At 42.6% G+C, this 71,293-nt stretch overlaps 4 protein-coding genes and 2 long non-coding RNA genes across 10 annotated transcripts; 4 read left to right on the top strand and 2 right to left on the bottom strand.

Annotated features, from left to right (window-relative positions):
- The first annotated feature begins 9,961 nt into the window (after positions 1-9,961).
- LOC129862315 (uncharacterized) lies at positions 9,962-12,685 on the top strand. Its single transcript, XM_055933825.1, has 4 exons — positions 9,962-10,355; positions 10,543-10,636; positions 10,951-11,038; positions 11,293-12,685. Exons 1-4 carry the CDS (start codon positions 10,304-10,306, stop codon positions 12,223-12,225), a joined length of 1,167 nt encoding a protein of 388 aa, XP_055789800.1. The 5' UTR covers positions 9,962-10,303; the 3' UTR covers positions 12,226-12,685.
- A 4,810-nt stretch (positions 12,686-17,495) lies between these two features.
- Positions 17,496-18,921, bottom strand: LOC129862317 (uncharacterized). The gene is made up of 3 exons (XM_055933828.1): positions 18,756-18,921; positions 18,363-18,474; positions 17,496-18,268 (listed from the first exon to the last, which is right to left on the bottom strand). The coding sequence occupies exons 2-3, from the start codon at positions 18,472-18,474 to the stop codon at positions 17,898-17,900; spliced, it is 483 nt and encodes a 160-aa protein (XP_055789803.1). The 5' UTR covers positions 18,756-18,921; the 3' UTR covers positions 17,496-17,897.
- Positions 18,922-31,539: 12,618 nt separating this feature from the next.
- On the top strand, positions 31,540-46,660 carry LOC129862310 (uncharacterized). 4 transcript variants are annotated; one of them, XM_055933820.1, is made up of 11 exons: positions 31,540-32,090; positions 37,306-37,630; positions 38,251-38,344; positions 38,808-38,895; positions 39,122-39,446; positions 39,659-39,752; positions 39,855-39,942; positions 41,071-41,395; positions 44,093-44,186; positions 44,285-44,372; positions 44,575-46,660. In XM_055933820.1, exons 2-11 carry the CDS (start codon positions 37,351-37,353, stop codon positions 45,181-45,183), a joined length of 2,085 nt encoding a protein of 694 aa, XP_055789795.1. In that variant the 5' UTR covers positions 31,540-32,090; positions 37,306-37,350; the 3' UTR covers positions 45,184-46,660. The 4 variants fall into 4 exon arrangements, with proteins under 4 accessions (XP_055789795.1, XP_055789794.1, XP_055789797.1 ...); XM_055933819.1 differs by having other exon boundaries at positions 37,279-37,630; XM_055933822.1 differs by lacking the exon at positions 37,306-37,630.
- Positions 46,661-46,754: 94 nt separating this feature from the next.
- Positions 46,755-60,400, top strand: LOC129862311 (protein FAM3C-like). 2 transcript variants are annotated; one of them, XM_055933823.1, is made up of 9 exons: positions 46,755-47,245; positions 54,809-54,877; positions 55,109-55,183; positions 55,379-55,502; positions 56,157-56,215; positions 56,332-56,373; positions 58,961-59,045; positions 59,292-59,418; positions 59,584-60,400. In XM_055933823.1, the coding sequence occupies exons 1-9, from the start codon at positions 47,227-47,229 to the stop codon at positions 59,671-59,673; spliced, it is 690 nt and encodes a 229-aa protein (XP_055789798.1). In that variant the 5' UTR covers positions 46,755-47,226; the 3' UTR covers positions 59,674-60,400. The 2 variants fall into 2 exon arrangements, with proteins under 2 accessions (XP_055789798.1, XP_055789799.1); XM_055933824.1 differs by lacking the exon at positions 54,809-54,877.
- Positions 50,101-51,604, bottom strand: LOC129862313 (uncharacterized). The gene is made up of 2 exons (XR_008760751.1): positions 51,319-51,604; positions 50,101-51,087 (listed from the first exon to the last, which is right to left on the bottom strand). It is a non-coding gene; the product is annotated as an uncharacterized LOC129862313 (long non-coding RNA).
- On the top strand, positions 51,973-53,708 carry LOC129862314 (uncharacterized). The gene is made up of 3 exons (XR_008760752.1): positions 51,973-52,063; positions 52,165-53,513; positions 53,619-53,708. It is a non-coding gene; the product is annotated as an uncharacterized LOC129862314 (long non-coding RNA).
- Positions 60,401-71,293: the final 10,893 nt, after the last annotated feature.

The following is a 71,293-nucleotide window of genomic DNA, read 5'->3' as shown; positions in this document are numbered from 1 at the left end:
TTTATCTTTAATTATGTGTACAACATGTATTTTTCATAAAAGTCTTATGATGAGTATTTCTGTATTTCACGTTGCTCTCTGTAATTATTCTGGCTGTTTTGGTGCCATTTGTGACCATGGCGGCAATGTAAAACCCCGATTTGTAGCTATAAATATGCACATTTTCGAACAAAACATAAATGTATTGTATAACATGATGTCATAAGACTGTCATCTGATGAAGTCGTTCAAAGGTTAGTGATTAATTTTATCTCTATTTGTGGGTTTTGTGAAAGCTATCTTTGTGGTGAAAAAATAGCGTTGTGTTTTGGGCTATTGTGGCGAGCTAACATAAATATATGTTGTGTTTTCGCTGTAAAACATTTTAAAAATCGGACATGTTGGCTGGATTCACAAGATGTTTATCTTTCATTTGCTGTATTGGACTTGTGATTTCATGAAATTATATTATATGATATCCCTGTGGCGCTAGGCTAGGCTATGCTAGTCAGCGTTTCTGATGAGAATGATCCCGGATCCGGGATGGGGGGTCCGTAGAGGTTTTAAGCCTGATGAATTTACTGTGTTAAATGAGGCCTCACCTCCTGGTTACACTAGTGACCATATCCCCCGCGCATCCCGCAAAGGCGGAGGTGATGCTAACATTTATGACAGCAAATTTCAATTTACAAAATAAATGACGTTTTCGCCTTTGACCTTCTAGTCATGAAATCTATGCAGCCTACTTAATCACTTTTTATAGCTACTGTTTACAGGCCTCCTGGGCCATATACAGCGTTCCTCACTGAGTTCCTATCGGACCTTGTAGTCATGGCAGATACTTTTTGGTGACTTTAATATTCACATGGAAAAGTCCACAGACACACTCCAAAAGGCTTTTGGAGCCATGGTCGATTATCGGACCACAATTTTATTACGTTTGCAATCACAACAAATAATCTGCTCAAGTCCCAATCAAGGCTCATCAAAAGCTGTGCTATAAATTCTCGGACAACCCAAAGATTCCTAGATGCCCTTCCAGACTCCCTCCACCTACCCAAGGACATCGAAGTACAAAAATCAGTTAACCACCTAACTGAGGAACTCAATTTAACCTCGCGTAATAGCCTAGATGCAGTTGCACCCTTAAAACATTTGTCATTAGAAACTAGCTCCCTGGTATACAGAAAATACCCGAGCTCTGAAGCAAGCTTCCAGAAAATTGGAACGGAAATGGCGCCACACCAAACTGGAAGTCTTCCGACAAGCTTGGAAAGACAGTACCTTGCAGTATCGAAGAGCCCTCTCTGCTGCTCGATCATCCTATTTTTCCAACTTAATTGAGGAAAATAAGAACAATCCGACATTTATTTTTGATACTGTCGCAAAGCTAACTAAAAAGCAGCATTCCCCAAGAGAGGATGGCTTTCACATCAGCAATGATAAATTCATGAACTTCTTTGAGGAAAAAATCATGATCATTAGAAAGCAAATTACAGACTCCTCTTTAAATCTGCGTATTCCTCCAAAGCTCAGTTGTCCTGAGTCTGCACAGCTCTGCGAGGACGTAGGATCAAGGGAGACACTTAAGTGTTTTAGTACTATATCTCTTGACACAATGATGAAAATAATCATGGCCTCTAAACCTTCAAGCTGCATACTGGACCCTATTCCAACTAAACTACTGAAAGAGCTGCTTCCTGTGCTTGGCCCTCCTATGTTGAACATAATAAATGGCTCTCTATCCACCGGATGTGTACCAAACTCACTAAAAGTGGCAGTAATTAATATAATAAGCCTCTCTTGAAAAAGCCAAACCTTGATGCAGAAAATATAAAAAATCTATCGGTCTATATCAAATCTCCCATTCCTCTCCAAAATGTTTGAAAAGGCTGTTGCGCAGCAACTCAATGCCTTCCTGAAGACAAACAATGCATACGAAATGCTTCAGTCTGGTTTTAGACCCCATCATAGCACTGAGACTGGACTTGTGAAGGTGGTAAATTACCTTTTAATGGCGTCAGACCGAGGCTCTGCATCTGTCCTCGTGCTCCTAGACCTTAGTGCTCCTTTTGTTACCATTGATCACCACATTCTTTTGGAGAGATTGGAAACCCAAATTGGTCTACACAGACAAGTGCTGGCCTGGTTTAGATCTTATCTGTCGGAAAGATATCAGTTTGTCTCTGTGGATGGTTTGTCCTCTGACAAATCAACTGTAAATTTCGATGTTCCTCAAGGCTCCATTTCAGGACCACTATTTTTTTCACTATATATTTTACCTCTTGGTGATGTCATTCGTAAACATAATGTTAACATTCACTGCTATGCGAACAACACACAGCTGTACTTTTCGATGAAACATGGTGAAGCCCCAAAATTGCCCTCCCTAGAAGCCTGTGTTTCAGACATAAGGAAGTGGATGGCGGCAAATGTTCTACTTTTAAACTCGGACAAAACAGAGATGCTAGTTCTAGGTCCCAAGAAACAAAGATCTTCTGTTGAATCTGACAATTAATCTTGGTTGTACAGTCGTCTCAAATAAAACTGTGAAGGACCTCGGCGTTACTCTGGACCCTGATCTCTCTTTTGACGAACATATCAAGACTCTTTCAAGGACAGCTTTTTTCCATCTACGTAACATTGCAAAAATCAGAAACTTTCTGTCCAAAAATGATGCCGAATAATGAATCCATGCTTTTGTCACTTCTAGGTTAGACTTCTGCGATGCTTTACTTTCCGGCTACCCCGATAAGACACTAAATAAACTTCAGTTAGTGCTAGAATCTTGACTAGAACCAAAACATTCGATCATATTACTCCAGTGCTAGCCTCTCTACCCTGGCTTCCTGTTAAGGCAAGGGCTGATTTCAAGGTTTTACTGCTAACCTACAACGCATTACATGGGCTTGCTCCTACCTATCTTTCTGATTTGGTCCTGCCGTACATACCTACATGTACGCTACGGTCACAAGACGCAGGCCTCCTTACTGTCCCTGGAATTTCTAAGAAAACAGCTGGAGGGAGGGTTTTCTCCTATAGAGCTCAATTTTTATGGAATGGTCTGCTTATTCAGGTGAGAGACACGGACTCTGTCTCGATCTTTAAGTCTTTATTGAAGACTCATCTCTTCAGTAGGTCCTATGATCGAGTGTAGTCTGGCCCAGGAGTGTGAAGGTGAACGGAAAGGCATTGGAGCAACGAACCGCCCTTGCTGTCTCTGCCTGGCCAGTTCCCTTCTTCCCACTGGGATTCTCTGCCTCAAACCCTATTACAGGGGCTGAGTCACTGGCTTACTGGTGCTCTTCCATGCCGTCCCTAGGAGGGGTGCGTCACTTGAGTGGGTTGAGTCACTGACGTGATCTTCCTGTCCGGGTTGGCACCCCCCTTGGGTTGTGCCATAGGGGAGATCTTCGTGGGCTATACTCGGCCTTGTCTCAGGATGGTAGGTTGGTGGTTTAAGATATCCCTCTAGTGGAGTGGGGGCTGTGCTTTGTCAAAGTGGGTGTAGTTATATCCTGCCTGTTTGGCCCTGCCAGGGGATATCGTCGGACGGGGCCACAGTGTCTCCCGACCCCTCCTGTCTCAGCCTCCAGTATTTATGCTGCAATAGTTTATGTGTTGGGGGGCTCAGTCTGTTATATTTGGAGTATTTCTCCTGTCTTATCCGGTGTCCTGTGTGAATTTAAGTATGCTCTCTCTAATTCTCTCTCTCTTTTTCTATCTTTCTCTCTTTCTTTCTTTCTCTCTCTCAGAGGACCTGAGCCCTAAGACCATGCCTCAGGACTACCTGGCCTGATGACTCCTTGCTGTCCCCAGTCCATCTGGCCGTGCTGCTGCTCCAGTTTCAACTGTTCTTCCTGCGGCTATGGAACCCTGACCTGTTCATCGGACATGCTACCTGTCCCAGACCTGCTGTTTTCAACTCTCTAGAGACAGCAGTAGCGGTAGAGATACTCTGAATGATCGTCTATGAAAAGCCAACTGACATTTACTCCTGAGGTGCTGACCTGTTGCACCCTCTACAACCACTGTGATTATTATTATTTGACACTGCTGGTCATCTATGAACATTTGAACATCTTGGCCATGTTCTGTTATAATCTCCACCCGGCACAGCCAGAAGAGGACTGGCCACCCCTCATAACCTGGTACCTCTCTAGGTTTCTTCCTAGGTTCTGTCCTTTCTAGCGAGTTTTTCCTAGCCACCGTGCTTCTACACCTGCATTGCTTGCTGTTTGGGGTTTTAGGCTGGGTTTTTGTGCACTTTGTGACACTAATTTACAATGACGGCCTAACCCGGACTACGCTGGGCCAATTATGCGCGCTCTATGGGACACCCAATCACGGCCGGTAGTGATACAGCCTGGAACTGAACCAGGTCTGTAGTGACGGCTCTAGCACTGAGATGAGGTGCCTTAGAGCGCTGCGCCACTCGGGAACCCGAAACAAATTTAAAATATTGTCCCACAACTGTCACAGAGTCTGTTTGGAACAGTGGCATGTATTTATGGATGCCAAGGGAAGGCAGGCCTCCCAAACAAATTGACCAAGAAATAAATAATAACTAAATTAAATCGTTTCTTTCATGTCTCTGTGTTTCATAAGCTTCCTTCAATTAGCAAGAGGCTGAATGCATATACAAGGAGAAAGCATTAGAGCGAGCGAAGCGGCACCCCTCTGTGTCTCTACGTGTAGGCCATCTATCTGATGCTGTCTGGTCCAAACGAGTATGACATTGTTGGCTCCCATAACATTGAAGGCAAGGGAAGCCAGCGAGCATTTGGCCTTCCTTGATAAAAAAAAGTTACAAAAAGTTGCCGATCAGCATTGAGCTAAACTGAGCGACCTCAACTGTGAATAGTCCTCGCGAAACCAGTTTTTATTTTGGCCTCCCTCCTATCAAATTCCATTGAGAGCATACCTCATTGACAGAGAGAACTTGAATTGTTGCATCTTGTTGTGTTGTTGTCCACCGGTGGCTAGCTAGGTAGATAAAATTGTTCCTTTCGTAAATTAGCCATGGATGGAGATAGGGATTTGGTTTTACTTAATTCTCCATACTGAGAATTATGTATGTATTTTCTGTTTAATGAACAAAATAATGAACTATTGATTTCATTTATTTGGAGGTAACATAGTTAAACTCCAAACATGCCATTCTATTGTTTAGGAAATAAAACAAAGGGAAACCACATTTTTGACTGCACTGACCCTTTTTTAGATAAGAGCTTTATATAGCATGAATGTGTCCAACTTTACTATAGGGTCAAAAAAGTTAATGATTTAATTCTGAAATACCATTAATGAATGCATATATCAATAAGCCGTTAGTAAAGTGAGAAGAAAAGGTGACACTTCACTTTAAATCAACACGTAGTTTGTGAGAGTGTCTTTGTCAGGGTGTGACAAAGACACTCTCTGACAATAAAAGGTAATGCATTTTGACATTGGGGGGCTCTCTGCCTGGGGCCTCCAAATCTCTAAGTCCGCCCCTGCCCATGTGACATGGGCAGAGCACATATGGGATGGGGCCTTCATGAATATAAATGTTGATTAAATGTTGATTAAATACCTATTTTCAGTACCTTTCTCTTGTTCTCTGTATACCGCCATAAGCAAACAGGAAAACGCTCATCCAAAGGTGGCACTCCTAGTGGCCGGGGAATTTAATGCAGGGAAACTTACATCCGTTTGACCTAATTTCCACCAGCATGTTAAACGTGCAACCAGAGGGGAAAAAACTCTAGACCACCTTTACTCCACACACAGAGACACGTACAAAGATCTCCCTCGCCCTCCATTTGGAGCTGACCATAATTCTATCCTCCTGATTGCTCACAAGCAAAAATTAAAGCAGGAAGCACCAGTGACTCGGTCAATAAAAAAGTGGTCAGAGGAAGCAGATGCTAAGATAAAGGACTGTTTTGCTAGCACAGACTGGAATATGTTCTGGGATTCTTCCGATGGCCTTGAGGTGTACACCACATCAGTCACTGGCTTCATCAATAAGTGCATCGATGACATCGTCCCCACAGTGACTGTACGTACATACCTCAACCAGAAGCCATGGATTACAGGCACCATCTGCACTGAGCTAAAGGGTAGAGCTGCTGCTTTCAAGGAGCGGGACTCTAACCCGGAAGCTTATAAGAAATCCCGTACGCCCTCCGACGAACCATCAAACAGGCAAAGCATCAATACAGGACTAAGATTGAATCGTACTACACCAGCTCCAACGCTCGTCGGATTTGGCAGGGCTTGCAAACTATTACAGACTACAAAGGGAAGCCCAACCCTCCCGGTTTCTGCCCAGTGACACGAGCCTACCAGACGAGCTAAATTACTTCTATGCTCGCTTCGAGGCAATTAACACAAACATGCATGAGAGCATCAGCTGTTCCGGATGACTGTGTGATCACGCTCCCCGCAGCCGATGTGATTAAGACCTTTAAACAGGTCAACATTCACAAGGCCACAAGGCCAGATGGATTACCAGGAAGTGTACCCCGAGCATGTGCTGACCAACTAGCAAGTGTCTTCACTGACATTTTCAACCTCTCCCTGTCTAAGTCTGTAATACCAACATGTTTCAAGCAGACCACCATAGTCCCTGTGCCCAAGAACACTAAGGTAACCTGCCTAAATGACACCGACCCGTCGCACTCACGTCTGTAGCCATGAAGTGATTTGAAAGGATGGTCATGGCTCACATCAACACCATTATCCCAGAAACTCTAGACCCACTCCAATTTGCATACCGCCCAAACAGATCCACAGATGATGCAATCGCTATTGCACTCCACACTGCCCTTTCCCACCTGGACAAAAGGAACACCTATGTGAGAATGCTATTCATTGACTAGAGTTCAGTGTTCAACACCATATTGCCCTCAAAGCTCATCACTAAGCTCAGGACCCTGGGACTAAACACCTCCCTCTGCAACTGGATCTTGGACTTTCTGATGGGCCACCCCCAGGTGGTAAGGGTAGTGCTCAGTCCCCTCCTGTACTCCCTGTTCACTCATTTTATTTTATTTATTTTATTTCACCTTTATTTAACCAGGTAGGCAAATTGAGAACACGTTCTCATTTACAATTGCGACCTGGCCAAGATAAAGCAAAGCAGTTCGACACATACAACAACACATAGTTACACATGGAGTGAAACAAACATACAGTCAATAATACAGTGAAAAATAAGTCTATATACAATGTGAGCAAGTGAGGTGAGATAAGGGAGGTGAAGGCAAATAAAATATATATATAAATAAAAATATAAAAAAGGCCATGGTGGCGAAGTAAATACAATATAGCAAGTAAAAAAAAAACACTGGAATGGTTGGTTTGCAGTGGAAGAAGGTGCAAAGTAGAGATAGAAATAATGGGGTGCAAAGGAGCAAAATAAATAAATACAGTAGGTAAAGAGGTAGTTGTTTGGGCTAAATTATAGATGGGCTATGTACAGGTGCAGTAATCTATGAGCTGCTCTGACAGCTGGTGCTTAAAGCTAGTGAGGGAGATAAGTGTTTCCAGTTTCAGAGATTTTTGTAGTTCGTTCCAGTCATTGGCAGCAGAGAACTGGAAGGAGAGGCGGCCAAAGGAAGAATTGGTTTTGGGGGTGACCAGAGAGATATACCTGCTGGAGCGCGTGCTACAGGTAGGTGCTGCTATGGTGACCAGCGAGCTGAGATAAGGGGGGACTTTACCTAGCAGGGTTTTGTAGATGACCTGGAGCCAGTGGGTTTGGCGACGAGTATGAAGCGAGGGCCAGCCAACGAGAGCATACAGGTCGCAGTGGTGGGTAGTATATGGGGCTTTGGTGACAAAACGGATGGCACTGTGATAGACTGCATCCAATTTATTGAGTAGGGTTTTGGAGGCTATTTTGTAAATGACATCACCGAAGTCGAGGATTGGTAGGATGGTCAGTTTTACAAGGGTATGTTTGGCAGCATGAGTGAAGGATGCTTTGTTGCGGAATAGGAAGCCAATTCTAGATTTAACTTTGGATTGGAGATGTTTGATGTGAGTCTGGAAGGAGAGTTTACAGTCTAACCAGACACCTAGGTATTTGTAGTTGTCCACATATTCTAAGTCAGAGCCGTCCAGAGTAGTGATGTTGGACAGGCGGGCAGGTAGCGATCGGTTGAAGAGCATGCATTTAGTTTTACTTGTATTTAAGAGCAATTGGAGGCCACGGAAGGAGAGTTGTATGGCATTGAAGCTCGCCTGGAGGGTTGTTAACACAGTGTCAAAAGAAGGGCCAGAAGTATACAGAATAGTGTCGTCTGCGTAGAGGTGGATCAGAGACTCACCAGCAGCAAGAGCGACATCATTGATGTATACAGAGAAGAGAGTCGGTCCAAGAATTGAACCCTGTGGCACCCCCATAGAGACTGCCAGAGGTCCGGACAACAGACCCTCCGATTTGACACACTGAACTCGATCAGAGAAGTAGTTGGTGAACCAGGCGAGGCAATCATTAGAGAAACCAAGGCTGTCGAGTCTGCCGATGACTGCCTGCATGGCCAGGCATGACTCCAACACCATTCATTTTGCAGATGACACAACAGTGGTAGGCCTGATCACCAACAACGACGAGACAGCATATAGGGAGGAGGTCAGAGACCTGGCCGTGTGGTGCCAAGACAACAACCTCTCCCTCAACGTGATCAAGACAAAGGAGATGATTGTGGACTACAGGAAAAGGAGGACCGAGCACGCCCCCATTCTCATGGACGGGGCTGTAGTGGAGCAGGTTGAGAGCTTGAATTTCCTTGGTGTCCACATCACCAACAAACGAACATAGTTCAAGCATACCAAGACAGTCGTGAAGAGAGCACGACAAAACCTATTCCCCCTCAGAAGACTGAAAATATTCGGCATGGGTCCTCAGATCCTCAAAAGGTTCTACAGCTGCACCATCGAGAGCATCCTGACTGGTTGCATCACTGCCTGGTATGGCAACTGCTCTGCCTCCGACCGCAAGGCACTACAGAGGGTAGTGCGTACGGCCCAGTACACTGGGGCCAAGCTTCCTGACATCCAGGACCTCTATACCAGGCGGTGTCAGAGGAAGGCCCTAAAAATTGTCAAAGACTCCAGCATCCTAGTCATAGACTGTTCTCTCTGCTACCGCATGGCAAGCGGTACCGGAGTGCCAAGTCTAGGTCCAAGAGGCTTCTAAACAGCTTCTACCCCCAAGCCATAAGACTACTGAACATCTAATCAAATGGCTACCCAGACTATTTTCAAGGCCCAATGTAGAACCTCTTTTACGCTGCTGCTACTCTCTGTTATTATCTATGCCTAAGTCACTTTAGTAACTCTACCCACATGTATATATTACTTCAATTACCTCGACTAACCAGTCGTATATAGCCTCGCTATTGTTATTTTCCTGCTGCTCTTTAATTGTTTGTTACTTTTATTTATTTTTATTTTTTATTAAAACTGCATTGTTGGTTAAGGGCTTGTAAGTAAGCATATCTCTGTAAGGTCTACACCTGTTGTTTTCGGCGCATGTGACAAATACAATTTGATTTGATTATGTATGAATATTTTTTATGAGGTTTTACTTTCTCAACTTCTATAAGTGAGAATGAGATGTAAACCCTTGTAATCTATGCAGTGATAAATGTACACATCTCCAAAGCTTTCATTGTGTTTTAAAGCAGACTCTGGAACGCTCTGTTTTATATTTGCTTAGGCTTACTTTATAATAGGTTATGCATTATATAACGTTGGCACAGACATGTGATTAGGGGTAGTTCATAGGCCAAAATTGTGGGGTTGCTGTGTTCTGTGTGGTTTCACACTTTAATTGCAAAATGACGCAGTTCAGGCTAGTTTGAAATAGAATATGTTTACCAAAGATGGTAGGCCTAGCAGTATTTTGTGGCCTAGATGCTTTAAGTAGCCTACCCTTTGGGACCTCCCTTACTGAGCATACTAAAAGAAAGCATCGCGCACAACCTAACCAATCGAATTCGTCTATTTCTCGACGGAGCCTTCTTCCCTACTGCCCTTGTGAAAAACCCTCCTCCAGGGTGTGTGGAATGAATATATCCTTCTTTTTTTATTTGATCAGTCCTAAACATCGGACTGTAATCAGATATATGTAAATCATTAATAGTAAGAAAACCCGTATATTATTGGACTTTATTGTGGATTATATAAATAGGGCACTTCACGAAGGAGGACTAGGCGGGTGCGACGAGGGATCCAGGGACGCCGCCATATTTTCTCTTGCTAGCTAGTGCACTACGAGTTACGTGCTTTGTTTCGTGTACCCTTCATTTTAGTACCCTTGTATTTGTTCATGATGGAAGCGATGGATAAAAGGCCTTTTGGTTCAGAATATAACTATAAAAGTAAGTTTTATGCCAACCACGAATGTCGTTTTCTAACATGTGTGTTAACCTAACGTTAATTGTTTATGTTAAGAATATGGTATTATTTTGCGACGTCGCCGACTTGGAGTCTGTTAAAGTTATCAAAGTTATTTGTTTACTGCTGATGATGGATATGCTAACATTGTTGTATTTTTCACCCAATAAGTGTCGGAAAATGACATATCCAGATTGATAAAATTGCGTGCAACGAATGACGCCATCTTCACTGGGAAGAGAAACTCTGCCATGCCTGCCTGGAGGTGAGTGAGTGATACAATGTCTGATACTCAAAACAAAAGTGGATGTTTGATGGCTTTGATAATGACAATTAGTTTTGGCTTTCATCTATATGCTTGCCTCAAAATAAACTGTATCGTATGCCACTTTATTTGATATGAGAATGTTATATTTTATCAATTTTGTTGATAAATCGATGTTGAATCACTGATGTTCATTTCCTAACAAAAATAGAATTTTAAAAACACGAAGGCCTATAGGAAAGTCAGTGTTTTAAGAGCTAGTTATGAAGATGAAACCCTATCAATATCTGACTTAACTCACTTTGATTCTGCAGAGCAATGTTAGTGGAGTTGGGTCTCGAAGGAAAGCTTACAACTGGGCAATTGAAAAAGAAGTGGGAAAACCTTAAAAAGAAATATAAGGTAATGATTATGAATGCAATTGAGAACAGGAAACAAACACCCTTGGCCTTAATTCAAGATGTGTTATCTCCTATTTGAATCACTCTTGAACACAGATTCTAGGCTTTGGTTCCAGCCCAGTACTAACCCGATGTAACTAATCAAGGACTCAATGATGCATTTAATCAAGTGTGTGTCATAACCATAAATCATGCAACCCAAGACAAATAATAGAACATTAACCTGATTGTACCCTTTGTCATCTTTCTTTGTAGGATTTTAAGTACCCTCCTCTTGGCATGGAAAAAGTCAATCCAATGTCCTGGCGTTGGTTCCACCTCATGGACGATGCCATCGAGGGTCGCCTATCTGGGTCTGCCCGTATCCTAAACCCTTCACTGTTTGATTTTGGGGAAGTTGGGGACGTTTCATTTGCGTCCTCTCCCACTACCTCTCCCATAGCAAACAAGAGACTTTGTATGAGGCCGGAGGGGGGTGAGGGGACAAACATTTTTGAGTTCTGGGCCAAAACACAGTTGGGGGAGAGTGTTGGGGCTGCGAGCACGGTAGCAGATGGACAAGTGGCGTACACAGACGCAGCTACAGAGGAGATCCGTAGGGCTGCGGTGGAGTGTGAGAGGGCCCTGCGAGAGGAGGGCAGGGGTGGGGGTCAGAACGAGAGGGCCGCGCCTGACAAGATGCCAGTGGGTGGATACGGGAGGACCATGGCTGAGGATGTAGAGACCATAGCTGAAGACGGAAGAGCCATGTTGGTGAGAAATCCTGGCAGGAACATTGAGAGGGAGACTGCTGAACTAGAGAGACAGATAGCAGATTTGGAGAAGGAGCGAGAAGTGTTAGAGAGGGAGCAGGCTGATTTTGACAGGGAGAGGTTGATACTGGACAGAGAGAGGGATGTGGTGAACAGAGAGAGGGTGGCTGTTGAGCGAGGCAGAGCATCACTGGACAAGGACAGAGCGGCGATGGACAGGGAGCGAGCGGCGATGGAACGGGAGCGAGCCATACTGGACAGGGATAGGGCGTCAATTGAGAGAGAGAGGATAGAGCTGCAGAAAGAAAAGGAAGCCCTAATGAAAAGCAAGATTTCCAGGAACAACGGCTCTGCTGATGTAGAACTGGACTCATCTACTATAGAGAAGAGAGAAAGACTGCTTTCCATATTTGAAAGACTTGTTGATAAGCTGTGAAAATGAAACATCATTCAAAAAAAGTGTCTAGGTGAAGGATACTATAGGTGACACAGTGCGTACAAGACATAAACAGGTTTCTATGTCACCAGGCCCCTTATCATTGTGATCATTTTCATAAAGTTAACTAGTGGTGGCTCTCAGATCCTCCCTGCAGACACTGGGAGTGCAGTCATTTAATTAGTGCTGGGTGAAATGAGCATTGAGTGTGAGGTTTCACCTGGAAAAAGAACCCTTACGATGTTTGTTGCGCTTGTTCTGTTTTTTTTTCTTTGTAGATTGTTTACCATTAAATGTCATCCACTATTTAAGTATAGGTTTACACTATGAGAAATGACAAGAATTTCTGTTCCCTAAATGCATTTGTTAAACTGCATTTGACCATTATTTATGTTCTGTTCGATCTGCCAGAGTACCAGTGTAATGCTATACTGTTAATAAAGCCCACTTTTTTTTTTTCGTTCCTGTAGTTGCCATTACTATGTAATTACCCTCTACCAAGCTAGTAAATATGCATGAATGCATTCAGTTGTACAACTGACTAGGTATCCCCCCTTTCCCCCTATAGTCTTTTACAATAAGCACTATGCAACTGCCTATATTTACATACCTGGTACACTGTAATGCTCCTCTGACCCTGGAATAATACCTATAAAATAATGACATAGCCTTCCTCACTGCCACCATGTCAATGTTATGATCATTTCATTATATTTACTTTAAAAGGGTGTGCTTGAATCTTGCAAAAACAGTCAGATTAATGTTATCAGGTTTCCAGATATGTATTTATCCAGTCAACATTTGCAGAAAGAAATAATCTCAAACATCTGTTAGACAAGTCATTCCATAATTATTATTTCGGTGACCGAATTCCATCTGTGCCTAATGGACAGCTCCTGAGACACTATTGTACAGCATTACAGGTTTAATAAAGTCAAAAAGGTAATGATGTTTTCTGAACACAAAACGCATTAGATCTTGTCACACCTTATTGGCTTTGTGCAAAATAAGTAAGATTCCATTGGCTGGAGACTTCCAAAGGTATCACGGGCCCTGCAAAATGTTTGTACGTGTTAGCATTTTAAAATGCTCACACACAAAAAAACTAGAGAAAGTTGCCAGTCAACTCAACACTCATGACCTTTTATTGACAGATAACTGGTTGCCAGGCCAGGGAGTGTCCATTGGTTGGCTGTGGTCACCAGGGCCAGAGAGATCCTGAAGTCATTGGAAAAACGTTAGGCCATTACCTCACAAGAGTGATGTGCCTAAACAAAACATCTGGGATACCTTGTCACAGCATAGATGTTCATTAGAGGAAATGCCTGTATCCAACACGTGATACATTTACATGACAGTGGCACGACATGCCAGAGAAGACACTGACTGACTTCAAGGGGCAAGACCAAGCAAAATGCACCCCTACTGACAGGTTGCAACGGGTGCATGGCTGTGGGACGGAAAATCCAAAGTGACTCAAAATTTCCCTCCAAGAGGAAATAGAGATGTGCATGTGATAATCCACCATGCATTAGCAGTACAAGCTCTGAAACATCAAAATAACTATAAACACTTGGAAGGAGTCATCAGACAGAGAAGAGCATACAATATACAAAAGATGGAGCTCTATAAAATGTTGGTCATTTTTGATAACAATGTTTACTGCACACCTTGATGCCTGCAGTCGGTGTGTGCGAAGTTCAAATGTGTGCCAGTCATGTTGAGAGTGCATAGGGTGCTTTGTTTTTACACTGCTGCTACTCGTTGTTTATTATCTATGCAGTCACTGTTCTCTCTGCTGCCGCACGGCAAACAGTACCAAATTACCTCGACTAATCTGTACCCCCGCACATTGACTCAGTACCCGGTATCCCCTGTAATTTAGCCTTGATATTGTTATGTCATTTTCTTGTGTTACTTTTTTTGTTTATTTAGTAAATATTTTGTTAACTATTTCTTTAACTGCATTGTTGGTTTGTAAGTAAACATTTCACTGTAAGGTTGTATTTGGCACATGTGACAAATGCAATTTGATTTCAGCCACACCCGTCGCTGACACGTATATTAAAATCGAGCACACAGCCATGCAATTTCCATAAAAAAAACATTGGCAGTAGAAAGGCCTTACTGTAGAGCTCAGTGACTTTCAATGTGGCACTGTCATAGGATTCCACTTTTCCAACCAGTCAGTTCGTCAAATTTCTGCCCTGCTAGAGCTGCCCTGGTCAAGTGTCAGTGCTGTTATTGTGAAGTGGAAACGTCTAGGAGCAACAACGGCTCAGCCTCGAAGTAGTACGCCACACAAGCTCACAGAACGGGACCGCCATGTGCTGAAGCACATAGTGCTTAAAAACCACCTGTCCTCGGTTGCAACACTCACTACCGAGTTCCAAATTGCCTCTGGAAGCAACGTCAGCACAAGAACTGTTGGTCGGGAGCTTCATTTAAAGGGTTTCCATGGCCGAGCAGACACTCACAAGCCTAAGATCACCATGCACAATGCCAAGTGTCGGGTGGAGTGGTGTAAAGCTCGCTGCCATTGGACTCTGAAGTAGTGGACACACGTTCTCTGGAGTGATGAATCACGCTTCACCATCTGGCAGTCCAACAGACGAATCTGGGTTTAGCGGGTGCCAGGAAACCGCTACCTGCCGGAATGCTTAGAGACTGGCCTGCAGAGCCCTGACCTCAACCCCATCGAACACCTTTAGGATGAATTGGAACACCGACTACGAGCCAGGCCTAATCGCCCAACATCACCAATACTATGTGGCTGAATGGAAGCAAGTTCCAGCAGCAAAGTTCCAAAATCTAGTGGAAAGCCTTCCCAGAAGACTGGAGGCTGTTATAGCAGCAAAGGGGGACCAACTCCATATTAATGCCCATGATTTTGGAATGAGATGGTCGACGAGCAGTTGTCCACATACACTACATGACCAAAAGTATCTTAAGTGTGTTAAGTCTAAAGACAAGTCAAACACATTATCTGCTGATGTATGCATGTCCCATGGCGAGAAGGAAAACGCTTGCAGAAAATTATCTGGGGTCATTTAACTGTAGAATTTACTAATCTTTCAGAATCAATGAAAATATCCTGGTAGACAATGTTCATTAAATGGGTAGTATTATTTGTGGCCATGGTTCCAAGGGGCGAAGTGAAAGGCCCACATTGTACTCCCAATTTCTTCTCGTCACACTGAGACACAATAATAAACATCTCGGTGATGGCGATTCTTTGGCCTGTACTTTCATGATATTGCTCTAATGACGAGTAGTTTTTGTCTCTGAAGTTTCAGATTGCTGTTCAAAGGACCTTGTTTTCCCTGGCAACATCTTGGCTTTTTCACCGACTTCCGATAGCAAGGACTGAATGTTCATGGTTATTTTAAAGCCATTGCATCAAAACACATAGCTACCAAATGTTTGTTTTTTAATATCCTGGGAAAAAAGTTATCTATGTTTAGGACGGTCCTTTCTGTCAAATGGCTATTGTAGCTAGCATATCACAGAATTGACATCTACAGAAAATATTTTTGTTCATGTTTTCGTTTGGTTGAAAATATTGAATATCCTCGGAATATGCAAGAAAAAACTATTTTTTTAAAGCGGCGATGTGTCAACTATAAACTGCTGCAGAATTTATGAACAAATATTTGAATCCAGGTGCGTTGTTTTTCTACGCCATGTTACACGGTTACGACACAGGAAACAACCAAGCATATTGGTTGAAATACATGACACTCATCAAATTCATACGGATCGTCCATAACGTCGAAGTATATGCATATACTGACAAGATACTTGTCTCAATGGGAGTAGTTGTCCACAAAGCGACACCTGTGTCAAGCTCCCGCCTATTCCTCTCTTTGGATTGGTGGATACATCTATTTAAATACATGTTTTAGTATTCGATAAGGGTTGTTGACGTCAACAGCCTGTATTCAATTGGGAAATGCTATTGTCGCCTTCACGTGCTCGTCGGAACTAGGAAACTCGAAAGATTTCAGACTTGCTAACTCATTGTAGTCAACAACCGCTTTCAATCAGTTAGCATTTCGGAAATGTCTGAGTTTCCTAGTTCCGACTTGCAGATGAACGTGGCATAGGCTAGTAGACTATGCTAGTAGTCTCGTTTAATGAATGCACCATGCCATCTCGAGACAACTCCGATAGTGTTTTTTCCCCCTAGGATGTCACGTGTCCATTTATTTATTTGTATTGAACCTTTATTTAACTAGGCACGTCAGTTAAGAACAAATTCTTATTTACAATGACGGACTACCCCGGCCAAACCTGGGGTAGCCCGGTTGTGCGCCGCCCTATGGGACTCCCAATCACAGATGTAATACAGCCTGGATTCGAACCAGGACTGTAGTGATGTCTCTTGCACTGAGATGCAGTGCCTTAGACAGCTGCACCACTATATCAGTACACTCATAACAATCTAAATAAACCTTACGTAGCAAATAAGCCATACACTTTTTTGTTGACCAAATTCCACTCTCATTGACCTCCATGCAAAACAAACGAAACATTGCCTCCTGGGGCCTGTTGCACAAAACTAGGATAAGGGATTAAGCCAGGATATCTTGGTGATCCTGGCTCAATTGATCCGTAATCCGGTTGCACTAAAGATGGATAGGGGGCAGGAGGATATATTATGGTATAAATTACCATGGAGATTTATTCTGTGGAGCTAGCCTGCTCCAGACCAGGCTAAATTCCAGGATCTATTTAATCTCATCCCTAATGTCAGTCAGCAGTCACCACAAATGGAAACCAATAGTTATTTCACTGCTCACTATACATTGTTATCACATATAACTAGACCCACTGTCATTATTTAAACATTTGTGATCATTAATTTCAATGATTTTGGATAAAAAATAATTTTTAGATGATGTTGCTATCATTAGATAATTTACAGTTTCCCATAGACTATAAGGCTATATATAAAATGATAGAATATTAGGGCCACAGAGGGGAAAAAAACACAAGTAATAATATTGTAACCAGTTGTTTTAAAGGAGGACAGTTGTTAAAATGACAGATGTGGGGCATTTCGTGAAATTGTACTTCAGTATGGTTTCATAAACAAAGACATGCTGATGTGCCAGAATATTAAGTATCACATTGTCATAAGTATCAAAACTGTAAAAACAATATGTAGCTTTTCTGCAGAAAGAACCAGCCTCATAAATTTATGACTTTATCCTTTTTCTTCAGTGTGGCCCTAGTACTCTGTCATATAAACAAATACACATTCCATATGAATATAAAAACACAATGTGTAACATTATGTTCCTTTATTGAATAAGGACAAAACAAAGCAGGTAAACCATCAGCTCCTTTCGAAACTGAAGTCACAGTGACTCTACAAGATGGAAAGCACAGAATCCAAGCATATTATACAAAATGATACATACACATTCAAAGGTCTGTATATAACACACCCTGCATGTCTGCACACTAAAATAAATGCAGGACAAATCCATACACATCAACTGAACAGACAAATGAATGGATGCAGTAGCCTCCCTGCAGCCTTGTATTACACACAGTATACCGCACAAACATCATAAGAGGCCAAATTCGTAACAAAACGAACCCAAAAAAACCCAAATTCCTCTGCCACCGCAGGACATATTTAACCAAAATTGAAAGCACACATACTAACTAAAATAATTCAACACATATTGGTCCCTCAGCAGCCGACCACTGTCGTCATCAGGGAAGATTGCCGGATTGTCCCAGTCCATGGCTGGTGGCACTCTGGGGGCCCTCTCCTTCCTCAGGCAGGCCACATTGTGGAGGACAGCACAAGCCACAGTAATATCACATGCCCTAACAGGGCTGACCCTTAATTTGTGAAGGCAGTGAAAGTGTGCCTTCAGGAGGCCAAAGGTCATTTCAACTCTGGCCCTGGTCCTGGCATGGGCATGGTTGTAGGCCTGCTGTGCTTCCTGGGGGTCTGTGAAAGGTGTCAGGAGAAAAGGCTGGCAGCCATACCCCCTGTCTCCCAGCAACACACCAGAGAATTCACCTGTCAACACAAAATCTCATCATTACTACCTCATAAACACAGTGATATTCTTGACACAGCCATGGTGGTTATAAATAGGGGTTGTGTGGCTTACCTTGTGATAGGCACTGATAGATTTCAGAGGCCCGAAAGATTCTGGAGTCATGGACTGAGCCAGGCCATTGTGCCACAACATTGCTGATCACACAGTCAGCATTGCAGACCATCTGAAATCATAAGATGAGGAATATTACACCAATCAATGCACATCACTGGCAATGCAGAGTGTTCGTCAATGGACAATTTCAAAAAGTTATGTTCACCTGAACATTAATGCTGTGAAAGGATTTCCTATTCACAAAATCGGCTTCATGGGCACCTAAGGGGGCTTTTATCCTTATGTGTGTGCAGTCCACTGCACCAATGACATTGGGGAAACCTGTCACACAAAGTAATGAGAATCCTACTATGTGTTAACAGTTGTCCTGTAATTTGTAGATCCTCTTACCTGCAATCCTATAGAACTCCTCTTTGATGTCAGAGTCTTCTGTGGCCAGGGAAGGAGATGAAGACATCTGCTAATGCTTTGATAGCCAGACACACACTCCTTATTGTGCGGCAAATTGTGGCCTTGTTCAGCTGTTCTGCATCCCCCACTGAGTACAGGAAGGCTCCACTAGCAAAAAAGCGCAAGGCCACACAAACCATTTGCTCCACACTCAGTGCATGGCTCCGTGCAGTGCGGTGCTTAATCCTGGGACCCAGTAGTCTGCATAGATACCTGATGCCATCTGCAGAAAACCTGTATCTTTCATATAGATGGTCATCAGGGAAGGCCAGTGGGTCCAACCGGTCCCTGAAGACCCTTTCTCGCCTGAAGGCTCTCCTCAGCACAAGTGCTTCTTCATCCACCACATCTCGCACGAATGGGCATGCCATTGTCAGAGCAGAAAGGAACACACAATTTTGGGCCTTCATATAGGCTAGTGGCCACACCTGGTGCTGGGGGGGTGGGCAAAAGAGGGCGATGCCTTATAACGATGACTTGGTTGTACTGATTGCTGGGAAAATAAAAAAAACCTTAGAAAGATGCCACCGTCCTGTGTGCTCACAATAAGAGCTCATATGTCATGGCTCACTTGACTTTACGAGAATATATCTAATTTTTATTTTGAGCTGTGTCATCTTCTTGGAGCTGGGGGAGGAAAGAAAAATAATGATTAATACATTTGTGTTACAGTTAGCATACAGTGTACATTGAAGGCATATCTCACCTCCCTCTCAAGTTTTTTTATTTCAAGGTCCAGTTTCCTAATTGTCCTCTTTTTTATTTCGGACTCCAGTGCAAGATTTTCCATCTTTTTCTTCTTGTACTGAATGTCTATGTCTGCCAGTTCTATTTGGCGCCGGAGGTGGTTGCCATACAACTTTCTGATAGCTTGTGAGCTCTGTGAACACAATACAATTAGCGCAGATGGAATTTGGCAGGATGTGGTGTCCTTTTATTAATACGCACTATGTTGCCAGGCTGGTTTTCCCACTGTATAGCATCTGGGTCCTGTAAAATAAATTAGATTTTTTGATTTTGATGAGGACTCCTCACTATTGTAGAGTAAATAGTACTTTCACAGTCTTAACATGATACCTCATGCCTTCTGGAATCCAGAGAGATGGTCTCCTCCTCATCATCGTCTCCATCATGTGCTGTTGCTGCTGCACTGGGGCCTTCACCCTATCACATTTAATCGGATTCATATTGAAGCTAGTAGACAAGACATGCCAGGCCTACAGTATGCCTTTGATGGAGTACTCACTGGATCAGCATCGTCTGGTGCTTGTGCTGGTGGCTCTAACAGGAACACAGTGCTGCCAGACACTGCAAGGCAATAGGTAAACCAAAGTCAGACAGTCCAAATTGATTCAATATGAATGTGGTTGTATCCCATGTAGAGATGGAAGGACATACCTTGAATGAAGCGGGTGGCATCTTGGGAGGAACCTATGCTCGTCTCTTTCCCCCCAGGGATCCCCTCTAAGACGGGCCTGCCTTTATTTAGCTCCAAGGCCATGTCCTCTGCTGGGGTAAGGTCAGCCTTTGGTGACCCACCACCCGTGCCTTGTCTGTGGGTATTCTTTTTCACTGCTAAAACAGTACAGACAATGTGTGAGCAGGCACCTTCTGGGTACAATATATGCTTGTGCTTTGTTAAATATTAGTCAGGGACCATACCATTCTGCAGAATGTTCTTGTATTTGATTTTGACCTGCTGCCATGTCCGTTTTGGCCCGTTCATGTTTAATCTACACACACACACACACACACACACACACACACACACACACACACACACACACACACACACACACACACACACACACACACACACACACACACACACACACACACACACACACACACATTTAATGGAGTCACACTGCAAAAAATTACTTGGTATTTTTGTCTTGTTTTCAGTAAAAATATCAAAAAATGTATCATAGCTTTATACAGTGTGATGGAGTTACTTTACACAATTTCACTCATATCTGCAGTGCATTTCAATAAAAAATTTAACCGTTTCATAATTACAGTACAACTGCATTTTTGGAAAAAAAATATTTGAATTGTAATTGTGATGTTTCAGCGGAGCGGTGACTGTGTAATTGTGCACTACTTACGCATTCAGGCGGTCTGCAATACTTTGCCACGCTTTTTCTCTTTGCTTTATCACTGTGGCGGTGTTGCCTTTCTTCTTAATTATATCTTTTACCTCCTCGTATGCCTCCATGAGGATTTGTGCTTCCGACGGGGAAAAGTACGCGGCTCTAGTTGCCATGGTAAATCAGTTAATCTGTGATCTGTGGCGGGGTCTATTTGAGTGAGCCGTGAGCGCGCACCTATCCAGGATTGGTTTCACCGGGTTTAATGAATCCGTGTCTGCTCATCCTGGCTTGGTCTTTGTGCAACCAATTAAGCCTGGACGCACATGTTTTGGCTTCATTGAGCTCAGCTGAGTCATTTATCCCGGATGTCTTAATTCTACTTTTGTGCAACAGGCCCCTGGAGACAGATTTTTTCCCCCTCTCGCTTTGCCTCTTCATCCCCGATTAAGTGTTTACTGAGGGGATTCTATTAAACTGACCCAGGGTGCACTGGGCTATGGCCCATCACGTGACCGGCCGAAGGCTGTGAGGGAGGCGAGCCCTTCTTCTTTGGAGTTTAACTGCGGTTGGCATCCAATATGTTACATTACCGCCCCCAACTGGACTATAAAATAAATAAATAATGCTTTGTAATACAAAATGGGAAAAGAAATAGGTTAAAAATAATAATAAAGATACCCTCCCTTCAAACTAACCCTACACTCATTAAAAACCCACTACCACATTCCCCTACTTTGACCCTATCAACTCCTGCACCATGCCAATGGCCTGGGAGGACGGGACACCACCACTCAACATACCCTGTAACTTCTGAGGTCAAATCTCGTATACCAAAATACTTCTCTGCAGCTACCACCACAACATCTATTTTCTGTGGTTTATGTTCCATTTCTGCGGTACAGTTGATAACCATTGCTATGAACACTAAGAAGCCAACCTTACTTAAGTAATAATGCCCTCGAAGCCAGTATTTGTAAGATATATTGGCCAATATATCCTCCAAACACCAGCTTTGAGGGCATGATCACTTTTATACAACGGGTTACCAACATATTCAAATAATGATTTACATATTTTTATTACATATTTTATTTTTTTGAATTCCTTCTTCCTTCAACAAGATGTAGTCTCGACACAAATCTAGGGTTGCTACCCTAACTGGTTGGTCGTTCATTCTATCGGTTCGTTTGCCAGAGACGCAACCCAGTCTTTAAGTATTTTTGTTCTGCATCTATGGAACCAGTCGTTCGATCTAAATGTTCTATTGCCATACTGGCTGGCAACATTCTTCTCCCATGGTTGCTAGCTAGCCAACTACGGCTAATTTACAGTCATGTCAAACAGTGCAGCCAGAATAGCACCATTCGCCTCAGTTATGTTGTCAACAAGGTAGCAGGATCTGTTGTTCAGAAACATAACCGAGGTAAAGACAGTTTCAAGTTGGATATTCGCACTTTCAAACCACTTGAGCCACAGACTCCAAATAAGTGTCACGATGTTGGAAAAATTGCGCAAAACACTGCACAGGTCTTATTTTCACGATTTGGACATTCATTCGCTTTCCAAAGCTAATAAACATTTGGAAATGTGAGCAGCATTAAGTATTCCTAGTTGAATTAGTTAGGGAGCGTAAACAAAGTACAAACTTTTGTTACATTTGAATTTCAATAGCTCCTTGGTCATGTGACCTACTGACCTCAACCAAGGTTCAGAATGTCCACTAACTACCCTTCTATATTGCACACCCTTTAGTTTGTCCATTTTCCCCTCACTCGATTAAAAAAATGTTTTTTTCAAAATGTTACATTTCAATAGCTCCTTGGTCATGTGACCTATTGACTTCAGACAAGGTTCAGAATGTACACTCAGTGAGCCCACACATTGCACACCCTTTAGTTTGTCCATTATCTCACACGTTTTTACATACATTTTTCAAACTTTCTAATTTCAATAGCTCCTTGGTCATGTGACCTACTGACCTCAAACAAGGTTCAGAATGTACACTCAGTGGGCAAGTCAGATCCGTAACTTTGGGATAAGGATTGGCTCTAAGGGCTGAGTCGGCCGGGCTGGGGTGCGAAGCGGGGCTCGAGCCGCTCTGCCTCCTCTCGCCACCGTTAGAAGTTCGTTGTGCGGTCTCCTGTGCGTGGTCTCGCAAGTGGCTGCATGCGGGGGTTCTTCGGGCTGGTCTCCGTTGGCGGGCAGAAAGCGGACCGGTGGGGGGTTGGGTCCAGCGGTTGGTGACAGTGACTCTGGACGCGCCCCGGGCCCTTCTTGCGGATCTCCCCAGCTACGTTGCTAGCCGGCCCTTAGAAGCTGACTTAGAACTGGTATGGACCAGGGGAATCCGACTGTTTAATTAAAACAAAGCATCACGAAGGCCCGAGGTGGGTGATTTTTGCCCAGTGCTCTGAAGAAATTCAATGAAGCGCGTGTAAACGGCGGGAGTAACAAGGACTCTCTTAAGGAGTCCTTAGCCTTAGTAAGGGAGAAAACGAGGTAGCCCTCTAGTAGGGCTCTTCCAATCCCCCCCTGTATGTCACCTGTTTTCAGGTGTCGATAACATACGCAAAGAGAGTCCTGCAGATGGGGATGGCTGTTGATAGTTAACGGAAGGCAGCAGTCGGTCCTGGAATATGGGACTTTCGGTCAAGCATGAAAATGTGATGGTGGTTCCACCAGACTCAATGATTTGCTGCGGGGCTCTTGTAAACGAATCCTGACCTTGACAGGAAGCCAATCAGAGAATGATGGCTCAAACCTATCCCTGGCTTTGGCTGGGAGGGGGGGAGTCAAGTCCTGGGGACGGCTGATGAAAGTGTACTACTGGCATCAGTCTTATCACAGAGCGGCTGTGGTGAAACGTTTAAACACGCGTCCCTGTATACTTAGCTAACTGTAAACCGCAAAGGTGTCAATCGAACGCTGGCTTCGGCTGGACCCGCTAACAGTGGAGCACTAAATGGAGATGGAATGTGCTTAGCAGTTATGGACACTGCCAGGTCTCAGGTCCGCCTGGGTGCGGGACTCTACACATTCTATATGAGGGCTCTCCTCCACACTCCTTGGAGCATGTAGCGTGTGCCTTACCATTAGCTGACACTACCAAGCCTTAGGCTTGCCTGAGTGCGGGACACCACACATTGTAGGTGGGGAGGTCTCCTCTACGCTCACTAGACTCGAGGCAGAGACTAAACCCATTGGCCCCACAGTGATAGGGCATTGAATGGATCTGGATCATGCCCTACGAAGTGGGGAGAGGTATCTCCAGCTTGTCTGGGGAGGGAGGCCTACATCTGATGTGGGTAGTACCATCCACACCCATTGATTTGCTGCAGACCCATAAAATGGACAATGTGAAGCCTAGGTTCCCACTGGGCACGGATCACTGAATGTCAACTTGATGAAATTCAAAGGAGCATATCCACCTGTCGCGGTCGCACTCAAATCACACAAGCAAGCACATTTGGTGTATGTGCTTGGCTGAGGAGCCAATGGTGCGAAGCTACCATCTGTGGGATTATGACTGAATGCCTCTATGTCAGAATCCCTCCTAAACGTAACGATACCGTAGCACCACAGATCTTCGGTTGGCCCGGGATAGCCTGCCTCTTTTGGCAGGTGAGTAGAGCTGTTTGTGACGGGGTTGGGGTGCGGCCGGATGAGTTACCGCCCCTCTCCTGATGCGCACCGCATGTTTGTGGTGAACATGGTGCTAAAATCACTTGCAGAAGATCTGATTCTGGGTCAGCGTTCCGTAAGTAGCAGAGCAGCTCACTCGCTGCGATCTATTGAAAGTCAGCCATCGATCCAAGCTTTTGTCGGGGACGGAAGGCGTCTTCCTCTACCATCCTCCTTCTTTACTTATGGGTTACCAGATGTACGCAGAAGGGCCAGGGGCCAAAAGTGTGAGAGAGTCCAAGCAGGCAGGTAGAAGGCGTAAGACATTAACATGGGTCTCTGGATAGGTAGGGGGCTAGGTGGTGGTCACCCATCCACCCCGGGCCAATCCTCTGGTGGGACTGTGAATCAGGTTGGGGCTCGCTGTGGAAGTCAAAGGGTCACCAGGTGCACGAGGAGGTGCACTCAGGTGCACGAGGAGGTGCACTCAGGTGCACTCCATCAAGGCAGGGGGCACTCAGAGTCCGAGCAGGGGCGGCCGGACACGGAGGCCATGGAGTTTATTTAACTAGGCAAGTCCGTTAAGAACAAATTCTTATTGGGACTGTTTGGGACAAATTCTTATTGCCTGTTTGGCCCTGTCCAGGGCTATCGTCGGATGGGGCCACAGTGTCCCCCAACCCCTCCTGTCTCAGCCTCCAGTATTTATGCTGCAGTAGTTTATGTGTCGGGGGGCTAGGGTCAGTCTGTTATATCTGGAGTATTTCTCCTGTCTTATCCGGTGTCCCCTGTGAATTTAAGTATGCTCTCTCTAATTCTCTCTCTCTCTTTTTCTATCTTTCTCTCTTTCTTTCTTTCTCTCTCTCGGAGGACCTGAGCCCTAAGACCATGCCTCAGGACTACCTGGCCTGATGACTCCTTGCTGTCCCCAGTCCATCTGGCCGTGCTGCTGCTCCAGTTTCAACTGTTCTTCCTGCGGCTATGGAACCCTGACCTGTTCACCGGACATGCTACCTTTCCCAGACCTGCTGTTTTCAACTCTCTAGAGACAGCAGTAGCGGTAGAGATACTCTGAATGATCGTCTATGAAAAGCCAACTGACATTTACTCCTGAGGTGCTGACCTGTTGCACCCTCTACAACCACTGTGATTATTATTATTTGACCCTGCTGGTCATCTATGAACATTTGAACATCTTGGCCATGTTCTGTTCTAATCTCCACCCGGCACAGCCAGAAGAGGACTGGCCACCCCTCATAGCCTTGTTCCTCTCTAGGTTTCTTCCTAGGTTCTGGCCTTTCTAGGGAGTTTTTCCTAGCCACCGTGCTTCTACACCTGCATTGCTTGCTGTTTGGGGTTTTAGGCTGGGTTTCTGTACAGCACTTTGAGACATCAGCTGATGTAAGAAGGGCTTTATAAATAAATTAGATTTATTGACAATGACGGCCTACCCCAGACGACGCTGGTCCAATTGTCTGCCGCCCTATGGGACTCCCAATCACGCCGGATTTGATGCAGCCTGGATTCGAGCCAGGTACTGCAGTGACACCTCTTGCACCGAGATGCAGTGTCTTAGACCTCTGCGCCACTCGGGAGCCCCACTCAGAGTCTCTGAGTGGAAAAAAGTGGACGGGTTACCAACTGCACAGAGACTGTTTCGGGTTACCAGGTGCACGCGGTTCCTGACAGCTGAAATATAGACGCCTTAGTGTCCGGGGAGGGGTGCTTAAGTGTGGTTGCCCCGGTTTGCCTGATGGGCAAGGTTATGGAGATGGCTGAGCCCTGGCCGGGACGCGGTGATAGGTGATACCCAGTGAGAGGGGTGTTGACCGGGTAAGGAGAGTAGGTGTAGAGGCCCGGAGGTCTGTAGTTCCAGGGAGTAAGCTATACACTCTCAGGCCCAGGGAGAGGGCAGGCAGGCGGCAGGGAGTGTAGGCATAGAGGCCTGGAGTCAGAGGTCACCATGTCAATGGGTGCCTGCCTGGAAGTCAGGAAGGCCCAAGTGAATAGGTGTGTGAGTGACACTGTCCTTCAGGGGAACAGAGCAGGCAATTAATGTAAAATCGTGTGAGATGAAAATGGACAAACGAAAGGGTGTGCCATGTATAAGACTAGTCAGTGGATATTCTGAAAGTAGTTTGAGGGTTGTAGGTCACATGACCAGGGAACTACTGAAAGTTAAAACGTTTAAAAATTAATGTAAAACCAGGTGAGATGAAAATGGACAAACTAAAGGGTGTGCAATATAGAAGGGTAGTCAGTGGATATTCTGAACCTTGGTTGAGTCCAGTATGTAACATGAACAAGGAGCTATTGAAATTAGAAAGTTTGAAAAATGTATGTAAAATCTTGTAAGATGAAAATGGACAAACTAAACAGTGTGCAATATAGAAGGGTAGCCGGTGTACATTCTGAACCTTATTTGAGGTCAGTAGGTCACATAACCAAGGATCTATTGAAATTAGAAGGTTTGACAAATGTACAGTGGCTTGTGAAAGTATTCACCCCCTTGGTATTTTTCCTATTTTGTTGCCTTACAACATGGAATGAAAATGTTATTTTTTGGGGGGGGGTGTATCATTTGATTTACACAACATGCCTACCACTTTCAAGATGCAAAATATTTTTTATTGTGAAACAAACAAGAAATAAGACAAAAAAACAGAGAACTTGAGCGTGCATTACTATTCACCCCCCCCAAAGTCAATACTTTGTAGAGACACCTTTTGCAGCAATTACAGCTGCAAGTCTCTTGGGGTATGTCTCTATTAGCTTGGCACATCTAGCCACTGGGATTTTTGCACATTCTTCAAGGCAAAACTGCTCCAGCTCCTTCAAGTTGGATAGGTTCCGCTGGTGTACAGCAATCTTTAAGTCATACCACAGATTCTCAATTGGATTGAGGTCTGGGCTTTGACTGGGCCATTCCAAGACGTTTCCCCTTAAACCACTCGAGTGTTGCTTCAGCAGTATGCTTAGGGTCATTGTTCTGCTGGAAGGTGAACCTCCGTCCCAGTCTCAAATCTCTAGAAGATTGTAACAGGTTTCCTCTCAAGAATGTCCTTGTATTTATCACCATCCATCATTCCTTCAGTTCTGACCAGTTTCCCAGTCCCTGTCGATGAAAAACATCCCCACAGCATGATGCTGCCACCACCATGCTTCACTGTGGGGATGGGGCTCTCGGGGTGATGAGAGGTGTTGGGTTTGCGCCAGACATTGTATTTTTCTTGATGGACAAAAAGCTTAATTTTAGTCTCATCTGACCAGAGTACCTTCTTCCATATGTTTGGGGAGTCTCCCACATGCCTTTTGGCGAACACCAAAAGTGTTTGCTTATTTTTTTCTTTAATAAGCAATGGCTTTTTTCTGGCCACTCTTCCATAAAGCCCAGCTCGGTTGAGTGTACTATGGACAGTCCTATGGACAGATATTCCAATCTCCACTGTGGAGCTTTGCAGCTCCTTCAGGGTTATCTTTGGTCTCTTTGTTGCCTCTGATTAATGCCCTTCTTGCCTGGTCCATGAGTTTTGGTGGGCGGCCCTCTCTTGGCAGGTTTGTTGTGGTGCCATATTCTTTCCATTTTCTAATAATGGATTTAATGGTGCTCCGTGGGATGTTCAAAGTTTCAGACATTTTTTTTATAACCCAACCCTGATCTATACTTCTCCACAACTTTGTCCCTGACCTGTTTGGAGGGCTCCTTGGTCTTCATGGTTCCGCTTGCTTGGTAGTGCCCCTTGCTTAGTGGTATTGCAGACTCTGGGGCCTTTTAGAACAGGTGTATATGTACTGAGATCATGTGACATATCAGGTGACAATTAGATTGCACAGAGGTGGACTTTATTTAACTAATTATTTGACTTCTGATGGTAATTGGTTGCACCAGGTGTTATTTAGGGGCTTCATAGCAAAGGGGGTGAATACACACCGTTAAGGTCGGAAGTTTACATACACTTAGGTTGGAGTCATTAAAACTCATTCTTCAACCACTCCACAAATTTATTTAGTTTTGGCAAATCGGTTAGGACATTTACTTTGTGCATGACACAAGTAATTTTTCCAACAATTGTTTACAGACAGATTATTTCACTTATAATTCACTGTATCACAATTCCAGTATGTCAGAAGTTTACATACACTAAGTTGACTGTGCCTTTAAACAGCTTGGAATTCCAGAAAATTATGTCATGGCTTTAGAAACTTCTGATAGGCTAATTTACATTATTTGAGTCAATTGGAGGTGTACCTGTGGATGTATTTCAAGGCCTACCTTCAAACTCAGTGCCTCTTTGCTTGACATCATGGGAAAATCAAAAGAAATCAGCTAAGACCTCAGAAAAAAATTGTAGACCTCCACAAATCTGGTTCATCCTTGGGAGTAATTTCCGAATGCCTGAAGGTACCACGTTCATCTATACAAACAATAGTACGCAAGTATAAACACCATGGGACCACGCAGCCATCATACCGCTCAGGAAGGAGATGCGTTCTGTCTCCTAGAGATTAACATACTTTTGTGCAAAAAGTGCAAATCAATCCCAGAACAACAGCAAAGGACCTTGTGAAGATGCTTGAGGAAACAGGTAGAAAAGTATCTATATCAACAGTAAAACGAGTCCTATATCGACATAACCTGAAAGGCCGCTCAGCACGGAAGAAGCCACTGCTTCAAAACCGCAATAAAAAATACAGACTATGGTTTTCAACTGCACATGGGGACAAAGACTTTACTTTTTGGAGAAATGTCCTCTGGTCTGATGAAACAAAAATAAAACTGTTTGGACATAATGACCATTGTTATGTATGGAGGAAAAAGGGGAAGGCTTGCAAGCCGAAGAACACCATCCCAACCGTGAAGCACAGGTGTGGCAGCATCATGTTGTGGGGGTGCTTTGCTGCAGGAGGGACTGGTGCACTTCACAAAATAGATGGCATCATGAGGGAGGACAATTATGTGGCTCTATTAAAGCAACATCTCAAGACATCAGTCAGGAAGTTAAAGCTTGGTCGCAAAAAGTTGTGGCAAAATGGCTTAAGGACAACAAAGTCAAGGTATTGGAGTGGCCATCACAAAGCCCTGACCTCAATCCAATTGAACATTTGTGGGCAGAACTGAAAAAGCGCGTGCGAGCAAGGAGTCCTACAATCCTGACTCAGTTACACCAGCTCTGTCAGGAGGAATGGGCCAAAATTCACCCAACTTATTGTGGGAAGCTTGTGGAGGGCTACCTGAAACGTTTGACCCAAGTTAAACAATTCAAAGCCAATGCTACCAAATACTAATTGAGTGTATGTAAACTTCTGACCCACTGGGAATGTGATGAAAGAAATAAAAGCTGAAATAAATCATTCTCTCGACTATTATTCGGAAATTTCACATTCTTAAAATAAAGTGGTGATCCTATTTGACATAAGGCAGGGAATTTTTACTAGGATTAAATTTCAGGAATTGTGAAAAACTGAGTTTTAATGTATTTGGCTAAGGTGTTAGTAAACTTCTGACTTCAACTGTATGCACACACCACTTTTCCGTTTGAATTATTTTTCAATATTTTGAAACAAGTTGTTTTTTTCATTTCACTTCACCAATTTGGACTATTTTGTGTATGTTCATTATATGAAATCCAAATAAAAATCTATTTAAATTACAGGTTATAATGCAACAAAATAGGAAAAACGACAAGGGGGATGAAGACTTTTTCAAGGCACTGTATGTACAATCTTGTGAGAGAAAAATGAACAAACTTAAAGAGTGTGCAATATAGAAGGACAGTCAGTGTACATTCTGAACCTTGGTTGGGGACAGTAGGTCACATGACCAAGGAGCTATTGAAATTATAAAGTTTGAAAAATTCATGTAAAATTGTGTGTGATGAAAATGGACAAACCAAAGGGTGTGCAATGTGTAGGCCCACTGAGTGTACATTCTGAACCTTGTTACATTGTTTACATTCTAAACAATGAAAACATAGAAAAATTCATGTAAAATCACCTGAGATGAAAATGGACGAACTAAAGGGTGTGCAATATAGAAGGGTAGTCGGTGTACATTCTTGTAGGGCTGTAGGTCACATGACCAAGGAGCTATTGAAATTAGAAACATTGAAAAACATTGAAAATGAATGTAAAATCATGTGAGATGAAAATGGACAAACGATTGTGCTATATATATGGCTACTCAGTAGATATTCTGAACGTAGTTTGAGGGTTGTAGGTCCTAAGACTAAGGTTATTGAATTTCAAAAATGAACAAACAAAAGGGTGTCCAATGTGTAGGCCCACTGAGTGTACGTTATGAACCTTGTTTGAGATGTGTGGGTCACATGACCATTGGATTTAAAAATGTAAATAAATAATTTAAAATAGTGTGAGATGTAAACCGACAAAAAAATGTGTGCAATGTGTGTCTACGCCATCGGGTTAGCTAGAACCAGTTTTGAAAGTTTTAGGAGTAATGGTCACTATGTTGATGGTCCCTAACTGCTGTTGGTGGATGTAAGGAAAACTACAGGCGAATAAACAGCCATCACCAACACAAAGAGGCTGCTGACAACATACAGACTTGAAATCATTAGCCACTCTAACAAATGGATCCCTAGTCACTTTATTAATGCCACTTTAATAATGAGGTTTACATATCATGTATTTCTCATCCCATATGTACATACTGTATTTTAGACCATATATTGCATCTTGCCTATGTCACTCGGTCATTGCTCATCCATATTTATATGTACATATTCTTATTCCATCTCTTTACTTAGATCTGTGTATTAGGTAGTTGTTGTGGAATTGTTGGATTACTTGTTAGATATTGTGGCACTGTAGTAACTAAAAGCACAAGCATTTCGCTACACTCGCACATCTGCTAACCATGTATGCGACCAATACAATTTGATTTGATTACTCCACTTTTGTTTTGAGCCGACATCACTGTCGGGCAGAGCGGGGCAGCCGGCTCATGCCCGGGAGACAGCCCGCTTCCAAAACGAATGCAATCATCTTCCACGCGTTGCAAAGTACGCCTGCCCGGGCCAGATTAATAGAATCCCCTCACTAGCCAGCTTGTTAAATAGAAGAAAAACGGCATAACATCTCGTTAAATGTTGTACAACCTGTTCTATTTGGTACCAACTCGACATATCCCTAACACATGGACGAATTTACTGCGAGATGAAAGGATGAAATTGTTTTGATTGTTATTCTGTTAGTGGGTTGGGTTATCTGAGCTAGCTGCTTGCTACCAAAACGTTAGCGGCCACTATCGCCTGCCTAGGCTACGAAAACGTTAGCTGCTAGCTAAACAACGAATCAAGCGCTGGCAAATCCAAAGTTCTTTGTTTCAACAAACTGCACCTTGAAGAGAAAAATATTATCAAACTCAACGAGATGCTGGCTGCAGGATAGCTACAACTACCTACTCAGCTATTCTTATAGTAAGCTCACTGGATGAAAAGCTTTTGCACGGGCACGCTCCTTCCTGTAAGTGTTCACTTCTCCATTCTTTAGCTGGCGCAAATGGTGGACCCACTTCACGTCACGGATAGCTCTTATAAAAGTGAGTAGCTAATGTTATTAGCTAATTTCCCTTGTCTCATTTAGTTAGCTGGCAGAAGGTAAATTGTAACGTGTGCAATTGCAGGTTGTTTTGCTAGTAAAGTCATTTATTACGTGGATTGTTTTTATCAGCTGTGCCTCCATCCGTTGTCGAGATCTATAGCTTGTTATAGACAAGGTGATTACAATACAGTGTGTTTTGTTTACGATATCTGAAAAGGACGCCAAGAGGTTAATAGAACTCTGTTCCTCCAATGAGGTTATTTTCACAGGAAAAATAAATGCTGCCAAGGTTGCCTGGAAGTATTATTATTATTTTTTTAACCAGGTAGGCCAGTTGAGAACAAGTTCTCATTTACAACTGCGACCTGGCCAAGATAAAGCAAAGCAGTGTGACACAAACAACATCACAGAGTTACACATGGAACAAACAAACGTACAGTCAATGACACAATAGAAAGTATTTATACAATGTGTGCAAATGAGGTAAGGCAATAAATAGGCCATAGTGGCGAAATAATTACAATTTAGCAATTAAACACTGGAGTGATAGATGTGCAGAAGATGAATGTGCAAGTAGAGATACTGGGGTGCAAAGGAGCAAAAAAATTATAATATGGGGATGAGGTAGTTGAGTGGGCTATTTATAGATGGGATATGTGCAATGATCTGTGAGCTGCTCTGACAGCTGATGCTTAAAGTTAGTGAGGGAGATATGCGTCTCCAGCTTCAGTGATTTTTTTAAATATATTTTTTTGCAATTCGTTCCAGTCATTGGTAGCAGAGAACTGGAAGGAAAGCCAGCCAAAGGAGGACTTGGCTTTGGGGGTGATCAGTGAAATATACCTGCTGGAGTGCGTACTACGGGTGGGTGCTGCTATGGTGACCAGTGAGCTGAGATAAGGCGGGGCTTTACCTAGCAAAGACTTATAGATGACCTGGAGTCAGTGGGTTTGGCGACGAATATGAAGCGAGGGCCAGCCAACGAGAGCATACAGGTCGCAGTGGTGGGTAGTATATGTGGCTTTGGTGACAAAACAGATGGCACTGTGATAGACTGCATCCAATTTGCTGAGTAGTGTTGGAGGCTATTTTCTAAATGACATCGTCGAGGATCGGGAGGATAGTCAGTTTTACGAGGGTATGTTTGGCAGCATGAGTGAAGAATGCTTTGTTTGGAAATAGGAAGCCGATTCTAGATTTAATTTTGGATTGGAGATGCTTAACTTCTTTCGGCTGAGATCCCGTTAACTGGATCGACTTGACAACAGCCAGTGAAAGTGCAGGGCACAAAATTCAAACAACAGAAATCTCGTAATTAAAATTCCTCAAACATACAAGTATTTTACACCATTTTAAAGATAAACTTGTTGTTAATCCCAAAACTGTGTCCGATTTCAAAAAGGCTTTACGACGAAAGCACACCATCTGATTATGTTAGGTCAGTACCTAGTCACAGAAAAACACAGCCATTTTTCCAGCCAAAGAGAGGAGTCACAAAAAGCAGAAATTGCGATAAAATGAATCACTAACCTTTGATCTTCATCAGATGACACTCATCGGACTTCATGTTACACAATACATGTACACTGCTCAAAAAAATAAAGGGAACACTTAAACAACACAATGTAACTCCAAGTCAATCACACTTCTGTGAAATCAAACTGTCCACTTAGGAAGCAACACTGATTGACAATAAATTTCACATGCTGTTGTGCAAATGGAATAGACAAAAGGTGGAAATTATAGGCAATTAGCAAGAGACCCCCAAAAAAGGAGTGATTCTGCAGGTGGTGACCACAGACCACTTCTCAGTTCCTATGCTTCCTGGCTGATGTTTTGGTCACTTTTGAATGCTGGCGGTGCTCTCACTCTAGTGGTAGCATGAGACGGAGTCTACAACCCACACAAGTGGCTCAGGTAGTGCAGTTCATCCAGGATGGCACATCAATGCGAGCTGTGGCAAAAAGGTTTGCTGTGTCTGTCAGCGTAGTGTCCAGAGCATGCAGGCGCTACCAGGAGACAGGCCAGTACATCAGGACCGTTTGAGCAGACATGCACATTTGTGGCCAGCTGGAGGTCATTTTGCAGGGCTCTGGCAGTGCACCTCCTTGCACAAAGGCGGAGGTAGCGGTCCTGCTGCTGGGTTGTTGCCCTCCTACGGCCTCCTCCACGTCTCCTGATGTACTGGCCTGTCTCCTGGTAGCGCCTGCATGCTCTGGACACTACGTTGACAGACACAGCAAACCTTTTTGCCACAGCTCGCATTGATGTGCCATCCTGGATGAACTGCACTACCTGAGCCACTTGTGTGGGTTATAGACTCCGTCTCATAGTACCACTAGAGTGAGAGCACCGCCAGCATTCAAAAGTGACCAAAACATCAGCCAGGAAGCATAGGAACTGAGAAGTGGTCTGTGGTCACCACCTGCAGAACCATTCCTTTTTTGGGGGTGTCTTACTAATTGCCTATAATTTCCACCTTTTGTCTATTCCGTTTGCACAACAGCATGTGAAATTTATTGCCAATCAGTGTTGCTTCCTAAGTGGACAGTTTGATTTCACAGAAGTGTGATTGACTTGGAGTTACATTGTGTTGTTTAAGTGTTCCCTTTATTTTTTTGAGCAGTGTATGTTTTGTTCGATAAAGTTAAAATTTATATCCAAAAATCTTAGTTTACATTGGCACGTTATGTTCAGTAATGTTTTGCCTCCAAAACATCCAGTGATTTTGCAGAGAGCCACATCAATTTACAGAAATACTCATAATAAACATTGATAAAAGATACAAGTGTTTTACATGGAACTTTAGATAAACTTCTCCTTAATGCAACCGCTGTGTCAGATTTCATAACTTTACAGAAAAAGCACACCATGCAATAATCTGAGTACAGAGCTCAGAGACCAAAACAAGCCATACAGATACCCGCCATGTTGTGGACTCAACAGAAGTCAGAAGTAGTATTATAAATATTCACTTACCTTTGATGATCTTCATCAGAATGCACTCCCAGGAATCCCAGTTCCACAATAAATGTTTGTTTTGTTCGATAACGTCCATAATTTATGTCCAAATACCTCCTTTTTGTTTGCGCATTTAGTTCCAAAATCCAAATTGATGACGTGCAGGCCAGACGAAATGTCAAAAAATTCCATTACGGTTTGTAGAAACATGTCAAACGATGCATAGAATCAAGCTTTAGGATGTTTTTAACATAAATCTTCAATAATGTTTCAACCGGAGAATAACGCAGCTAACTCTCATGGGGGCGTGCCTGAGTGAGCTCGTGGCACTCTGCCAGAGCCCTGACTCAAACAGCTCCCATTCCCTCATCCTTCACAGTAGAAGAAGGTTCTAAAGACTGTTGAGGTTCACAAGGTTCTAAAGACTGTTGAAATCTAGTGGAAGCTTTAGGAAGTGCAATATGACCCCATAGACACTGTATATTGGATAGGCAAACCTACAAACCTCAGATTTCCCACTTCCTGGTTGGATTTCTTCTCAGGTTTTTGCCTGCCATATGAGTTCTGTTATACTCAGACATCATTCAAACAGTTGTAGACACTTCAGAGTGTTTTCTATCCAAATCTACTAATAATATGCATATCTTAGCTTCTGGGACTGAGTAGCAGGCAGTTTACTCTGGGCACCTTGTTCATCCAAGCTACTCAATACTGCCCCCAGCCATAAGAAGTTAATGTGAGTCTGGAAGGAGAGTTTACAGTCTAACCAGACACCTAGGTATTTGTAGTTGTCCACATATTCTAAGTCAGAACTGTCCAGAGTAGTGATGCTAGATGTACGGGCATGTGTGGGCAGAGGTCGGTTGAAGAGCATGCATTTAGTTTTACTTGCATTTAAGAGCAGTTGGAGGCCACGGAAGGAGAGTTGTATGGCATTGAAGCTCATCTGGAGGTTAGTTAACACGGTGTCCAAAGAAGGGTCAGAAGTATACAGAATGGTGTCGTCTGCGTAGAGATGGATCAGAGAATCACCAGCAGCAAGAGTGACATTGATGTATACAGAGGAAAGAGTCGGCACGAGAATTGAACCCTGTGGCAGCCCCATAGACTGCCAGAGGTCCAGACAACAGGCTCTGATTTGACACACTGAACTCTGTCTGAGAAGTAGTTGGTGAACCAGGCGAGGCAGTCATTTGAGAAACCAAGTCTGTTGAGTCTGCCGATAAGAATGCGGTGATTGACAGAGTCCAAAGCCTTGGCCAGGTTGAATACGACTGCACAGTATTGTCTTTTATCGATGGCGGTTATGTTATCGTTTAGGACCTTGAGCGTGGCTGAGGTGCACCAATTACCAGCACTGAAACCAGATTGCATAGCGGAGAAGGTACGGTGGAATTCGAAATGGTCGCTAATCTGTTTGTTAACTTGGCTTTCGAAGACCTTAGAAAGGCAGGCAAGGATAGATATAGGTCTGTAGCAGTTTGGGTCTAGAGTGTCTCCCCCTTTGAAGAGGGGGATGACCACGGCAGCTTTCCAATCTTTGGGGATCTCAGACAAAACAAAAGAGAGGTTGAACAGTCTAGTAATAGGGGTTGCAACAATTGCGGCGGATCATTTTAGAAAGAGAGGGTCCAGATTGTCTAGCCCAGCTGATTTGAAGGGGTCCAGATTTTGCAGCTCTTTCATACCATCCGCTATCTGGATTTGGGTGAAGGAGAAATGGTGGAGGCTTGGGCAAGTTGGTGTGGGGGGTGCAGAGCTGTTGACCGGGGTAGGGGTAGCCAGGTGGAAAGCATGGCCAGCCGTAGAAGAATGCTTATTGAAATTCTCAATTATAGTGGATTTATCGGTGGTGACAGTGTTTCCTAGCCTCAGTGCAGTGGGCAGCTGGGAGGAGGTGCTCTTATTCTCCAAGTATGTCAGGGTTGGTGTAGGAAATTGTATACACCAGTATACCACAACCAGGTTTATATCTATCTTTTAACGGTGCAGTGCAATTCTAAGGGGATTGGGTCTTGATAGAAAGCTGACAGCTGACCAGATTGCCAAAAAGTTGGAAAATCTGAAGACCAGATACCAGGTGAAGTGGGCTTGTGTTCTTAGAAGACTGAGATTTGGGACTTCTAAAAAAGTGTTTACTGATATTGTCAATATTTACTGATCATGAAGTCAAAACAAAAAAGCCTCATCCCAGCCATAGTCCCACTTTTGTATTTGTCTTTTAGGACTTAAAATACATTTTTCTTGGCAAGGACACTGTTGCTACCAGCATAGCCTCCTGGCCCTGGTTCCAATTTATGGGCGAGGCCATGGAAGGACGCCTCTTCAACAGCGCCCAAGTTTTGGCAGTGGCATCTTTGGCTGGTGAGGCTCCAGGTTCTTCCTCACCATTAACCAACGAGAGAGGACAGGGGGTTGACGGTGCTGACATTTTGGAGTTCTTGATCAAAACTGAGATGGAGGACAGTGTGGGGACAGAGAACTTGGAGGACAATGCAACAGTTAACACTGATGCAACTCAGACTGAGGGCCCTACTACTATGGGCTGGCGAAGAATTTCAGAATGCTCGTATAAAAGTAAGTGAGTTGGGGATACTCTGATTCTGTTGACCATTCAAATTATTTCTTCAACCTTACTTTGACCAGGAGGTCTGTTTAGTCCAGGGCTCTCCAACTCTGTTCCTGGAGAGCTACCATCCTATAGGTTTTCAGTCCAACCCCAGTTGTAACTAACCTGATTCAGTTCAACTAATTATTAGAATCAGGTGCCGTAGATTAGGATGGATTGGAGCAAAACCTACAGGACAGTAGGTTTCCAGGAAAGGGTTGGAGAACCCTGGTCTAGACTCTGGTCTTTTAAGGTTCCCTAGTGGCGCAGCGGTCTAAGGCACTGCAGCTCAGTGCTTGATGCCTCACTACACACACCCCGGTTCAAATCCAGGCTGTATCATAACCGGCCGTGATTGGGAGTACCATAGGGTGGCACACAATTGGCCCAGCATCGTCCTGGTTTGGCCGGTGTGGGCCGTCTTTGTAAATAAGAATTTGTTCTTAACTGACTTGCCTATAATACTTTAATTGTAGTTATTGGTTGTTAGCAAGCTTGCTGCAAAAAATGGTGTTATTTGATACATGGTAATATATGCTCAATCTGATGTACCTGATTCATATTACTGACATTGGTTCCTGCTTATCAGTGACAGAGCAGGAGACGGAGAGAATGATAAAGCTGCGTGCCGTGAATGAGGCTCTCTTCACAGGCAGAAAACATACTGCCAAGCCTGCCTGGAGGTGAGTATGTTTGGGAAGGACATATACAGACCATAGTTTGGCCCAGCACATCCTGTGATTATGTGTCCCGAATCCACCTCCAGCTCCTTTGCACTTATGTATGTCTAAAAGGACTGGATAGGTGTAAACAATATGGTGATAAGTCTTTCTAGCTCGACTTGGAGCTATTACCATATTGCTTATACCTATTTTATAATTTTGTTAACTGCCCTAAATGAGAATTAGTTTGCAAATTGTTGTCTTCGGCATTTTTGTTTGTCTCTCACAGGAGGCTGCTGAGAGGAGGACGGCTCATAATAAGGGCTGGAATGGAGTAAATGGAATGGTATCAAACACATAGAAACCATGTATTTGATGAGTTCGATTACCATTCCATTGATTTCGTTCCAGCCATTACTATGAGCCCGTCCTCCCCAATTAAGGTGCCACCAACCTCCTGCGTTGTCTCCATGTTTTCCTGTAGAGCTATTTTGAATGAATTGGGCCTTCAGGGAAAGCTGACTACTGACCAGCTTGCCAAAAAGTGGGATAACCTCAAGAGGCGATATAAGGTAATGTGACAGTGACGGCAGTACTCAACTAGCGTATTTGTGTGTTTCATTTTCATTCTTCAATTATTTTGTGTAGTGTATAAGAAACATTCCCAAAGTTTCTTGAAGTTATTCTTGATCCACAATGTATCGCTCTCTCATCACCTCCTGCACACATCTCTTCTCAATTCCACTCCACACTGCTTTGTCCACTGAACCCAGACACTGTGTTCCTCTTTTGGTGCAGGAGTTGAAATGTCCAGCCCGCAGCATGGAGAGCAACCCAAATTCCTGGCCCTGGTTCTACCGCATGAATGATGCCATGGAGGGACGATTCGCTGGCTGTGCCCCCATCCTGACGCCAGTAGTAGAGGAGGGTGATGAGGAGTTTGAGCCCTCTCCACCACCAGGGAAGAGGGCTCGTCGGACGCCAGGGAGGGGGGGGATGTCTGAGTTCTTGACAGAGTCTGAGATGGATGAGCTGGTGGAAACGGAGGAGAGGAATGGAGCAGCCGTCTTCCAAGGGGCCACCATAGGGGAGTATCACACAGCCACAGAATTCTCATATAAGCGTAAGTGATGATGTTTTGCCTTTCAAAGGGACTATTTGCTCAAAATACAAATCAATATGATTTTCCACTTTCTTGGAATGGTATGGGTCGACCCAGACAGTTTTTAAAGTGCATGTTTGACTTATTGGCAATAAGCTAACTAGCAACAAGTTACTTCGATAACAATTCTTTGTGAAGAATAACGCTAGTTGTTATATTTGCTTGATTTACAGTGACTGAGGAGGACACCAAGAGATTGATAGAGCTGCGTGCTTCCAATGAGGCTCTTTTCACAGGGAAGAGAAATACTGCCAAGCCTGCCTGGAGGTAAGTTAGCTTGTGTTGGAAGAAACTATTTGGCTAAATAAAAATGTGATCTTTCCAGTCAATGTACTCAGTTTATTTTATACCTCCATTATTTCTCTGTAGGGCTATAGTAAAAGAGATGGGCCTCGCAGGAAAGTTGTCTGCTGACCAGGTTGCCAAAAAGTGGGACAACCTGAAGACAAAATTCAAGGTATTGTAACTAGTGTGTGTCCATGTACATTTTGTCCATTATTTTTCTCACCCTGTTTATCAGGGGCTGTGTGTGTACTTGCACATGTACACTGAGTGTACAAAACATTAGTAACACTTTACCTAATATTGAGTTTCACCCTCTTTTGGCCTCAGAACGGCCCCAATTCATCAGGGCATGGACTCTACAAAGTGTCAAAAGTGCTCCACAGGGATGCTGGCCCATGTTGACTCCAATGCTTCCCATAGTTGTGTCAAGTTGTCTGGATGTCCTTTTGGTGGTAGACCATTCTTTTTATATATATATATTTATTTTTTATTTGTATTATATATATTTCTTTACTCCCTTTTTCTCCCCAATTTTGTGGTATCCAATTGGTAGTTAGTCTTGTCTCATCGCTGCAACTCCCGTATGGACTCTGGAGAGGCGAAGGTCAAGAGCCGTGCGTCCTCCGAAACTCAACCCAACCAAGCCGCACTGCTTCTTGACACAATGCCAACTTAACCCGGAAGCCAGCCACACCAATGTGTCGGGGGAAACACCGTACACCTGGTGACTGTGTCAGCGTGCACTGCGCCCAGCCCGCCACAGGAGTAGCTAGTGCGCGATGGGACAAGGACATCCCTGCCGGCCAAACCCTCCCCTAACCCAGACAATGCTGGGCCAATTGTGCGCCGCCCCATGGGCCTCCGACAGGTGGTGGACCATTCTTGATACATACGGGAAACTGTTGAGCGTGAAAAACCCAGTGGCGTTGCAGTTCTTGACACACTCAAACCGGTGTGACGGACACCTACTACCATACCCCGTTCAAAGGCACTTTTGTCTTGCGCATTCACCCTTTGAATGGCACATGTACATAATCCATGTCTCAAAGTTTAAAAATAATTATTTAACCTGTCTCCTCCCCTTCATCTACACTGTTTGAAGTGGATTTAACAGGTGACATCAATAAGGGATCATAGCTTTCACCTGGATTCCCCTTGTCAGTCTCATGGAAAGAGGTGTCCCTAATGTTTTGTACAGTCAGTGTATATGTACATGGATGCTCGTATGTGGGACCAGAAGATGGATAGGTCACACTAAGTGATATCTCCTAATAAGTTTATATCTTCTCTTATCCCTTAGGACTTGAAGTATCCGCCGCGTGGCATGGAGAACCAGAGCACCCCTGCCTCCTGGCCTTGGTTCCAACTCATGAATGATGCCTTCGAGGGCCGACTGGCCGCGAGAGCCCCCAAAATAACTCCCATATGGATGAGCGAGGAAGACTACTTGTTTGTATCCTCGCCAATGCCTACAGAGAGAGACCCGTGTCCCATGCCAGAAAGGAGTGAGATTTCTGAGCTGGAAGAGGGAATGAGACCAGAGGGGACAGAGGTGGATGGAACGGTTACGTTCTTAGACGCCAGTGGAGAGGAGTGCCCCACACCTGTGGAATTCTCCTATAAAAGTCAGTGTCATTCCTTCATTCTTCATGTCTCTGAATGTTCTTTTCAAGGAGGATAAAATATACTTTTAGAAGTCAAATTTCATGAGTTAAAAATTGATTAATGTTCTCAGGTGTATATGAACTAGGGCTGTCCCCAACTAAAATAAATCTTGGTCGAACGAGAGTAGTCTTTTCTTTTGAGCAATCGATTGGTCGAAATGTAAAAACATGTACTTTTCCATATATAGACACACCCTATATGTTTTAATAAAATCAACTATATGTACTGAGCTTGTCTGATGCTTTAAGCTTGCTGTTTTATTAAATAATTAAGTCACACAAATGACTCAAGGGAGCCAGAGATCAAGATAGCCTAACCAGAAGGGGGAAAAATTTACTTTTCCCGACCTTCCTCCTCCCGCTGCTGCCGAAGTTGCCGGTAATAGGTGACACCAGGGGTCGGCAACCTTTTTCCATTTGGAGTGACAATTTATCTTACCATTTCTATCCATCTGTGTGCCAGTTATGATTTTTCATTTGCACATTTTTGTGGAACAGATTCATTTAATTTATAGTCTTTTGTATCTCAAAATCATGGTAATGTGGTTAATCTAAATTCTAGCTAACAAACAAATAAAAACATGGTAGCCTGCAGGTAGAAAATATCCTGATAAATATACTATAAATCACATTGGCTACGCATGGCTGTCTGCAACGAACTTGAAACATATATCAACTGTGTCCGGCCCAAGGCCCACGCTAGCAAATTTTCAACATTGTATAACAAATACTGGGCCCTCAGTTTCCCACACCAGTGAGCTTAGGACAGACACGGCTGTAGGCTATTTGTGCAAGGGATAATAAGTCATCAAGTATTTTGAAGTTTACACTGGATCAGAGCATTACATTTTTCCCATTCAGGCCGAGTGGTTATCAAAAGGGAGAGAGCTGGAAATATTTGTCAAATACATTGAGGAACTATTCTCATTCTCAATGGAATCTAAAAGAGTTGCTGTTTGAGTTGAAGACATTTTTAATTTGAGAAGCTCCACAGCTCAATAGTGGGGGTGAGTTAAGACAATCAGAAATACTATCCAACATCCCCAAATAGGCACATTTTATAGGCCTACATTTGCGCACAAGTCAGGTAGCCTAGGCCTACTTCTATATGCGTAATCAGGTGCACGTCCTTACTCAACATTGACAGGAGCACTCCAAACAAAAGACAATGGGAAAAAAATGGACAACTTCTAAATGTTAAGAAATAAACCAAAACTTTCTCACAAGTGTAGCATAGGTTGTGAGCTCTGCAAACAACGTTTCCACTCCGACAATGAGAGCGCTTCACGACTGTAATAATAGTATTGAATGCATTAACAGAAATTACCGTAACCAAACAAATATGGTAGATTAGAAATTATGTGAATTAAAGTAAATGTAGGTTACTACTGGTGATTATATGTAATGGGGAATTGATAGACACTAACAATCAAAAGGGCAAACAATTCACACAAGGCAGTTATGAAACAATAAATGTGCACGAAATGACGGGAGAGACGTGCTTTGTGCATCTTAGCCACACTCCCCTTTTCCTTGGATAGTGGCATCCCCGCGGCTTCCTTAATGGATTTAGTCCACTGAGACCGGCGCGAATCAGACATGTCAAGTGTGCCATGAAAAAATCGATATATTTGCGACTGCTCAACGTAGGCTCTTGGCCGGCCGAGATTTTATATCGACCAAACAATCAACCAGTTGACTAAATGCGGTCAGCCTTAATATGAACCATATACAATGCCTTCAGAAAGTATTACTCCTTCAATTATTCCACATTTTGTCATTACATTCTGAATTCAATGTTGATTCATATTTTTTTATCACCCACCTACACACAATACCCTATAATGAAGAGTGAAAATATGTTTAGAAACTTTTGCAAATGTATTAAAAATAAAATACAGATCTAATTTACATAAGAATTCACACCCATGAATACTTTGTAGAAGCACCTTTGGCCGAGATTACAGCATGAATTGTCTTGTACAGTGCATTCGGAAAGTATTCAGACCCCTTGACTTTTTTCACATTTTGTTACATTTTAGAATAAGGCTGTAATGTATTACATTTAAATGTTTTCCTCATCAATCTACACAAAATACCAAATCATGAAAACCGGTTTAGACATTTTTGCAAATGTATATAAAAAAAAATGTTTTTAAACATACCTTATTTACATAAGTATTCAGACCTTTTGCTATGAGACTAAAAATTGAGCTCAGGTGCATCCTGTTTCCATTGATCATCCTTGAGAAGTTTCAACAACTTGATTGGAGTCCACCTGTGGTAAATTCAATTGATTGGACATGATTTGGAAAGGCACACACATGTCTATATAAGGTCCCACAGTTGACAGTGCATTTCAGCAAAAACCAAGCCATGAGGTCAAAGAAATTGGCCGTAGAGCTCCGAGACAGGATTGTGCCGAGGCACAGATCTGGGGAAGGGTACCAAAAGAATGGCTGCAGCTGTGAAGGTCCCGAAGAACACAGTGGCCTCCAACATTCTTAAATATAAAAAAATAAATTTTGATTTCAGGCTGTAACAACAAAATGTGGAATAAGTCAAGGGGTATGAATACTTTCTGAAGGCACTGTAGGCAACAATCAAGAAAAACATTTTGGCTAAGAAATAGAAACTTTATTTTTGTTTTGATGACAGTGACAGAGCAGGATACGAGGAGGCTGATTAAGTTGCGTGCGGCCAATGAAGTTCTCTTCACTGGGAGGCGAAATGCTGCCAAGGCTGCATGGAAGTGAGTAGGATTTAGTATGAAAGTAAATGTCAATGACGAAGCACTAAAGTCAGATATGCATAATCAACACTGATCACATTGGTTATTTTTGTGTGCAGGGCCATTTTAAAAGAGTTGGGTCTCCTGGGAAAGGTGTCAACTTACCAGGTGGCCAAGAAGTGGGATAACTTAAAAAGAAGATATAAGGTAAACTGTCAAGTGTTTCTGGCAAATTTCTGCAACATGAAATAATCAAAGTGTAAGTAGATCAAATCAGAATGTTTATATTGAAGGACCAATCCTTAATAATGTCCATGCATTGCTCAAACACTTTCACCCATCTGAAATCTGCTCTGTTGTTTGTATTCTACACTGTGGTCACACTTGTCCCCTGTTGTTCCCTGAACAGGACTTGAAGTACCCTCCTGTGGGCATGGAGAGCATAGCAGACAACGCTGCTTCCTGGCCATGGTTCTACCTCATGAATGAGGCCATGGAGGGCCGCCTTGCTGCCAGCGGACCTGTCTTGACCCCTATAACGGAGGGTGATGACCCCGAGCCTTCCCCTTCACAGTCCTCTCGAAATAGAGGATGCCCGTTGCTGGAAAAGGGTGACATCACACTGGAGTACGAACAAGAGATTTATGTGGACCCCACCATAGAGGAGTGCCACCGGGCCACAGCGGAATGCGAGAGTGCACTGATAGAGGAGAGGTTGGGTAGGGGGCCAGCAGGGGGCACTGCTGCTCAGAAGTCTGTGACACTGGAGAGAGAGTGGGAGATGGTGGAGAGGGAGAGGGCAGCGATAGAGAGGGATAGAGCGGCGGTAGACAGAGAGCGGCAGTGGCTGGAGAGCGAGAGAGCCAACTTGGCAAGAGACAGGATGCTGTTGGAACAGGACATGGCGGCATTGGGTAGAGAGAGAGAGGCCTTTGAGAGCCAAAGGGCAGCAGTGGTGATGAACAGTGCTACAGGGGTGCACACTGGACACGTCAACCACTGTGGGATGGGGATGTAGACTTATGGTATTAACTGCCTTGGAAGCCAAGGACTGATCAAGAGCCTTCAAGTTATTTAGAGAAGACTTTTCAGCATGTTTTCACCTTATTGGCTCGAGATTAATCAAATCAAATTTATTTATATAGCCCTTCTTACGTCAGCTGATATCTCAAAGTGCTGTACCTAGCCTAAAACCCCAAACAGCAAGCAATGCAGGTGTAGAAGCACGGTGGCTAGGAAAAACTCCCTAGAAAGGCCAAAACCTAGGAAGAAACCTAGAGAGGAACCAGGCTATGAGGGGTGGCCAGTCCTCTTCTGGCTGTGCCGGGTGGAGATTATAACAGAACATGGCCAAGATGTTCATAAATGACCAGCATGGTCAAATAATAATAATCACAGTAGTTGTCGAGGGTGCAGCAAGTCAGCACCTCAGGAGTAAATGTCAGTTGGCTTTTCATAGCCGATCATTAAGAGTATCTCTACTGCTACTGCTGTCTCTAGAGAGTTGAAAACAGCAGGTCTGGGACAGGTAGCACGTCCGGTGAACAGGTCAGGGTTCCATAGTCGCAGGCAGGACAGTTGAGACTGGAGCAGCAGCACGGCCAGGTGGACTGGGGACAGCAAGGAGTCATCATGCCAGGTAGTCCTGAGGCATGGTCCTAGGGCTCAGGTCCTCCGAGAGAGAGAGAAAGAGAGAGAATTAGAGAGAGCATACTTAAATTCACACGGGACACCGGATAACAGGAGAAGTACTCCAGATAAAACACTGACCCTAGCCCCCCGACACATAAACTACTGCAGCATAAATACTGGAGGCTGAGACAGGAGGGGTCAGGAGACACTGTGTCCCCATCCGATGATACCCCCGGACAGGGCCAAATAGGCAGGATATAACCCCACCCACTTTGCCAAAGCACAGCCCCCACACCACTAATAAATGTTTTACACTCACAAGAGAACGTGCTTTCTTTGATTTGTGATTGATACATTCCAAACATCTAAACGTAATGGTTTATTAAACTAACCAGTGACAGAGACTTTAATCTATAACATTGTGGACTTGTTTTAAATGTCATTTGAAAATTTCTCTTTCTTTTGACAGAACAGGCTAATGATGTCATGTAACCCTTACAGTGTTTGCGGTGTGACTCATCTCAATGACCTCATCCTGTCTTTTCAGTATCGGTTGCAATTATATTGTAATATAAGACAAAATTAGCACCATAAGTGAGAGAACTGAATTTGTTATAGAAGTGTTAACTTTTTATGTACTGACTACTTTTCTCTAATGTGAAAGCTGTTTCCATTTTCAAACAATGAATATGCTATAAATTACTTCCCAAAAAGTATGGAAGTGAAATATTGTTTGAGAAATCAAATCACAGCATGACCAAAGCTCAAGTGAGAAATGTGACGGAATATATTTTTTGAGGAAATAGTACCCGCTCAACAATTGTGTATAGCCTACAATAAAAAGGACCATACTCTGCTCATGATTTTCTTGTTATCGGATCTGTACAAATGTAGAGGACTAGGGGCTAAAATCAATGGATGGTTAGGTTTGAACGCAACAGCTATTTTATTTAACCTTTATTTAAGTCCTTGTCTAACCCGCTCCACTGGCACGGACAGTGTGCCAAGTGCTGGGACAAGTCCTTCTTTCTTCACGGACCTGGAGGTCCTGCAGTTCCACCGACTGTCCAGCTTGAAGTGTCATCGCGGCTGCAGCCTCCAGTACAGTGAGCAAAGTGTTTCCGGGTGGAAAGGTTCCATATTACCCAGGAGATTCATTGCCTCTTTTCTTGCATAGGCCTTGTTCAAACATAATGCACAATGTGTTTTTGACAGGCAATTGCCTGTGCATAGTGCTGCAGTAGTATAATGTTTTGAGAGGGGGTGGAGAAAAGGGAGGGGTGATTGAGTAAAAGAATCTGGTGAAGAAAGAAACTTAGCTTTTAACCTAACTGGATCAACCTGACTAGCAACCAGCTGCATTTGCTCTTTTGTGCTTCTCATAAGGGGCTTCTCATACAGGCAACAGGAGAGAGAGTAATCAGATATCATGCTCACTGTACGCATAGGTAAGTCATATTTTCCCATAAAATGCCAATGTTTTATGTTCACTGAGAAATCTGGATATCAATCTGTCTGTCAATACAGTATTTACTTTAAGAACAATGACAAGTTAATCTCTTGTAGGACAAAGGGTGCATAAAACACAGGGCTCCACAAGTTGCAAAGCCAGGGTTTTTTTCAGCATGTTTTATGTATTACTGCTCAATATATGAATGTTTTAATAGTGTGTATAGAGTACTATGGTATAACCTATTTTATGAACAAATTAATAAACAAGATTATAAACAAAATAGGTTTTCCATAGAGGAGTGAAGACTACCAGAGAGAATAAAGTAGATGTCACACGTCAAAATGTTGATTTATGACCCTATGTCCTGCTGACGTGTGCATGCCCATATTTGGGCTTCCGGTCAGGACATCCTGGTGGTTAGGGGGGGGCAGGGGGTGAGGAAGTGACCAGGTGTCAGGTCATCCTGTTCCTGTTTCTCACGGCTTAGAGTGTGAAAAAAGTTTTATGATGTCTTTGAAGTTGTCATGATGTTTGATGTCTAGTGTCCTGTTTGGAATGGGTTGGGGGTTAATGAACATTTCAAAGAGTAAGGCCTATTTTATAGCCCTCAGGGGTTTGTTGTCTATGAAACACGAATGTCCTGGGGTATTGGGCTTTGCAGACGCCTTATAAAGCCCCAGTACAATACATGCTTAAGACTGTACATGATAACCCCCGGATATTAAACAAAAATGACACCTATGCCAATTTGTGGTATGTTATGCGCGTCTTGTCATGAACCCAGTGACCAAAGCATTGAGGAAGTTCTGTGTGAAGCTCCAGAATGTTTCAAAGGATTTTTGGGTACGAGTGAGGGACATATGTCTTACATATTCCAGCCGGAGGATTCTACGGTAAAGATCTTCAACGCCAGTGGCCCCAAACCCCTTTATCAGGCAAAACCTGGGAGCTCTTCTCCTGCTCTGGGGATGAGAGAATGGCTAAAGATCAGGCTGGCGCTCTGTAAAATTTAACAGGCCCTGAGTGGTACAAATGTGCCAGAATATGCGTTGGAAGAACAGGTCTGCGGCCGCAGGGATCTGAAGGCCCTAAGAGTCGCTTCAATGGCCTATTGCCCAGACAACAAAGTGAATATTTTAGCCTGTGAACTTTATGATGGGGTTAATGTTACAAAGTCTGTCAATTCTCCTGTATATTCCAGAGCATGCAAAGATGTAAACTTTTTTATTCCTGTGTTTAGTTTTAAATGGGTGGATTATCCGATTTTCATAACCCTTATGAATAAGCTGGACAGTCTTTTCCAAAATCGCCCTGGCTGTCCTTGAGACATAGCCAGGACCTAAAGGCCCGACGTATTATCTACCCCTGGAGTGAAAACTTACGGCGTTTTGAAGGACCTTGCAAGAGAGCCAGGTAGTTTGATGGTGACTTGGACACTGATAATGGTGGTTGGCTACACCAGGCCCCTGGATCTGTAAGAAAGGCATCGTAAAAGACCTTAATTATGAACGGCAATAAAATGTATGTACTAAATATTTTGAATTAAATAAAATATGTTTTTAAAAGCCGAATCTCACCACGTCATGAACTCTCTCGTTTGTTCACTCTTAGCGCAGTCTGTCCCTGAGAAAAAACTTTCGGAAAAAGCCATGTGCTCGCGTGTGTGTGCGTGCGTGTGCTGGAGTGTATGTGTGTGTGTGTGTGTGTGTGTGTGTGTGTGTGTGTGTGTGTGTGTGTGTGTGTGTGTGTGTGTGTGTGTGTGTGTGTGTGTGTGTGTGTGTGTGTGTGTGTGTGTTAGAAACAAGGTCCCTTCGCATTGTGGACATTTCAAGCTTTCAACAACAATAAAACAGCCATCTAAATAATGTTTCTAGGCCTAACACACTGTTGAGTTTCCTATTTAGTTGTCTTTATATGTACATGCACCGAGCTGGATGATAACTAAAAAATAATGGCAGGGCATGTAGTCATGTTAAGATTTTCATTGTTTTCTTGTCAGAGTTTTATGGTTTTGCATATGTCTGTGCATTCTAGGATGTCGTGATAGGTTTGAGGATCAGATCAAGCCTATTGGTATTCTTCATAATTAATTGTTCCAAAAAAAAAAAAAAAAAAGGACCCACAACTGTTCTGGGTTAATTCCCTAGCTGTTTGCATGGCTTGGTAGTGTATTAGCCTGGTATGAGGCAAGATAAATAATAAAATTTAAGTAAAGTATAAAATAAACCGTATTATCCTAAATTGCTAAATTAATTTTAAAAAATCACATCAACATCATAATCTTTCAAAATGTACCTGTTTTCCATATAGAATGCCATGTATACTGAATGTATTACAACTTTTTGTGTTTTGTCTTAGTGATTGTTCTTTAGTATATAGGAAACTCTACAGTGTGTTAGTCCGAGAAACCTTATTTGTGATATTGTAACAACAGTTTTTAACGTTGGTAATTGTATCAAATATATATCTTTGCATGTTTGAATTAAAGCTCCTTTAAAATGTTTTCATCACGGCCCGGTAAACACATTCTTGTAAGTTGTCTACGCTGACATTTCTGGGTATGTCTCGCATGTAACATAATAATACTAAAGATTCTAATCCTTTTTTATATTACTTTTTATAATAATACAAATCTGTCAACCAAATATATTTCTGAAAACCCCTTTTTGCATCTTCAATAGTTGTCACATTGTGTTTTACAGATACCCTGTCTATAAAAATCTAAGACCTATCAACACTCAGGAGTCACTGTCCTTTCTCTTGTCTTTTTCATAGCCTGACAGAGAGAGAGAACAAGTAATATTACACACTTAAATAATAGCTCATCATTCACACACATACCGCCCTGTCTTCATAGTTGTTCATAGTTTATTATCATAGTTTGATCATAGTTTTGTCATAGCTTCTAATTATCGTTTCTAATCACAGATTGAATATAGTTTGCCATGGTTTCTAATCATACTTTCTGGTCTGAGAGGTCTGATTTAATAAGCGGTTCAAGTAGACCCTAAGGGGGCAGAAGCTATTGTTTACAAACAGTATGAATAAAAACAATGTTTCATTGTATAAATAGCCTGCATTTTTAAAAACATACATGTAAATGCCTAGAATTAAGACCAATCATTCTTAGATAATATATATATATATACAAACATCACTTGTAATATTCAACTCCCCTTCAAAAAAGTTCCATGAGGAAGGAAAGATTCACCGTCTATCGTTTTATCTGTCCTGGGGTGCTGGCTTGTGTTTGGAGTTCGGTTAAGGCCTTCAGTACAAGCCCGCAGAATTGTCTCTGTTTCATCTGCTCTTCCGTAGTCGGGTGGGGGGACTTACGCCGAAAATTGTGTATTAGTGAATGGGCCACGTAAAGGACCGGACGCAGTTTGCTTCTGAGAATCACCGTCTAACTCTGTCGGTTCCCAATCCATTATGCCCTGTAGCCTCTGGGTATCATACAAACGTTAGATAATGTTAACATGTATTTATACGAAATAGATACATTTTAACTTATAAGAATACGTCCATTTAACATATGGCCTAAAAAATATATTTAAAAAACTAATTATAATGATAATTATTGTCCTTCTGTTTCTGAATATCTGTAAAAATCGTCGTCTTCCTGTTTTAGAATAGCATGACTGAATGTTGTTTCAGCCTCGGAGTTTTCCTTAACCTGTTTTCTGCCCATCACAAACAACCGCAAATCAGAGACAGTTGACATATAGATATCTCGTAAAATTCTGTGTCCATCCGTTGCTCTCCGGAATTCCATTCTAATGAAGGTGGTTCCATATCCTTTATCCCCGGGATGCAGTTGGCTTAATGTTGCATATCCTGCGAACATTTTGAAATACATGAATATGTGCATTTGACTTAAATAAAATAATTATTGTTGTCATCGGTTAAAACCCTTATAAAACTCCTGTTTAATATTACTATAACATTCCCAATGTTCAAACAATTCCTCACAACAGCCAAATCTAATATACAGCATATATATATATATATATATATATATATATATATATATATATATATATATATATATTTATTTCAAGAACTCACCTTCAGAAAGATCCATTAGGAGGTTTTCCCAGATTATCTTTTTAACGGGTCAGTCCGATAACAGTTCTGTGGATGCTGTAGGGTAAGTTTGTAGCGGAGCTAAAACGAGGCTAACAGTGGACCTGTTGTCAATAGCGTTTTGTGCCCCTAACTAGAGAAAGTACTGAATGATTTTACAGAGCATTGTGGTTGACGTTTTTTCGGGCTATACACCTGGTATATTTGACTCCTAAGGTATTTGGTTCAAACAAAGTGATTGGGGTGTCTAAACATTATGACCCTTTTGATATTCTACAACCTCCGGGGGGGGGGGGGGGGGGGGGGGGCTAGCACCTCGATGCTGGGGGGACGGTCTAGACATCGCTGGGCTGATTGACTTTTTAGCCCCCACATCCTCTGGGGGTGTGATCTAAATTAGGTTTTGAAAGGCCTTTGTGTTTAGGATGCGTGAGACACAGACAACCTTTTTGTTGGGGGGTAGGCCTCTGTTTTCCAGGATATTGTAAACCTTGGTTTCAAACGACCCCTGCATAGAAAGAGAGAGAGAGAGAGAACCTTGAGCGCAACCGCATAGCCATTTATGAACACACACCCCGCCCCGTTTTCTTTGTTTTGAAACACACACACACATCCACTACCGCACACGCACGCACACACACACGCGCACATGGCTTTTTCCGCAAGTTTTTTTCTCCGGGGGCATGCTTGGTGATAGAAGGAAAGGACTTATTTCTATCGTTAGAAGGTGAGATACAATTTTAAAACCATTTATTTAATTCAAAATATTTAGTACATACAGTTTATAGCCGTTCATAATTAATGTATTTTACTATGCCTTTCTTACAGATATAGGTCCTGGTTAGCCCTGACCATTATCCGATCGCTAAGACGCTTGCACACTCCCTCAAAGCTCCGTAAATTTTCCCTCCATGGGTAGATAATCCGTCCGGCATGTAAATCCTGGGGTATGCCCACAGCTTTAATGAATAAAATGGGTAGAAAATGAATCTGTTTAAGTCATAAGTAAAGGCCTTTCATAAAGAGGCTGTCATGATTGACTGTGGCCCATATTTAACACGTATTGCTTGTTACATAAGACCCCTGTTGTACATTGAATATCCACTAGCAGATTTGTGTAGCATACATCTCCACTGTATCGGTCATGTTCCTGTGGTCTTTTTAAAAGTCAATAAACATATGTGTAAAATTTACACTTTTGTTTCACTGTAGATTTGTTTAAGCCCACCTAGAAACACCTGATTTATCCCACAGCATTAATGAATAAGCTGTGTAGAAAATGAATCTGTTTAAGTCATAAGTAAAGGCCTTTCGAAAAAGAGGCTGTCTTGATTGACTGTGGCCCATATTTAACACGTATTGCTTGTTACATAAGACCCCTGTTGTACATTGAATATCCAATAGCCGATTTTTGGAGCATCTCCACTATATCTGTCATGTTACTGTGGTCTTTTTAAAAGTCAATAAACATGTGTGTAAAATGTACACTTTTGTTTCACTGTAGATTTGTTTAAGCCCACCTAGAAACACCTGATTTATCCCACAGCATTAATGAATAAGCTGGGTATAAAATTATTCTGTTTAAGTTATAAGTAAAGGCCTTTCCTAAAGAGGCTGTCATGATTGACTGTGGCCCATATTTAACACGTATTGCTTGTTACAGAAGACCACTGTTGAACATTGAATATCCATTCATCCCTGTTACACCTTTATGTGTTGGCTCTCTATGTCTGTACATAGGGTGAAATGCGTTTCACTAAAGTTATTATACCCTAAACCTAAACCTGAAATTACATTTAGGATCTTTCTTTGGGGTTCTAATCTCCCCGGTGTACATGCACCGAACAACCATAGGCTGGAGCCACCTGGAAGCTCGGTGCATGTACATATAAAGACAACTAAATAGGAAACTCAACAGTGTGTTAGGCCTAGAAACATTATTTAGATGGCTGTTTTATTGTTGTTGAAAGCTTGAAATGTCCACAATGCGAAGGGACCTTGTTTCTAACACACACACACATACACACACACACACACACACACACACACACACACACACACACACATACACTCCAGCACACGCACGCACACACACGCGAGCACATGGCTTTTTCCGAAAGTTTTTTCTCAGGGACAGACTGCGCTAAGAGTGAACAAACGAGAGAGTTCATGACGTGGTGAGATTCGGCTTTTAAAAACATATTTTATTTCATTCAAAATATTTAGTACATACATTTTATAACCGTTCATAATTAAGGTCTTTTACGATGCCTTTCTTACAGATCCAGGGGCCTGGTGTAGCCAACCACCATTATCAGTGTCCAAGTCACCATCAAACTGCCTGGCTCTCTTGCAAGGTCCTTCAAAACGCCGTAAGTTTTCACTCCAGGGGTAGATAATACGTCGGGCCTTTAGGTCCTGGCTATGTCTCAAGGACAGCCAAGGCCAGCGCTTTAACTGTTCACGATTTTGGAAAAGACTGTCCAGCTTATTCATAAGGGTTATGAAAATCGGATAATCCAACCATTTAAAACTAAACACAGGAATAAAAAAGTTTACATCTTTGCATGTGTAACGGATGTGAAATGGCTAGCTAGTTAGCGGGTACGCGCTAGTAGCATTTCAATCAGTTACGTCACTTGCTCTGAGACTTAAGTAGTGTTGCCCCTTGCTCTGCAAGGGCCGCGGCTTTTGTGGAGCGATGGGTAACGACGCTTCGTGGGTGACTGTTGTTGATGTGTGCAGAAGGTCCCTGGTTCGCGCCGACGTCAGGGCGAGGGGACGACGTAAAGTTATACTGTTACACATGCTCTGGAATATACAGGAGAATTGACAGACTTTGTAACATTAGCCCCATCATAAAGTTCACAGGCTAAAATTGTCACTTTGTTGTCTAGGCTATAGGCCATTGAAGCGACTCTTAGGGCCTTCAGATCCCTGCGGCCGCAGACCTGTTCTTCCAACGCATATCCTGGCACATTTGTACCACTCACCCAAACCACCAGGATGTCCTGACCGGAAGCCCAAATATGGGCATGCACACGTCAGCAGGACATAGGGTCATAAATCAACATTTTGACGTGTGACATCTACTTTATTCTCTCTACTACCAATCAGCAATGTGGTTTTACTGGTAGAGCAGTCTTCTATTTATCTCTGGCTCAGGCCAGTCAGGTGTTATTAACCCTTTTCTACTGTAGGGTGAGTGTAGAAATATACCTTAGTGTTTAGTGTAGGGCCCAGATCCTAGCTTGTGATCCATGCGGGTACTGAATTTCTCATAATTCATGCATTTACTGTATGTCAATAGGATATTGAATTGAACATGAGTGAAATCAGCCCTTTGGTTGTACATTTTACAGTTGTAGTCATCCATTCATTGACAGCTGTCTATGCTTCTCCACAATATATACTGTAAGTGACTTGGTGATTATCCCGTATCAGTACGATATCCCCATTATTTATCTTGCAGGCCTTCTTCCAATCATAGCAGTGCTTGGAGTCCTTTTCTTTGCTGTTTTAATCATAATGCGGTCTCAAAGTAAGTCTCGATGACAATGTTTGTCACACAAGGACACATTCATTTGATAACGACTATTAATTACATGCTGTTAATAAAACCGGCATAACATTTGAATAAACGTTTGTCATCTAGCCTAGCTACTGATGAATTTATCAGGAAAAGAGTTCATGTTTTCTTCAAGAGTAAGTACCCGCTACAATAATTCCCATTCATAATGATACACGCTGCTCCTTCCCCCTATTACTCTAGGCCACACCCTCTCCTGGTATCCTGAGTTTCCTGGTCCAGAGTGGCTACAGGTGCCTAATGTACCCCAAGAGACCAGTGAGTAATCAGAAGGATGTGTATTTCCACCTGTGCAACATGTTTGGGCTACTAGCATCCACATATTCAAAATTTTAACAAAACAAAGTTGTAGCTGGCAAGGCCAAAAAGCTAGTCTATCCCATCAAATGAATGGTATGGGGAACCATTAATATGTGTGATTGTGTGTGTTTCTCCTCCTGAATACTTGCGCAGCCTCCAGACAAAGACCAAGTCCGTGTGGCATCCCAAAGCCCTGTCCAGAGGGGGACTTCAGCTTTTTAATCGCCAGTGGAGCTGCTAATGTGGTTGGACCCAAAATCTGCATAGAGGACAAAATGTAAGGAACATATCCCTGTGTGTGTTGTTACAGGTTTTTTCCATTTATGTTTTGGGGTTGGACTTTTAGCATGTAGGGCTCGCTATCACCTTGTTAGTCAGTATGTGTTACACCTGTGCTGGTTGCGATGTCGTTAGTGGGAAGGTGTTTTACCTGAGATTGCCCAGGTGCTATTTAAGAGTGGCTGGCCCACTGCTCCAGTTGTCTTGATAGATCCGAAGGGTTAATACCTTTAGTTGGCGCTCCCTATTTTTATTTTGTAGACCAACAAGGCTTTATCTGGTTTTGCGCCACACTTTTGTTTTACTTCCTGTCTTTACATTTGGTATGGGTTTTACTTTTGTTTGCTTTTTCTTGGGCAAATTCAGTCGGCTCTCATGGTGGGTGTCTTTTAGGTTCCTGTTGATGCTAGTCAACCTTTAGTAGACACCCCCATGAGTCTTTCAGAACCTTCCTAAAACCCCACCTGTTTTGGTTGTTGGTCAGTGACTCTTTGTTAGTGCCTTTTGTTTGAGCAATGTTTTTTTTTTTTTGCTGGGGAATGTATCTGTCTGTAAGTGAGAGTGATATCTTGATGTAGAGAGTGCCATATTGTTCACTGTTGTGGGGGGAGGGGTTGTCGGGTTGTAAGACTCTGTTCTATGTTCTCTTCAGGGTTATGGGTTATGTGGAAAAAAATGTAGGGTACGGAATTAACATTGCTGTTGTGAACGGTAAGTCAAAAGGTTATATACACACAAATAGTATTAACAGTTTTCATATATTTTACATCTTGTATTCAGTGTTTATCTGATTTGAAATACCTAATTAGTCTCTCTTTTTCACACAGGGAAGGGTATGAAGACAGCATTTTTTAACATGTATGATGGTGGTAAGATGGTTTACAGCCCCCTATAAAAATATAAAAATTGGCCATGTGCACTGCCTAGTGACGATCTACACACCACATTGCAGTTTTCACATTTTGCAAATCTAAATGGTTTAAATTGGGGATTTTTTAAAACCAATCTACACAACATACTCCACATTTCAAAGTGAAATAAATGATATAAAAAAATAAAATTAGGTTTTATCTAACCTTTCACCTTTCATATTTCTTTGAGCCTAGCAAACTCCCCCAGTCCCTGCCCGTGACAAGCATACCCATAACATGCCACCACAATACTTGACACATTACTGACCTGTATGGGGGAAAAAAAGAAGGCCGTGTTAAACTCCACTCTAAATCATTGATTCTGTTTGCAAAAAGGCAGTCAAGTAATACTGCAAGACAACACGGCAAAGAAAAATACTTTTGGAATAAATTAAATACTAAAGGTTTGGGTCAAATCCAGTACAACACGAAAGGTGCAAAGCTTAGGAATTGAGGACATTTTAATGCCAAAGACATTAAATGGCTTTCCAAGAGGTGTTGAGTGGTCCAGTCTATCCTGAATTAAATTAGCTTGAAAATCAGAGACATACAGAGTATACCAAACACCTTCCTAATATTGAGGCGTTGTCGTGCCCTCTTCACGATTTTGGTGTTTGGACCATGATAGTTTGTTAGTGATGTGGATGCCAAGGAACTTGAAGCTCTCGACCCGCTCCACTACAGCCCAGTCGATGTGAATGGGGGAGTGCTCGGCCTCCCTTTTCCTATAGTCCACGATCAGCTCTTTTGTCTTGCTCACGTTGACGGAGAGGTTGTTGTCCTGGCACCACACTGCCAGGTCTCTGACCTCCCTGTAAGCTGTCTCATCCTTGTCGGTGATCAGGCCTACCGCCGTTGTTGTCGGCTAACTTAATGATGGTGTTGGAGTGGCGTGGCCACGCAGTCGTGGGTGAAAAGGGAGTACAGGAGGGGACTGAGCACGCACCCATGAGGGCCCCCAGTGTTGAGGATCAGCATGGGAGATGTGTTGTTGTTTACCCTTACCACCTGGGGGTGGCCCATCAGGAAGTCCAGGATCCAGTGGCAGAGGAAGGTGTTTAGTCTCAGGGTCGAAAGCATTCCACAGGAATGCTGGCCCATATTGACTCCAATGCTTCCCACAGTTGTCAAGTTGGCTGGATGTCCTTTGGGTGGTGGACCATTCTTGATACACACGGGAAACTGTTGTGTGGAAAAACCCAACAGCGTTGCAATTCTTACAAAAACCGGTGCTCCTGGCACCTAGTACCATACCTGTTTGAAAGGCACTTGCCCGTTCACCCTCTGAAAGGAACACATACACAATCCATGTCTCAATTATCTCGCGGCTTAAAAATCCTTTAACCTGTCACCTCCCCTTAATCTACACTGATTAAAGTGGATTTAACAAGTGACAACAGTAAGGGATCATAGCATTCATCTGGTCAGTCTGTCATGGAAAGAGACAGTTTTGTATATTCAGTGTATTGCTGTCCATCAATAATTCCCAACCAAATTTACTGAGCTTGAGCAATTCTGACAAAAACAATGGATATACAGAGTTCCATAATTATTGGCACCCTTGATAAAGATGAGTAAAAAATATATAATACAAATACTGGGCTATATTCTATGCTAAATAAAATTGGTAAATTATATAATTTTATACTAATACAATTAATCAGATTTTTTTTAAAACTAGTAATAAATAAAAAAAGGGTGTCAAAATTATTGGCAACCCTGTTTTCAGTACTCCAGCACTCTCCCCTTGCAAGAATAACGACAGACTTTTTTCAAAATTATTTGAGTTTTGAGAACACATTGGGATGGACTTTAGACCCTTCCTATATACAGAATCTTCCAAGATCCTTGATATCCTTCGTCTGCGTTTATGGACTGTCCTCTTTGATTCAAACCACAGGTTTTCAATGGGGTTCAAGTCCGGAGACTGAGATGACCATTGCAAAATGTTGATTTGTGGTCAATTAACCATTTCTTTGTGGATTTTGATTCATGCTTTGGATTGTTTTGCTGGAAGATCCACTTGCGGCCAAGTGTCAGCCTCCTGGCAGAGGCAACCAGGTTTTTGGCGAAAAATGTGCAAACTGTAATGGCTTCCAACGGTGCTTCCACCAGGTATTAACTGTGAGGTGTGAAGACATATGCAATAAAGACTTAATATTTCAAAATGTATTTAGAACATTGTCTATCATTTGAAACTTTATTATTTAAGGCAGCAAAATGTGAAGATTGCAAGGGGTGTGTAGATTTTCACTAGGCACTGTATTTCCTGCTTAGCAACATTAGTTAAATGCATCTCCACCCTTTCCATGATCGGTTTCTGTACCTTGTTATAAATGTTGAGCTATTAACCAACCAGATACAATCATTCCTGTATGGGTTGGTCAACCATATCCAGCACATTGAAAACGGAAGTACAGTGTTTCTTAAAATAATACATAGATTTTGTTCAATTTGAGTGTACATAATTCTAATTTCCACTCCTCAATAAAGAAGAAAACCATTGATCATGTTGAAAAGCTGACATGTCATCTCTGTCTTGCAGATATTGAATCTCTGGTGGAGTTTCTGGAGTCTATTGAGAATGGATCCATTGTGTTGATTGCCACCTACGACGACCCAGCTACAAAGTGGGTCACATTTCATTTTAACATTAAACCAACTTTCATGGCAGAACTTGACCAATATGGTCATCCAGGATACTATATGATAATGCTTTGGGATCTTTGGAGTGTGCACCAAAATCATTTAATTAATTGAAGCGCTCTGCATGCTCATACAAAGTCCTATCGCAAGCCTATTCATATTGTTTTTAGTGATACAATTAATGATGGTAGTGAGGAAAAATACTGAATGGTTTAGTAATTGATTGACAGATTGAACGAAGAAGCAAGGAAGCTTATCAGAGAGCTTGGAAGCTCTGCTATCCAGTCATTAGGCTTCAGAGACAACTGGGTCTTTGTTGGAGGAAAAGGAGCAGATGTCGAGAGTACCTTGGAGAAGGTAATACCATACCAACATGTATAATATGTTTTCACTGTCTCTGTTATCCAGTTTTTTGGATTGCACCTACAGTTCCCCACTTTTTACTGATATCATTTGAGCTGGATGAGCTATGTGGTTATGTTGCTGTTGCAGGAATCTAATTGATCTGTTTCCCCCCCACAGCATATTAAAAACAATAGAGACAAAAACAAGTATGACTCCTGGCCAGAGATGATTGAATTGCAAGGATGCTTACCACGCTATTTGGAGTGATTGGTACCAAAAAATGTTGTTATCCTGCCAGACCCCATATCCACTGTAAACATTTGCACATGTTATGATGTCTGTATTACTCTGAAAAATGCATGATAAACAACAGTTTGGCCTTGTCTATGAAGTATTTTTTTGGCAAAATACAGAATTATCTGTTTATAACACAGATAATAGAGCTCGTCATTTTGTAGTCCTACAAACTGGAAATTAGTTACCTGTGGTTCATTCAGACAATTTTATTGGGGAATTTGATGGGGAAAGAATGGGGTTTTGGGATATATGCCGAAAATAAGGTCTGTGGTTAACACAGGCTTAGAAGGTCTTATACGTTTTGTTCTATGAGATCAGTCTATGAGACCTTCGGTCTCTGAGTTGGGTAAATCAGATTTTAGTTTTCTTGCACCTTATTTGTGGAACAAGCTTCAAAATATTCTTAAATGTGATGTTTTGGTGCCTCAAGGGCAATTCAGACAGCAGATTGAGGACCTTATTACTGATGAATGTGTTTTTTTTATGACCGTGTCTTTCTAAAAGCAATTTGTATTTATATGCATGCATTTTCTGTAATTCAGGGCTAGTCTGTAAATGGGACCTTGGTCTCTGTATGACTCCCAGATAAAATAAAGGTAAAATAAAAATCTGACATTTCAGCATGGAATTAAACATCAAGGTAGGTATTCAGGTAACAATCATGTAAGTACTAAAAAATAAACAGTGCCGATAACAATTACCATCTTCAACTCAATCATCTCTTTCCTGCCAAGATAGGATTTACCCTCCATCCTCCTCTTCCGAACGTCTCCTTTCCACTTTGGAGGGTATTTTATTTTCTTGGCTGGCCCATTCTCCTCCCCTCAGTTGTGCTACTACTGCTGTACAACTTTTTATTTCTAGTAGCTATATAACACAAACAGCTTACTGAGATGTTTCACTATATGACAGATGTGCTTATAGGCGTTGTCATAAAAACAGAACAGTTATAATTGTAAACGGTTTAGTAGATTATAAAAAAAGAAGATCAGTCTTTACATGGCTAAAAGAAAAGGAATATAACATATACTGTTTACAGGAAACTCCTTAGATGAAGTTGCGTGGAAAAAGGAATGGGGTGGTGAAATAATTTGCTGTCATGGACAAAGGAACTCAAAGGGTGTGATGATATTAATTAACAAAAATGTCGATCTGAATGTGCAAATAGTCAGGAATGATTCGCAAGGAAGGTGGATCCTTTTGAATATGAAAGTGTAGGATAAAGAGATTTGTCTCATTAATCTATATGGTCCAAATCAGGATGATTCACACTTCTTCGAAAACATTTATACCAATTTATTGAACTTACAGGCAACAAATGATCTAATCATTATGGTAGGAGACTATAACACAATATTAAGTACCTCAATGTATTAAGTACCTCTATACCTATTTTGCCAATTGGCCTGGACCCCTTTCACTACACAAAGCCCTGCTTATCCTTCACGACTGGACTACTGACGTAATCTGCCCAAGGTTTTTTTTCCCAACAGGCCCCTCCATCGCGACGTCCCCTGAATGCCCATCTGCTAGCCTGCTATCCACGGCCCGCTAGCTATCTAGAGCATATTGGACTGTTAGCTGAAGAGATCCATCGGCCAATTTCTTGGGCAACTATACCTATTTTGCCAATTGGACTGGACCCCTTTGCTACACGGAACCCTCCTAATCCATCACGACTGGTCTATCGACGTAACCGCACAAGGACTCTCCGCACGAGGAGGCTATAACAGATTTCCTCCATCGCGACGTCCCTCTAAGGCCCTTCTGCTAGCATGCTAGCCCCGGCCTGCTAGCTGTCTGAATTGCCGTGTCTCCAGCCAGCCTAACTACTCACTGGACCCCTATGATCACTCGACTACGCATGAGTCACATCCTACCATACCTTTGTCTGTACATTATGCCTTGAATCTATTCTATCGCGCCCAGAAACCTGCTCCTTTTCCTCTGTTCCTAACGTACTAGACGACCAGTTCTTATAGCCTTTAGCCGTACCCTTATCCTACTCCTCCTCTGTTCCTCTGGTGATGTAGAGGTGAATCCAGGCCCTGCAGTGCCTAGCTCCACTCCTATTCCCAAGGTGCTCTCATTTGTTGACTTCTGTAACCATAAAAGCCTTGGTTTCATGCATGTTAACATTAGAAGCCTCCTTCCTAAGTTTGTTTTATTCACTGCTTTAGCACACTCTGCCAACCTGGATGTCCTAGCCATGTCTGAATCCTGGCTTAGGAAGACCACCAAAAACCCAGAAATGTCCATCCCTAACTATAACATTTTCTGACAAGATAGAACTGCCAAATGAGTTGCAATCTACTGCAGAGATAGCCTGCAGAGTTCTGTCTTACCATCCAGGTCTGTACCCAAACAATTCGAGCTTCTACTTTTAAAAATCCACCTTTCCAGAAACAAGTCTCTCCCCGTTGCTGCTTGTTATAGACCCCCCTCTGCCCCCAGCTGTGCCCTGGACACATGTGAATTGATTGGCCCCCATCTTAATTCAGCGCTCGTGCTGCTATGTGACCTAAACTGGGACATGCTTAACACCCCGGCCATCCTACAATCTAAGCTTGATGCCCTCAATCTCACACAAATTATCAATGAACCTACCAGGTACAACCCAAAATCCATAAACACAGGCACCCTCATAGATATCATCCTAACCAACTTGCCCTCCAAATACACCTCTGCTGTTTTCAACCAAGATCTCAGCAATCACTGCCTCATTGCCTGCATCCGTAATGGGTCTTCGGTCAAACGACCACCCCTCATCACTGTCAAACGCTCCCTAAAACACTTCAGTGAGCAGGCCTTTCTAATCGACCTGGCGCGGGTATCCTGGAAGGATATTGACCTCATCCTGTCAGTAGAGGTTATTCTTTAAAAGTGCCTTCCTCACCATCTTAAATAAGCATGCCCCATTCAAAAAATGTAGAACCAGGAACAGATACTGTTGAAGTCGGAGGTTTACATACACCTTAGCCAAATACATTTAAACAATCCCTGACATTTAATCCTAATAAAAATTCCCTGTCTTAGGTCAGTTAGGATCACCACTTTATTTTAAGAATGTGAAATGTCAGAATAATAGTAGAGAGAATGATTTATTTCAGCTTTTATTTATTTCATCACATTCCCAGTGGGTCAGAAGTTGACATACACTCAATTAGTATATGATAGCACTGCCTTAAATTGTTTAGCTTGGGTCAAACGTTTTAGGTAGCCTTCCACAAGCTTCCCACAATAAGTTGGGTGAATTTTGGCCCATTCCTCCTGACAGAGCTGGTGTAACGGAGTCAGGTTTGTAGGCCTCCTTGCTCGAACACACTTTTTCAGTTCTGCCCACAGATTTTCTATAGGATTGAGGTCAGGGCTTTGTGATGGCCACTCCAGTACCTTGACTTTGTTGTCCTTAAGCCATTTTGCCACAACTTTGGAGGTGTGCTTGGGGTCATTGTCCATTTGGAAGACCTATTTGCGACCAAGCTTTAACTTCCTGACTGATGTCTTGAGATGTTGCTTCAATATATCCACATAATTGTCCTCCCTCATGATGCCATCTATTTTGTGAAGTGCACCAGTCCCTCCTGCAGCAACGCACCCCCACAACATGATGCTGCCACACCCGTGCTTCACGGTTGGGATGGTGTTCTTTGGCTTGCAAGCCTCCCCCTTTTTCCTCCAAACATAACGATGGTCCTCATGGCCAAACAGTTCTATATTTGTTTCATCAGACCAGAGGACATTTCTCCAAAAAGTAAAATCTTTGTCCCCATGTGCAGTTGCAAACCGTAGTCTGTCTTTTTTATGGCGGTTTTGGAGCAGTGGCTTCTTCCTTTCTGAGCGGCCTTTCAGGTTATGTCGATATAGGACTCGTTTTACTGTGGATATAGATACTTTTGTACCGGTTTCCTCCAGCATCTTCACAGGGTCCTTCGCTGTTGTTCTGGGATTGATTTGCACTTTTCGCACCACAGTATGTTCATCTCTAGGAGACAGAACGCGTCTCCTTCCTGAGCGGTATGACGGCTGCGTGGTCCCATGGTGTTTATACTTGCGTACTATTATTTGTACAGTTGAACGTGGTACCTTCAGGCATTTGGAAATTGTTCGTGCAAGGATGAACCAGACTTGTGGAGGTCTTGTGAGGTCTTGGCTGATTTCTTTTGATTTTCCCATGATGTCAAGCAAAGAGGCACTGAGTTTGAAGGTAGGCCTTGAAATACATCCACAGCTACACCTCCAATTGACTCAAATTACGTCAATTAGCCTATCAGAAGCTTCTAAAGCCATGACATAATTTTCTGTAATTTTCCAAGCTCTTTAAAGGCACAGTCAACTTAGTGTATGTAAACATCTGACCCACTGGAATTGTGATACAGTGAATTATAAGTGAAATAATCTGTCTGTAAACAATTGTTGGAAAAATTACTTGTCATGCACAAAGTAAATGTCCTAACTGACTTGCCAAAACTATAGTTTTTTAACAAGACATTTGTGGAGTGGTTGAAAAACGAGTTTTAATGACTCCAACCTAATTGTATGTAAACTTCCGACTTCAATTGTATAGCCCTTGGTTCACTCCCGACCTGACTGCCCTTGACCAGCACAAAAATATCCTGTGGCGTACTGCATTAGCATCGAATAGCCCACTTGATATGCAACTTCTCAGGGAAGTTAGGAACCAATATACACAGGCAGTTAGGAAAGCTAAGGCTAGCTTTTTCAAACAGAAATTTGCATCCTGTAGCACAAACTTAAAAAAGTTCTGGGACACTGTAAAGTCCATGGAGAATAAGAGCACCTCCTCCCAGCTGTCCACTGCACTGAGGCTAGGAAACACTGTCACCACCAATAAATCCACTATAATTTAGAATTTCAATAAGCATTTTTCTACGGCTGGCCATGCTTTCCACCTGGCTACCCCTACCCCGGTCAACTCGCCCAAGCCTCCCCCATTTCTCCTTCACCCAAATCCAGATAGCTGATGTTCTGAAAGAGCTGTAAAATCTGGACCCCTACAAATCAGCCGGGCTAGACAATCTGGACCCTCTCTTTCTAAAATTATGTGCCGAGATTGTTGCAACCCCTATTACTAGCCTGTTCAACCTCTCTTTCATATCGTCTGAGATTCCCAAAGATTGGAAAGCTGCTGCGATCATCCCCCTCTTCAAAGGGGGAGACACTCTAGACCCAAACTGCTACAGACCTATATCTATCCTACCCTGCCTTTCTAAGGTCTTCGAAAGCCAAGTTAACAAACAGATTAGCGACCATTTCGAATCCCACCGTACCTTCTCCGTTATGCAATCTGGTTTCAGAGCTGGTCATGGGTGCACCTCAGCCACGCTCAAGGTCCTAAACAATATCATAACCGCCATCGATAAGAGACATTACTGTGCATCCGTATTCATCAACCTGGCCAAGGCTTTCGACTCTGTCAATCACCACATTCTTATCGGCAGACTCAACAGCCTTGGTTTCTCAAATGACTGCCTTGCCTGGTTCACCAACTACTTCTAGATAGAGTTCAGAGTGTCAAATCGGAGGGCCTGCAATTAGGTAAACTGACTAAAGAGGACAGCCAGCTGGATGTGTAACAACCACACTCTATCCTTGACTGATTTTAGAGCTGTAATTAAATGTTGTCTTTTTTGTTGTTTGGGCTCATAAAATGGGCTGATGGTGAAGTAGACATACTCGGTATTCATATCACAAAAGATATAAATAAGCTCACCACAATGAATTTCAATAGAAAACTTGTAAAAATAGACAAGATCCTGCAACCATGGAGAGGTAAATACCTGTCTATTTTTGGAAAAATTGCCCTGATTAACTCCTTAGTCATGTCTCAGTTTATTCACTTACTTATGGCGCTGCCTACTCCTGATGATTCCTTTTTTATCAAAACATATGAGCAAAAAATATTTTGCTTTATCTGGGACGCTAAACCAGACAAAACAAAACGTGCCTATCTATATAAAGAATATGAATTGGGTGGGTTGAGATTATTAAATATAAAAGCACTAAACCTCTCTCTAAAAGCTTCACTCATTCAACATTTTTATTTGAACCTTAAATGGTTCTCAAGTAGATTACGAAGAAAAGCTCATCTATTGTTTAAAAATTGCCTTTTTGCCTTTGTGCAGATTGCCGTGTCTCATTTTTTATTAATTGAAAATTATACTTTTTTCTAAGTATCATTCTTTTTCAAACAAGCATTGCAGAGCTGGCTACATTTTCAATTTCATCCCCCTGAAAAGATAGAACAAATATTACAATAAATATTATGGCGGAACTCAAATGTGCTTGTTGATAAAATACCTGTATTTATGGGAAAGATGTTTGAAAAGGGTATTTTGTTCTTAAATTATATTGTAAATTGAAATGGTAGAGTTATGTCCTTCATGGAGTTATCAGAATTGTACGGAAAGGTCTGCTCAATCCAAGAGTACAACCAATTGATTACAGCATTGCCCCAAAAATGGAGGAGGCAGGTGGCAGCGTGAGGAGGTAGGGAACTTGTCTGTCTGCCCAATATAAAGGATCAAAACTGGTCTCAGGTTCAGGAATGGCTGAAAATGCATAGCATTGATCTAAAATTGACCCTAGAAATAGTACCGTTAGGAGATCTAGAGAGACCGGGTCAGTCAATTACTAATATACTAATAGTCTTAGTAAAAGTATTTATCTTCAACTCGCAATCTGTTGATTCCATTCGATTAGATCGATTGAAATTGTACGTTAAACATCACAGCATAGTGGAACGATATGTGTTGCGTAGAAACCCGAAGTGGGTGGCCAGCAGAGATAGATGAGATGGGCTGAGGGAAGCTAAGGGTTGGTATGTGGAAGTGGAGCCAAGTGGGAGTGGAGTTGCTGTGTGGAAGATAGAATGATGGTCAAAGATAAAAGTAAAACATTTAAAATAATCAAAATAAAACATAATAAAAAGTACATTTGAATGACACTAAGTGGCAGTGTTTTTACAACTAATGCTGGTTTGCCTGAGGCTGATGCCATGCAGGTGTTTGTACACATGCCTATACACACACTCTCATTCAAATAAACACATACAAGAACACACACATACATGTAATAGTGCCAGACATGCACACAAACATATACAGTTGGCATTGCTGTTATGACTTTAGTTGTCCTTGATGTCCTTTGTTTTACATTTATTATTATTATTATTATTATTTTTAATTGCATTGTTGCTTGCTGTTTTCTTCTGTCTTTTCCTTTTTTCTCTTTAGTTCATTCTCTTGGTTGTTGGTGCATTGGGGGGTTCTTGGGGGTGGGGAATGGAATTAATTGTATTTTTATTCCTGGGGGGGGACTGTGGGAGGGGTCTCGAATGGTTGAGGGACAGCTATTGGGGAACTGTGGGGGGGATCTTGGAGGGTTCAGGTTCACATTTTTTGGCCTGGTGGTAGATTGGTTAACATGCCCTTGAGCAGGACATTGACCATGGATGCTTCTGTGTGTCGCTCTGAATGAGAATCTGTTGGATGACTGGTATGATGTAGTTGTTGAGCGGCTTCACTGCAAGTATATTGTATGTTTCGAATATTCAATTAAAAAAAACACAGGCACAACTATTTAAAAAAAAAGAAAAAAACACTTTGAAGTTTGTGGAAATGTGAAAGGAATGTAGGAGGATATAACACAATCGATCTGGTAAAAGAAAATACAAAGAAAAAAACAACCGCTCTTTTGTATTTTTTTTTTACCATCATCTTTGAAATGCAAGAGAAAGGCCATAATGTATTATTCCAGCTCAGGTACAATTTAGATTTTGGCCAATAGATGGAAGCAGTGTATGTGCAATGTTTGAACCATTGTATTTCTGTTCAAAATGTTGTATCAAGACTGCCAAGACAAATGTGCCTAATTTGTTAATTAATAACTTTTCATGTTCAAAATTGTACACTCTCCTCAAACAATAGCATGGTATTCTTTCACTGTAATAGCTACTGTAAATTGTACCGTGCAGTTAAATTAACAAGAATTTAGGCTTCTGCCAATATCAGATATGTCTATGTCCTGGGAAATGTTCTTGTCACTTACAACCTCATGTTAATTGCATTAGCGTACGTTAGCTCAACCGTCCTGTGGAAGGGACACCGATCCCGAAGACATGAACCCTATCAGTCACGAGACCCCAACAAAAATTGGCTTTTCATTTATCTGACTTTCATTCATCGGCATTTAGCCTCATAATTAAGTGTTTTGCCATTTATTTTCAGGACAACCAGGGCTACAAGTATAACACAAAAACACATTTTAGGAAACCTTTCAAATATTTTGCAGGTCTTTGAAATATTTAGCAGGGCTTTTAAATACAGTATTTCATAGCCTTTTACCAAACGTTGCAGCCTATTACCAAACTTTGTAGGATTGTAAAATATTTGAAGCCTTTTACCAAAATTCACAACCTATAATTTGGAAAGCTGGTTAGCACCTTAGGGAAACCGTAAAAAAAACGACAAAAACTAAATTTTCCCATAGGCTTTGTCCAATGAATCATGGTGGATTTAGTGCCTACAAAAAGACGCCATTACTATTGCCACAGAGTTTGTTAACCCAGAGGCGCAAGACTTCCGGAAATGATTGCGAAACAGACCAAGCAGACCAAGCCGAGGTTTGGGCTGTGAGAAGTCAATGAGAGAAGGTTAAAAATTCTTCCTTAGTTGTTAATCTTCTCGAAATCTAAAAGCACAACCTAGATTCGAGTCAAAGCGACAAACTGACACGTTTTAATTTGTCAAAAACAACTTTATATCGAAGGAGTGTCTTTGATTTGACTGCCGGCACAGTTTGGCATTTAAATCAAAATCAAAGCAAATCAATTCAAAGGTTATTGGTCACATACACATGGTTAGCAGACGTTACTGCGAGTGTAGGGAAATGCTTGTGCTTCTAGTTCTGACAGTGCAGCAATATCTAACAAGTAATCTAACAATTCCACAACAATACACACAAATCTGAGTAAGGAATGGAATAAGAATATATACTGTGGGAGTAAATGGTACATATAGGGACAGATATAATGCTATAGAGCAAAGACAGGTGGACATCAGACCACAGGAGGAGAAGGTGACACTTAAGTGCATAGGACAGCTGGACATACTAATGTTAGCATGCCTAATCAATAGCCTGATTTAATAACAGAATATTGAAATCATAGTCAATTAGAAGACAGTAGAAGGCAACAATCAATTATTGTTTTTTTTCAGCGCTCGTCACTTCCTCTTGAACTTGCAACTTGCAGATGTGTTGCTGTGCGTTTTGTCGCCAACTTTACTTTGCTACCTGACAACTTTACGGTTTTTACTTTTTAATTACCGTTTATATTTGTAGTTTTTCCTTCAGCTTTTTTTTTCATTCAACATTTTCACTCCAGACGCTTTATCTGGACATGGTTCGTCAGCACCTTCAACAGCCAAAGCTGTTGTAGTAGTAATAGTAACATAGTAGTAACATTAGCATGCTGCCTTCTAATTGCAGTCGCTGTACTCATAATATACAGGAGAACGATCGCCTTACGGCGAGGATAGCTCTGCTGCAAGCCCAGCTTCAGACGCAATCGTTAGACAAGGGTAATTTCAGTGTAGGAAAGGATGAAACAGCGTCTGTGCCACCAGTAAGTACAGATAGTAGTATAAATCCCCTTGCACAGTCCCCGCAGCCGGACAACTTTCTCATGGCTTCTGGAGGGAAATGCTGTAGGAATGCTCAACAGGTGTTGCTCATTCAGCCGACAGAAACTTTCAACCGGTTTTCCCCATTAAGCAGCGAGTCGGAGTCTGAGCTTTCTCTTGTCTCTACTCCTCCCGTTACGGGGTCTGAGACGCCGAAGCTTCCCACCATTAGCTCTGACAAATTGAAAACCCTAGTCATTGGCGACTCCATTACCCGCAGTATTAGACTTAAAACGAATCCTCCAGCGATCATACACTGTTTACCAGGGGGCAGGGCTACCGACGTTAAGGCTACTCTGAAGATGGTACTGGCTAAAGCTAAAACTGGCGAGTGTAGAGAGTATAGAGATATTGTTATCCACGTCGGCACCAACGATGTTAGGATGAAACAGTCAGAGGTCACCAAGCGCAACATAGCTTCAGCGTGTAAATCAGCTAGAAAGATGTGTCGGCATCGAGTAATTGTCTCTGGCCCCCTCCCAGTTAGGGGGAGTGATGAGCTCTACAGCAGAGTCTCACAACTCAATTGCTGGTTGAAAACTGTTTTCTGCCCCTCCCAAAAGTTAGAATTTGTAGATAATTGGCCCTCTTTCTGGGACTCATCCACAAACAGGACCAAGCCTGGCCTGCTGAGGAGTGACGGACTCCATCCTAGCTGGAGGAGTGCTCTCATCTTATCTACCAACATAGACAGGGCTTTAACTCCTCTAGCTCCACAATGAAATAGGGTGCAGGCCAGGCAGCAGGCTGTTAGCCAGCCTGCTAGCTTAGTGGAGTCTGCCACTAGCATAGTCAGTGTAGTCAGCTCAGCTATCCCCATTGAGACTGTGTCTGTGCCTCGACCTAGTTTGGGCAAAACTAAACATGGCGGTGTTCCCCTTAGCAATCTCACTAGGATAAAGACCTCCTCCATTCCTGCCATTATTGAAAGAGATTGTGATACCTCACATCTCAAAATAGGGTTACTTAATGTTAGATCCCTCACTTCAAAGGCAATCATAGTCAATGAACTAATCACTGATCATAATCTTGATGTGATTGGCCTGACTGAAACATGGCTTAAGCCTGATGAATTTACTGTGTTAAATGAGACCTCACCTCCTGGTTACACTAGTGATCATATCCCCCGTGCATCCCGCAAAGGCAGGGGTGTTGCTAACATTTACGATAGCAAATTTCAATTTACAAAAAAAAAGAAGAAGTTTTTGTCTTTTGAGCTTCTAGTCATGAAATCTATGCAGCCTACTCAATCCCTTTTTATAGCTACTGTTTACAGGCCTCCTGGGCCATATACAGCGTTCCTCACTGAGTTCCTATCGGACCTTGTAGTCATAGCAGATAATATTCTAATTTTTGGTGATTTTAATATTCACATGGAAAAGTCCACAGACCCACTCCAAAAGGCTTTCGGAGCCATCATCGACTCAGTGGGTTTTGTCCAACTGTAACGGCAGTCCTCCTCCTCTTCATCTTCGGAAGAGGAGGAGTATTGAGGGAACCAAGGCGCAGCGTAGAGAACAGACATATTTTATTAATGATACACAAACTTGATTAAACTAACAAAAAACAACAAACAGTGTAGACAGACCTAGACGACGTACTTACATAAAAGAAGAAAAACGCACGAATAGGAACATAGGCTACACAAACCGAACAAACCGTAAACAGTCCCACGTGGTGTAAGACACAGACACGGAAGACAACCACCCACAACGAACACTGTGACAACGCCTACCTAAATATGACTCTTAATTAGAGGAACGCCAAACACCTGCCTCTAATTAAGAGCCATACCAGGCAACCCAATAAACCAACACAGAAACAGAAAACATAGAATGCCCACCCAAACTCACTTCCTGGCCAACTAACACATATAACAAACTAAC

Source organism: Salvelinus fontinalis, chromosome 9 (genome assembly GCF_029448725.1).
Source record: "Salvelinus fontinalis isolate EN_2023a chromosome 9, ASM2944872v1, whole genome shotgun sequence".
Taxonomy (NCBI): domain Eukaryota; kingdom Metazoa; phylum Chordata; class Actinopteri; order Salmoniformes; family Salmonidae; genus Salvelinus; species Salvelinus fontinalis.
The sequence above is the reverse complement of the archived record's forward strand: the minus strand, read 5'-3'. Positions and strand labels throughout refer to the sequence as shown.

Bases quoted from the DNA above. Each gene is read 5' to 3' on its own strand.
- LOC129862310 (XM_055933820.1), top strand. From the start codon at position 37,351: ATGGGCGAGGCCATGGAAGGACGCCTCTTCAACAGCGCCCAAGTTTTG. The intron at 39,447-39,658 runs GTAAGTGATGAT...CTTGATTTACAG, and splicing joins CACAGAATTCTCATATAAGC to TGACTGAGGAGGACACCAAG. The intron at 44,187-44,284 runs GTGAGTAGGATT...TTTTGTGTGCAG, and splicing joins GCTGCCAAGGCTGCATGGAA to GGCCATTTTAAAAGAGTTGG.
- LOC129862317 (XM_055933828.1), bottom strand. From the start codon at position 18,474: ATGGTCTGCAATGCTGACTGTGTGATCAGCAATGTTGTGGCACAATGG. The intron at 18,269-18,362 runs GTAAGCCACACA...TTGTGTTGACAG, and splicing joins CTATCAGTGCCTATCACAAG to GTGAATTCTCTGGTGTGTTG.
- LOC129862315 (XM_055933825.1), top strand. From the start codon at position 10,304: ATGATGGAAGCGATGGATAAAAGGCCTTTTGGTTCAGAATATAACTAT. The intron at 10,637-10,950 runs GTGAGTGAGTGA...TTGATTCTGCAG, and splicing joins TCTGCCATGCCTGCCTGGAG to AGCAATGTTAGTGGAGTTGG. The intron at 11,039-11,292 runs GTAATGATTATG...CTTTCTTTGTAG, and splicing joins ACCTTAAAAAGAAATATAAG to GATTTTAAGTACCCTCCTCT.
- LOC129862311 (XM_055933823.1), top strand. The intron at 54,878-55,108 runs GTAAGTCTCGAT...CTATTACTCTAG, and splicing joins AATCATAATGCGGTCTCAAA to GCCACACCCTCTCCTGGTAT. The intron at 59,419-59,583 runs GTAATACCATAC...TCCCCCCCACAG, and splicing joins TCGAGAGTACCTTGGAGAAG to CATATTAAAAACAATAGAGA.